This window comes from Gorilla gorilla, chromosome 14 (assembly GCF_029281585.2).
Source record: "Gorilla gorilla gorilla isolate KB3781 chromosome 14, NHGRI_mGorGor1-v2.1_pri, whole genome shotgun sequence".
Lineage (NCBI taxonomy): Eukaryota > Metazoa > Chordata > Mammalia > Primates > Hominidae > Gorilla > Gorilla gorilla.
Window position 1 is genome coordinate 85,845,815 of NC_073238.2, and position 72,089 is coordinate 85,917,903.

At 35.3% G+C, this 72,089-nt stretch overlaps 1 long non-coding RNA gene across 2 annotated transcripts; it reads left to right on the forward strand.

Annotated features, from left to right (window-relative positions):
* The first annotated feature begins 5,162 nt into the window (after nucleotides 1–5,162).
* On the forward strand, nucleotides 5,163–55,103 carry LOC101126956 (uncharacterized). Of its 2 annotated transcripts, XR_010130680.1 has the most exons (5): nucleotides 5,163–5,257; nucleotides 27,443–27,499; nucleotides 47,585–47,633; nucleotides 49,290–49,360; nucleotides 53,860–55,103. It is a non-coding gene; the product is annotated as an uncharacterized lncRNA (long non-coding RNA). The 2 variants fall into 2 exon arrangements; XR_008670721.2 differs by lacking the exons at nucleotides 47,585–47,633; nucleotides 49,290–49,360; nucleotides 53,860–55,103 and adding an exon at nucleotides 27,752–28,324.
* Nucleotides 55,104–72,089: the final 16,986 nt, after the last annotated feature.

The window sequence follows — 72,089 nt, forward strand, 5'->3', positions numbered from 1 at the left end:
ATGCTTTGCAGAATAGATGTTTCATGATGTTAATTAATATTAGAGCAAAATAAGTTCATGGGCAAATTGAAGGCATCTAGAAAAATTTTCACATATTTGACATTTAACAAACTTATGATATATCTTATGTCTTGATGAAATATACGATTTGAATCTTCTCACAGAGCAGATGCAGTCGAAGTAAGTCTGTGATTAGAATCAGAAAACTTTGATCTAGGTACTGAATATGCTACCATAAGCCATGTGTTCATATGTGAATTACTTAAACTCATTCAGCTTTTAGCTTTGAACCTGAAAAATACAATATTCAATGTATCAATCTCTCTGGGTGGTTGTGAGGAACAAAGAGGACAATGTGTGGCGAAATGCCTTGTAAACTATACAACACTACATAAATATGTTGTTTTGTTAACTGTTGTTCCTGGCCAAGCACTCTCTGGACAATTGGACCAGTTATTCTGACAGATTTGACAGCTGAGCTTCACATGAAGGAGAAAGACTAACATGGACCCTCTCAGACACCTTTGCATTTAATCTTTCTAACTACTACCGAATTGGCTGATGTAACAATGGAAACAAAGTCTCTCTTTGCTGACAATTCCAATTTTTTTTTTCCAAATAGAAAAGAGCAACATCCTCCAAAAGTCATCTGGCATCACTGCCCTCTGCCGTGCTAGATTATTTAGTATAGATTTGTGCTAACTTTGAATCAATCACATGTACATCTAATTGTTTCTCTTTACGTATTATCAACCTAAATTTTGTTGCTATTCTCCACGTTCAACATTTCTATTATGAATGAAGATGTGGTAACAAATCATTCTTAACATTTTAAAGATAGGAAAGTTTTAAAACAAAAACAACCTACTATTGTGGAGATGGCAAATATTTTTAAGGTGGTTGTTACTTAGTTTATATGAGTGATACATATATACTGGGGAATCTTCACTGTCTTTGAAAATTAAGAATTTCTAAAAATTATATAGATAGGCTCCATTTCCAAAATAGCTTTTCAGGTTGTACTAGTTTTCTGTATTCTTTTTTACTCTTTCATAATTGCTTCTGGTGGCTCAATGTCAAATATGGAATGTGTGAGTGTGTGTGTGTGTGCGTGTGAAATCTGGAGTGTGTGTGTTGTATCTGTGCGTGAGAACCATGATCATATGCAGAATATGCAGATCACATTACTTTAAAGGTTATTATATACAAATTTACTTTTGTAAAGTTTTTTTTCCTATTAGGTATATGAATTTGGAAAATGCATCATTATACCAAAAGGAATAATGTTTTTAAATCCACAAGGTACAAATGAAGTACAGATGGTTGGTAACTTTTAATAATAAGATATTTTAAAAATGTGGCTGGTCTCAGTAGCTCATGCCTGTAATCTCAGCGCATTGGGAGGCTGAGGCTGGCAGATTACTTGAGGCCAGGAATTCCAGACTAGCATGGCCAACATGGTGAAGCCCATCCCTACTAAAAATACAAAAAATAGCCAGGCTTGGTGGTGCACACTTGTAGTCCCAGCTACTCAGAAGGCGGAGGCAGGAGAATCACTTGAATACGGGAGGGGGAGGTTGCAGTGAGCCAAGATCTCACCACTGCACTCCAGCCTGGGTGACAGAGTTAGACTCTGTCTCTAATAATAATAATAATGTTTTAAAATTGTATTTCATAAAAATATAGTAACATTATTTATATCTGTGAATAACCAAGTTAAGCTACCACATGCCTTTAGACAAGCAACTTCGACTGAGGTAGCAGCAGACAAGCTATTTCAAATAATATTGTATTTTTCAGCTATCAACCATTAAAGGGGGGGCTGAATATTTTACATGTGCTATTTTAACTATCTTGAAGTAGACAGTAAAATTCAATTTAAACATTAAAACTATCTTTCCCTACTAAATAAACCATAGGTGTCCCCTACACTTCTGACACTAATGTAATTATTATTAGCTTGCAATTCTTATCTGAGACAGTTATATAGATAAAGTAAGCCCTAAGTAACATTAAATCGGCCAATTTGACATTCTTCTCAGTAATGACCCTGACATGGCTGTTTTGCTGCAGAATATGGGTATGATTAAGTAATAGCAGGTGGGTCTTTCTTTACTGACATTAGTTATTTACTAGTTGCTTTTTCTTACTTTAGATGAACTCTTTAAGACATAGATAATGAATATATATTAAATATTTTTGAAAATTCTAGAGAGTTTCATAAGGATATAGATGTAAATATGTAGATATATAGACTCCAGCCTATTTACAAAAAATATTTTATAATGATAGTTCATGAAATTGAAGTCTTGTATAAGCACCAATACTCAAATCTGTTTCATTCAGACATTTCTTTAATCTTCATTTGCAAGTTAGAGTTTTATCCATTGATAGCATGTTTTTAAAAAATATTCTCTCATTATCCAAAGAATATTTCCCACACTCACACTGGTATAATCTAATTTTTCATTATTCTTTATATGTAAAATGAAAATACTTATTAATAAAATATTATGAATTATATTAGTAATCTATATATAAAATGGAAGTAATAATTATTGTATAATATTGTTATAATTAACATTTTTTAAAAAAGAAAGAGCCATATGAAATTACTTTGAAACAAATCATTTCTACTATAAATTGGAGGATTAGAAGATTTCCTCTGTAGAACTCAAAGCAATTACCCAGGAACTGGATTAGCAGTAAGAAAGCCTCACTTTAATGGATATTGTTAGTGAATTCCCCAATTAAGTAGGAGGTCCTGAGGTTGGAATTTAATTGCTCTGCTTATGAGCCACACCTCAGATACAGAGGCTTCAATTTTCACATATTATGTGTGTGAGGGTTGAGGTGAAAAAAATTGCCACACAACATACCCAATGAAGTAATTAGATTTGAGCACTGAAAACCACGCCCAATTTTAGACAAAAGTTTCTGAAATATTCTTTATTTGGAACAATATATGAGCTAATTCCCACGAAAGCTCAGACATCTGGACTTAAGTAAATGTTCTGGGTGTCCAGTGGTCTGGGAAATAACAAAATATTCCCTCCAAATTAGTCAATTTATGTTTCAATAATTCTGCATAGCAGTCTCCAAAATCTCAGTAGCTTACAACACCAGCATTTTTTTTCCTTTTCTTTTTTTTTTTTTTTTTGATACACAAATCTGTGGAGTGGCTGCAGCACCTGTGTTTCAGCCTGAAGAATGGGCACAGGTCAGTTCTGCTTATGTTTCATTTTAGGACTGCTGTGGTTTGGATGTTTGTGCCCTCTGAACCTCATGCGGGAATATGATCTCCAATGTGTTAATGTTGGGAGGTGGGGCTGGTGGACAGTGTTTGTGTCAGGTGGGTGGAACCCTCATGAATGTGTCATCCCCGGGGGTGAGGGAGATTTCACACTATTCGTTTCTGGTAGAGCTGGTTATGAAAAAGTGCTTGACACTTCCCCACCTTCCCCTCTGTCCATGTGATCTCTTTGCACATGCAAAGAGATCCTCTTGTGCTTTCTGCCATGAACTGGAACAGCCAGAGGACCTCACCAGATGCAGTTGTCTGGTCTTGAACTTTCCAGCCACCAGAATTATAAGCCAAATAAACTTTTTAAATATATTATCCAGTTTTAGGTAGTCTGTTATTACCACACTAAATGGACTAAAACAAGGTCTAAGCTGAAGAAGCGATCACTATCTAAGGTATTTTTCTTTTTCACAGCACAGAGCAGGGCACCTAGAGTGTAAGCTAAACCAGGCAAGTCCACAGAAGCATGTGTGAAGCTAACTCATCTTTCACTGGCCAAAGTAAATTATATGTCCAAGCCCAATGCCAATGAGGCAGGGAATTATACTACACCCACTATAAACCACAGCAAGAGCAAAGGCAAAAGGAGAATTCTAAACACATGATACCATCCAGTAAACCCTCAAAGGTGAAAGAGAATTTAGTGCACCTGTGTACTACTTTACCACAACAAAATTGTAAAACTACTTGTGGCAAGTGTTTTAAGAGTTCAAAGGCAACATAAGACACATTCGATGATATGTATTTAAGATATTTAGTGGGTAATCTCAAAACTGCCATCTTTCAGTCAGGCCATTATTAGTAGACAATTCTCCATGGGTCTTTATGTCATGCAAGCAAGGCAATGACTACCCTTTGTCCAGGATTATCTTTTAAAGGATTTTTCATAGTAAACAGCCTTGGAAGATAGACGTAATGTCTCCCTGTGGAGTAAAAGGTTTAATATCCATACATCCTTGAACAACAAATTAGTATTATTATTTCTTTTCAGAAAAATGTATATTCATTACTATGTATATTAAGGTTACTTTTTGGAATATATGTATTTATATATGTAAATCAAGCTTGTTAATTATGTTATTCAAATTGCCTATACCCTTATAGATTTTTTTTTGTCTGCTTGATTTATCAATTACTGTGACAGGTATATTAAATCATCCACTCTGATGGTACATTTGTCTATTTCTCTATGTGTTTATATCTTTTTTGTGCTGCATATTTTAATCATATGTTACTAAGTACACAAAAGTTTAGAATTATAATATCTTTCTGTATAAATGCTTTTGCTATTATTTTGTGCCTCTCTTTATCTATAATAATATTCTTCATATTAGTATCTTTTTTCCTGGATTTCTACAGTGTCTGCTCACAAATTTACTTCTCTGCTTCTAAGTTTCCTGTTCTTGGAAACTAGTATGAAGAAATACTGCAGATGGTTCACAAAACCCTACGCAGATATTTATTTTGTACCAACAGTGACAATGTAATCTAGAAAATTGAAGTTGTGATGAAAGCTCCTTCATTCTTACATTTTCAGAAGTGGTAGAGTTTATAGCTCCCATAGGTAGGCAGTTCTGAAGCATTGCTCTGGCAGTCATTTCTGGATATTATACTATATCACCCAACAATGTTAAACTTAATTTCTTCTCTTAAATTTCTTTCTTGTTAAACTATCTAGAGTAGATTTTATCTGTCACGAAACTCACATAACGCAGTAACTTACAGCACCACTCTGGTGATAGGAATCTGGAATTGATTCCTGGTTGATCTCCATGGCAGTGATTAAATTATTTTCAAATAGAGTACCAGTAACCTGTACATGCAGATTGCAAATGATTTGCTTAAATTATCATTCACAGCCCCTCTTTGGCAGACTGAATGGATGCTGCCATACCATCACACTGGAAATGAGGAATATAACACCATGAGGATGAATGGTTGTTTCACACACTGGTGAGTTTAAAGGGACAGTAACATGAAAGGCTTTAAGTCTTTTTTTTTTATTAAAAAAAAAAGCCATGGTAGAAAGAAAAACATTTCTATGACCACTCTAAAAATATTCAGAGCCAGATGCTCTGGGTTGAGAAATTACAACATACATAAAATTCACAAAATCTTCTAGTATCTTATGCACTAATTATAGTATTCATTGGTAAAGAGTTGGAGACTGATACTGAGAATGATGATATTTGAAATGATTTATTTGATTTAAATGACTCCCAAGCTCCCACTCCCATGAAGCCTCACTTGCCCGCAGAGTCATGCCTTGCTTATAGACTCTGAAGGGGTTTTACCTCATGTCCACCTCCAACTGCCTGTCAGTGCTAACAGGGCCTCTACTAAGGTCAGATTAAGCATGCTGAGTCCCAAAGGATCAGAACATTTACACACTATAAAAAAGATTATAATATTAATACATATATGGCAAAAAAATAAAAATTGTGGGTAAAAGTAATTTCTGGGAACACTAGACCAAAATAGAGATAACATGGTTTCAGATTGATCGAATTTACTGATATGAATATATATATAAAAAAATATATATAAATATATATATAAAAATATATATATATAAATATATATAAATATATATAAAAATATATATAAATATATATATAAATATATATATAAATATATATATATAAATATATATATAAATATATATATAAATATATATATATAAATATATATATATAAATATATATAAATATATTTATATAAATATATACCAGCCATGTGGTATATATTGTGGTATATATAGTGCTGTCTGGCAAGAATATAATAAGAAACATGCATGTATTTTAATTTTCTAGTAGCCACATAAAAAGCACGAAGAAGGTAAAACTAATTTTAATATTTCATTTTTAATATATTTAAAATATTTCAAAATAAAATCAGTATAAAACCATTAATGATATATTTTCCTTTATTTTACTGTTCTTGCAACTCCAGCATGATTTTACATTTATACCCTATCTCAATTTCAGATGCTAACTTTTTATCAGAAATACTTGATTTATTTACGTATAATAAAACAAATTAAGAAAGTAGATTCAGATCGCCAGGATTTTCCAAATATAATTAAACATTTTTCAGTAACAGAAAAAAGAACAAAAATAACATTTTGCATCAATATTTGCATCTAGATTGAAAAAACTCCGTTTGACATCATAAGGGAAATATGATAGGTAGTTACTTCAAGAAAACCAGAATAGTCTACTATATATTTGAAAGGAAAGAAAGGAGGAAGAATGGAAAGAGGAAAGGAAGGAAGCAATAGAAGAAGAGGGGACAGGAGAAAGGGAGGGAGGAAGTGAGGAGATGCAAGAATGAAGGAATTAAGGAAAGAAAATAACAAAAGTAACAAAGGGTTTCTGGAAATTAACAATATTATCAATATATAGCTAGAAAGAGATAAGAGAAAAAGATAAGTTTCAAGGGCCAGCTATTGATGTGAACAATAAACTGAAAACATATCCTAATATAAAGAGCCAAAGAAAAAAGAAGAAAGAAAGCAGACATAAGAGAAGAGTTAACAAGGAGATTTACTTCCAGTTGTTTAACAATTGCCTATGCTTCAGAGCTGAGAATGTGATAGAAACGAGATAGGAAACACAAACGCTACAAACAAAATAGAAAACACAAAATCCCTGAAAAATCTCCTGAACATAGTCTTCAAAGATTTGACTGTTAACAAATTACTGAAGCAAGATGAAAGAAATAATGTATATACAAAAACATCCTACCCACAAGGGTTAGAAATCAGACTGACCTAATACAGTGCTTATAATACCAGATTCTGCAAACCTGTGTAGGGATGTCTTGAAAGTTTTGAAAACTGTGCAAGCAAACAATTTTGAACTTCAAATTCTAAGTTAATATATTGTAGTGTAAAGCAAAATAAAGACATTTTCAGTCATAAAGTAATGACAGTGCTCATTACCATTATCTTATATAAAACTAAATATTCTGGCCTGGTGCAGTGGCTCACGCCTGTAATCCCAGCATTTTGGGAGGCCGAGGCGGGCAGATCACGAAGTCAAGAGATCGAGACCATCCTGGCCAATATGGTGAAACTAAAAATACAAAATTATAAAAATAAATACAAAAATTAGCTGGGTGTGGCGGCACGTGCCTGTAGTCCCCGCTACTCGGGAAGCTGAGGCAGGAGAATTGCTTGAACCCCGGAGGCGGAGGTTGCAGTGAGCCAATGGCACCACTGCACTCCAGCCTTGGTGACAGAGTGAGACTCCGAAAAAAAACCAAAATTAAATATTCTGAAAGATTCTCTTGGAAAAGAAAAAAAAAGTGGAAGTAGGAATAAGAGAAAGTTGATACGAGGCAGAAAAAATACTGACAGAATGATTTCAGGATGAAGAAAAATAGGTGCAAATATATTTTTGAAAAGTAGTTGTCCCGGATGTTTAGCAAAATGTACTTTGGCAAAGTTTAGGGACTTATGGATTATTTTCTTTTCTCAAGTTAGTCTAACTGTAATACAGGGCTCTGAAGTGATTGATATTCAACTTCATAATATATTCAAACATAATATATTCAATGTCAACCAAAAATTTTAAAAGTAGATAGTGTTCTTACTATTTCAAAGCATACAGCAAAAGTTAAAAATTGTAAAGTGAAAATATACATAAAAAAACAAAAAAGTGTAGACAGTTGGAAAGATGGGAGGTTATATAATGAGGAGAAATTCTTTATCTCATAGTGAGCATTAAACATAAATGTCAAAGTTGTTTTTTTTAAGAATGTTACATAATATATTTTAATCATATGCTTATAAGAAATTTATTTTATTCTTAGATTCTTCTGTTCTAGAGATCATTTTGAATTAAAAGAAAATCATGTTGTCCTTATTCTAGTTTTTTCATTTAATATACATGGTATATTTATTAATCGGTTTTAAAAGTTCTTTTTTTCTTCTCTATTTTCTTTTTTTCTTGAGGAAATAGAAGTAAACATGAACATTTGAAATGACTAGCAAAATACCTCTATATATTCTCACAAAGCAAATGCACTTTTAAAAGCTCCCATGTGGGAAACTTCTTCTCAAATGAAAGATGGAAAAAAAATTGGGGTAAGAGGTAACCAAATCACCCAAAATAAAAAAGTTTTTTAAGTAGAAAACTAATACTACACAGCAGAACTTCTCTATATGTTCAAAATCCTAACGTTTTTCTTAAGGAGTTGGGATGGAGTCAACAAGTCCCAAATCAGTCTTTCTATATTAAAAAGAGACAAAAGGGAGAATCTAATGAGCTTAAACTCAGAGCCACAGAGATAATGAGAGCAAGAGACCTTGGTCTGTAAGCAGCAACTCCCTTTGTTTCACATTGAATACCCTCATCTAGTTATTAGTTCTTCCTCCAGTAATCTGTCAAACAATGAAGGACTAGAATTTTAAAAGGTGCATTGCCACAGAAAGCAAGCCAGTGCTGAGCTAGTGAAAAGGTGAGATAATGAGATTGACATTGCTGACACTGGAAATCTGGTGATATAAAGATTAGTTTACAATCAAATTACTCTCATATTCACTTATAGCCAAATAAGTAAAGAGGCCACCTGTAAAGTATTTTCCCCACGAGCAATGGTATGGAGACTGTTATAATAAACACATGTTTTAGGCAGCAAGGAATTCAGTGGAAGTTGCTAGACACATAGGTTGTTCAAAACTAAGCAAGATTATCCTAAATGAATGATTCATCCATAGTAACAACACTAATTCATTATTGACTTTCAGTTTATATCTATTTTCATTTTTTCCAATCTGTTGCAGTGCAATAGAAGTGGTGGTTTGTTGTGTTGTTGTTTTAAAATGTTGTTTTAAGTACATAATTTCACTCCATTTGTGCCAGGAAAATGCCCAAACACCTTCATTAGAAATAAAGCAAATCTGTTCAACAGTACTCCGAACAGCAGGCACTGTATGCTTTATTGAACAGAAAAGCTTTAACAAGCCTTATCGTGTACACATGTTCATTGTGCCTGTGTCTGTTTATGTTCTCAAACTTCCTGAAAATGTGGGTACAACAACAAAGCAGTGTTTAGCTACCCTACTTACTTGGCCAGGTGGTTGATTATATGGTTTGGCATATTTTTTGCAGGTGGTATACAAAATCATATGTACGAGCTGTTCAGCCCACTGAAACAGTTTTTTGTAACATTTTTTTGCTAAAAGACACAGCCCCAGCCACACATAACAACATATAATGATGCCAGAGTGATATCTTCTCTGGATTCATTTAGCTTTGCAAAGAATTCTCTAAGAAAGACATTTTCCTGCTTTCGTTTCTGTTTCATGCTGGGTAATGTTGGCAAGAATTATTCATGGCACATGTGAGCAATTCAAAGAAATATTGTAAAAAAAAAAAAGGCAGCTTTGCAGAGGTGCACTATCTGCTTGATGACTTGGCATGCTGCCCGTGGTGCTTGGCATAGCACCCTAGCTGCTGGCACAGGGGATGTTACATATACTTGCCATTGGGCCTCTACTATGCTACCTGCTGTGCACGATCAATATCAACCAACTGCGTAAACAACCGGATGAACCTTGTATCTGAGGGATAGCAAATAGCATTTGAATTATTTTACATAAATCTGAAAATGTAATAGCGGTTGACATTCCTATTAGTATTATATCTGAGCACGATGATCATAATTGAGTAACATTAAATTTAGTTTATTGAACAGCAGTCCATTGCCCGCTTTACTGTGACTATGATCTGTGTAATGAAACCAGCAGTACGAAAAATTCTCTCAGTTGGTACACTTCCTGGAGAGCAGCCAAAGTATTTATTGCTATTTGTGCAATTAATGGCCGTATCGATTTCTTTTTTTTCTAGTAAATAGTAGATAAGTTGTGCTAAGTTTTCTTAGCTCTTCAAGGTTTGTTTCAGCTGTAATTAATGTGACTGTAAGAATAATACTCAATTGTTCTCAGGAACTGGTTTTCATGTCTGCAGCATTTGCAACTGACACATTACTCTAGTTTGAAATGATTAAATTGATAAGTGACTCTATTGCCAAAATAATCCCATATGCTGAAGTATGATTTATTAATGTTCAAAAATCAGAAGGTAAAACTTCACTAGCCAAAATGCTGTGGTGGTTAATCATCTGTTCTTCCAGCTAATTCCATAATCCTCTATGTGACAATCAATTCATCATGCTGAAATGGCAAATTCATATGAATCATATTTCCAAGTTCTACAGACAGTCAATAAAATATATTGCACATTTCCCATAAATTATGTGATATAATGTTAATTTATTTTTCACATTAAAAACTCTAACTACCCTATGTGTTTATATATTGTGCTTGTAAAATGATGAGCCTCATCCTGGCACATCTAGACAATTACACCATGCACAGGAAAGAAGATGTGAAGCCCTCTGATTTACAAAGAATTCACAGAAATACTGGGAAGTCCACCTCCTCTAATATGATCAAATGTTCTAATGTCTTCTCCTACTTTGTTCTTATGTCTTACTGATCAGGATTCAAAGATCTTCTTTAGCGTATTTCTCATTTGCAGGAGATGGGTAAAATAAAGAAGGTCAGTGTTGGCATCATTTTGTGCATTCTTGCTATTGAAGGAATTAGAGTAATCTACATTCCAGTTCATATGCTCCTCTTTCTTTTATTTCAGTTCCACACATCACCCTAATTTCATGGTTAGAGTGAATACTCTACAACTCCTTTCTTTCTTTTTAATCTTATTCTCTAAAATCTATTTAGTATACACAATAAGAACTAAAATATAGGAATGTATCATTTCCAGACATCCCAATGGGTCATATGATTCATAATTCTCTAAGGAAAAGATTACAGTGGGAAGGGCTTTCTGTCTTTAGTAGATACAATCCCTGATGTTGTCCTATTAAAAGTAGGGCTCTGTAATTTCTAAATATGATGTGGACATAGCACAATAAATGTCTAACTTTACTCCATTTTATATGTCATATTAAATGTACTAAATTATGCAGCAGGTCAGAATCCCGAATACTCCCTAAAGGAGAAACTGCCTGTACATATTTAGGGCTCAGATAGTCAGCACAAATAACACATTTAAGGAAACAGTCTGGATCCTGAGTTTGTTTTCCTCCTGACTTCTGTCTGTTATTTCCCATAAATCCTTTATATCAATACTACTTTTTTTATGTGGATTTTAGATCTTCTATGGTCCTTCTAAAAATGGCTAATCACTTGATTTCTCTGACTGTAATTCATCCTCCACCTCAATGTCCTGGTTGTCCTTAGCTCTGACATGCAATTTTTCTTCATGTGAAGAGACTCTTGAGTCAGTTCCTGCAAGTTACTTTATGAAAAGAACAATGGAGAACTTGTCATATACAATCTGATTTTGTTGAAAAATTTGTTGTATATATAAAAAAAAAAAAAAAAACTGGCCGGGCGCGGTGGCTCATGCCTGTAATCCTAGCACTTTGGGAGGCCAAGGTGTGTGGATCACCTGAGGTCAGGAGATCAAGATCAGCCTGGCTAACATGGAGAAACCCCATCTCCACTAAAAATACAAAAATTAGCTGTGCATGGTTGCAGGCGCCTGTAATCCCAGCTACCTGTGAGGCTGAGGCAGGATAATCGCTTGAACCTGGGGGGCCAGAGGTTGCAGTGAGCTGAGATCACGCCACTTCACTCCAGTCTGGGTGAAAGAGTAAAACTCTGTCTCAAACAAAACAAAAAAAAACAAAATATTATTTTGGAATTATGTGTCTACCACTGAGAATGAAATTAACAATTTTTTGTAATGACTCATTGATAACACATTGCCATCCAACAAATTGTTCTTTCCTTGAAATGTAATTACTAATATTTACATATAAGAAATGATATTTCTTCTGGACAAGAAAATTTGTCTTAAAGATGATTTACCAGTAAGGCTAAAAACCACCATATTCAGGGTAAACAATTAATTCAGTCAGTTTCTACACTGTATACAAAAGCTGGCAAAAGAAGAGGGTTCAGGGGCAAGAGCCAAGATCTGGCTGACAGGACAGAGCAGTTAGCACTTGCTGCCTGGGTACCTAGGGATATGGGCACTAACCTCTGTGATGATTATATTTCAGCCAAAGATGCAGCGTAAGCTGATATATGTTATCACAGACTGAGCCATAAAAGTCTATGGAACACAAGCTCCTTTTTACAAGAAGGACTAACTCTACAATGTTATATGACTTAACAATATAGCAGCTGGAATAGAACCATACTTTTTCATTCAGAAATTCTTGCTCTTCCAGCAGCATGAAATTCACCTATTAGGTAACAGGAAGTGTGTGTGTGTGTGTGGTGTGTGTTTGTGTGTGTGTGTGTAAGGACCTTTTCATAAGTGTGATCTCATATGAACATGGGTGTGCAGATCTGAACTTAGCTCTCCCTTACTCAAAACATTTCAGTGGCTTCCAATTATATTTATCCTAAACCATTAATACCTGGGATTTCAATCATAGCACAAAGGAGGAGAGAAGCTGAGCTACTTGGGGCCAAGGTTGGGTGTTTTACCAGAATTAAATTAAAATTCTATTGCAATCTCTAGAGCAACCACTAAGAAAAGTCAAAATTATGTAGTTTAAAAAAATCACAGCTATTCGGGAGGCTGAGGCAGGAGAATCGCTTGAACCTGGGTGGCGGAGGTTGCAGTAAACTGAGATCACACCATTGCACTCCAGCCTGGGCAACAGAGTGAAACTCTGCCTTAAAAAAAATCAACAGAGAAATAAAGCTATATATTTAACTCAATATAAGGTAGTAAAGTAATCACAGAAGAACAACAAAGACACAAGACAAATCGAAAGCAAATATGAAAATGATAGATGTAAATTCCACAATATAAGTTAAGTAAAAAGGTAATGATCATCAAATTGGGTTAAAAAAATCAAGACTAACTATATGGTGTTTTTGAGAGGCATACCATAGATTCAAAAGCACAAATACGTTGAAAATAAAAGAATGGCAATAGATATACCTGTATCTGTCAAAAAATAACCACAGAAGAGCTGGAGTGACTGCATTAAGATATGAGAGAATTTAAGAAAAGAGACATTACTATAAAGAGTGACAAAAGGGTCCACCAGGTTCATAATGATGAAAGGATAAACTCAGGGGAGGAAAAAAAATGTTTATGCACCTAACAACAAAGTCCAAAATAGTTGAAGCAAAAACTGGCAGAATTGAAAGTTGAAATAGGAAATCCAACAATCGTCTTCAATAAATTATATTCCCAACTCTCAATCGTTTATTTTTAGTTGTTAACTTTTAGTTTAGGTTTGGGGGAACATGTGAAGGTTTGTTACATAGGTAAACACAGGTAGCAGTAGTTTGTTGTACGTATGATTTCATTACCCTGTATAAAGCCCACTACCCAATAGTTATCTTTGCTGGTTCTCTCCCTCCTCCCACCCTCTATCCTCAAGTAGGCCTCCCTGTCTGTTATAGTCTCTATCTTCATTAGTTCTTAACATTTAGCTCCCACTTATAAGAAAGAACATGCAGTATTTGGTTTTCTGTTCCTTTGTTAGTTTGCTAAGGATAAATAACCTCCAGCTCCATCCATGTTCCCACAAAAGACAGGATCTCATTCTTTCATATGGCTGCATGGTATTCCATGGTATATATGTACCACATTTTCTCTATCCAATCATTGATGGACATTTAGGTTAATTCTATATCTTTGCTATTGTAAATAGTGTTTCAATGAACATTCACGTGCAGGTGTGTATATGGTAGAACAATTTATATGCCTCTGAGTATATACCCAGTAATGGGATTACCAGGTCCAATGGTAGTTCTGCTTTTAGCTTTTGAGGAATCACCATACTGCGTTCCACAATGGTTGAACTAACTTACACTCCCACCAACAGTTCCCTTTCTCCTCTACCTCACCAGCATCTGTTATTTTCTGACTTTTTAATTACAGTCATTCTAACTATTATGAGATGGTATCTCATTGCAGTTTTGATTTGCATTTTCGCAATGATCGGTGATATTGAGCCTTTTTTATGATTGTTGTATGAAGTATGTCTTCTTTTGAGAAATATTTGTTTGTATCCTTTGCCCACTTTTAATGGGGTTATTTGTTTTTCTCTTACAAATTTGTGTAAGTTCCTTATAGATGGTGGGTATTAGATCTTTGTCAGATGCATAGTTTGCAAAAATCTTCTGCCATTCTGTACATTGTCTGTTTACTCTGTTGATAGTTTCTTTTGCTATGCAGAAGCTCTTAAGTTTAATTATATTCCACTTGTCATTGCTTTTGGTGTCTTTATCATGAAATCTTTGTCCATTACTATATTAAGGATGGTATTGCCAAGGTTGTCTTCCAGCATTTTTGTAACTTTGAGTTTTACATTTAAGTCTTTATTCCATCTTGAGTTAACTTTGTGTATGGTGTTAGGAAGGGGTTCAGCTTCAGTCTTCTGTATATGTCTAGCCAGCTAACCCAGCACTGTTTATTGAATAGGGAGTCTTTTCTCCGTTGCTTGTTTTTGTAAGATGGTCATAGATGTGCAGCCTTATTTCCGGGTTTTCTATTCTGTTCCATTAGTCTATGTGCTTGTTTTCATACCAGTACCATGCTGTTTGGGTTACTGTAGCCTTGCAGTATAGTTTGAAGTTGGGTAATGTGATGCCTCCAGCTTTGTTCTGTTTGCTTAGAATTGCCTTAGCTACTCAGGTTCTTTTATAAACTCAGCTAAAAATCATCAAGAATACACAAGACTTAAACAACATTATCAACTAAATTGATAAATTGTAAAAATTAAAATTTTTAACACAATTAATCCAAAGTCTACAGTATTCAAGTTCTTTCAATTGCGTATCAAATATTCTCCTGGATGGACACTTATTTTGTGTTTAGCCACAAAATAAGTCTGAATAAATTTTAAAATATTGAAATCATATAAAATATGTTTTCTGACCAGAATTAAATTAGAATTCTATAACAGAGACAAGAATCTGAAAAATACTAAACATTTGGAAAATAAAAATTTTTTAAAAATGGCTCAAAGAATAAATTATAAAGGAAATAGATAAGATTTTGAACTGAATAAAAATTAAAACACACCTTAAAACTTATAAGATGTAGCTAAAGCAGTATCTAGATGTAAAGTTATATCCTCAAATCCCTGTATCAGTAAAGAAAAAAAAAACCCTCAAAACAGTAGCCAAGCTCCTGCTTTAAGAAACTAGGAAAAAAGGCAAACTATGTAAAAAGCAAGCAAAAGCAAGCAGCATAGACATAATGATCGGAGCATAAGTTAATAAAACTGAAAACAGAATCAATAAAGAAATCAATGAAACCAAAAGTTTGTTTTTTTGAAATGTTAAACAAAACTGACAAACCTTTAGCGAGTTAGATCAAGAAAATAAGAGACAAGGCACACATTACCAGTGAAAGAATAAAAGAGAAAATGTTATTATTAATGACCAAACAGATAATAAAGGGATAATAGAGGGACACTATGAACAAATTTTTGGCAACATGTTAGTGTGGTGCCAAAGCTAGTGAGTGATAAAAATAATTTAGAAACTGGGAAAATAAACTTGATCTACTCTCCTGAGAACTAGGAATGGTCCACTACCAAGAGAAATAATCTAACCATAAATGCAAAAAACTGCACAATGTTTGAGGATCATAATGGAAATTTTAAAACAAAACAAGAACTAAATCACAGTGATACATTCTGGGGAAAAAAAAAGCTGCTAGGAAGAAGCATACTCTAACAGAAATAACTTGTACTTCAGCTATTATAAATCACTCTAATTTTCTTGATTCTCAAAGACTGAAGTAAGTATCTCTTTTTTGTGCTACCGTATCCCTCTTTCATCATAGTCCCTATTATACTCCGTATTGAAATCACCTGGTGACTTATTTATATTTAATACCTGACATCAAATTTTTGAGGATAGAGACAATGTTTTCTGCATTGTCATATTCCTATTGCCTAGTACATGGTTGGGGCTCATCAGATATTATATTTACTTGAAAGACTGAATGAACAGACATAAGACAGGATTTTTCATCCAGCTCTCAAATTAACTGGGTGACTGAGAAGTAAGCCATAAGGAGTAACTCTAGTGTCTTCATGTTGGCCTTCTGTGACGTTCTGTGAAATCAATCTGGAATGGTATCAAGATGGAATTCAGTTTACCCACCCCCTAGGTTATATCAGTTGCATTCATAAGCTTTGAATCTGAGCTCCTGATCACTCCAGGAGCAGGCCTGGTGCTCACCAAATCATTACTGCTGTTCTAATGGGCTAGAGCAGGAGCCAAGGTTCTGCCACTTCATAATGCTACCAACCCCCGATCAAAACAGAGGTGGAGCTACTGCTTCCCAACGAAGGCTGTAATTCAAAAACTTGATAGACCAAGGGTCAGCGCCTCTTCTCCGCAGGCTGACAGCGAGCGTCTTCAGATCTCTGAGCACTATTTGGAATACAGTGCACAGCAGAGCCACAGCTCCTCCTCCTCCCCCTGGAGCTGATATTTCCTGGTAAACCTGGCTCCAGCCAACTGCTAGTGTGAGATCCCGCCCTTTGCCTTTGATTATATGACACTGCTTGGGCACGTCTCTCTGAAACTAAGCTTCCACATCATCTAAAAAAGAAGAAACAAAGTAAAAGTCTGTGATTCTACTTTGATTTCTCCCTAAAATCTGTGTTTGTGAGTAAATCATAAGCCAATGCACTGAAATTGCTTGTTCACATCACCTTAATGTGATAGAGAGAAGTTAACATAGGCAGACTGGCTAGGCAAAGAGAAGCATTTTATTTATAGTAATGAGGGAAGACTCAGTTTCCCTCACGTCAAAATAATTTTGAAATTTGAGGGGCTCCAAGGAATATTGTGCTAATGCTCCTTACCCAACTTTCTGCACCCGGAATTGTCCTTCATGTGCCCTTTGCTCTCTCTACATTTTGAAGAGAAAGTTGGACTATACAATAATATTTTTTACTGGAGTAACTGTTAATTAATGAGATAAATTTTTCTCTGTGACTAGTGGTCAAAGTCCTATTGACTTACATGCACAATGAACGTCATGCCAGGAACTCAAAAAATTTTTCAAGAGATCCAACATGTATCAAAAATGATTTGCAAAGTCTTTGTCTAAATATTTTAAAAAATAGATGACTAAATGAAATTAAAAATAAGAAAGCTGCTAGACTTTGAATATTTGTATATTTTGTTATAAAAGATATATACATATACACATACACATATATATGGAAAAAGTTAATGCAGCAGTCTTGTTTTATTCTACTCTTGCCAATAGGTAATCGTGATTACATGCAAACTCTGAGAACAAAACAACTTGAATTTTTTTTTTTGTAGCTCCTGAGTGATGATGTTCTTTCTATACATCCCAAGCGTTCTGTACATCTATGCATCCCAAGTGCATCAAGATGGACCAGGTTGTCAGCATGTTCAGAGTAAACATGAAGATTTATGATGTGTATCTAATGCCTGGTTTGGGGTCTGCACCATGCTGGAGTCCAAGACTCAAGTGGGCTCTCCTGGGTAAAGATTGCTCCCACATAATCTACAATTTGCAGATGGAGAAAATGATGCATCTATTATGTGATACCCATAAAGTGAAGGCAAGAAAGTCTGTGTTTGTGACCATTCCCCTTTGCCTATTGCGTGTCTTTTTCCTGTAATCCTTCACTATATGCTTTGCTGCAATAACTGTTAACTATTGTATATAACTTTATGTTTAGTTACATGAGTCCTTCCAGTGAATTAGTGAGCTTGTGGAGTCATTGGTCTACAAAATAGCACATTTCATAATAATTTTATGAATTGGTTTATGATAATCAGTGATGTACTTTCAAAAAAGATATACTTTATAGAATTATAATTTTCCTTCTTTTAATACAATTAAAAACTCATATGAGGTATTTAGTGTAGTCAAATTCATAGAGACAGGAAGTAGAATAATGATTGCCAGGGACTGGGGAAGGATGGAATGAGTAGCTGTGTAATGGGTACATAGTTTCAGTTTTGCAAGATGAAAAATATTCTGTGGATGGATGGTGGTGTTGGTAGCACAACTATGTGACTATACCTAATGCCACTGAACTTATACGCTTAAAAATGGTGAAAATGGTAAATTTCATATATATTTTCCCATAACATTTAACGTAATTTATTAAAACATTAAATAATGTTTTACTAGCATAACGTTTAAAATCAGTTGCAATCACTCAGTAAATGTCTTTATATCTTTGTGTTTCATTTTATTATCAAAGACAGACTAGCTAAGGTCCCAGTTATCAACTAACACATCTGAAATTAAAACTTCCCAGGAAGCAGCAAATCACCCTTTCCCATTCTTACTGTTCCTTTCTATTTTAGGCCTTCATCTTCTTCTTGAGAACAGTCTAACTGCTCAGTATTTCCCATTCCGCTAGAAGGTCTCAGGGACCTCGTTACAGTCCATGTCCCTTTTTTGTTTAGCTATTCCCACTCTCCAGAGCTAATAAAATATAGTCCAGTCCCCATAATCTAGTCTTGAAGACATTTTATTGTTCCCCCGAAGTCACTACATCTCCTACTCTGCAAAATATTGTATTTTGGGTCCTGAACCTTCCACTCCTATCCAAACATACCATTTTCTTTTATACTTCTAGACCACTAAATTTCTGTAGAGAATTACACCCCCCAACCCCTTAATAATGTGAGAAGGTAATATTGACAGGGTATATTTATTGTCCTTTAATTGTCACCTCCTCCGTGATGTCCTCTTCACCTCAGATTCTTCCAGAACTAACACTGATTTGCCCAGTGTCTTCCAAAAGTGCTTGGTCCACCTCTGTTTTATAGTACTATTAGAGTTGAATAGTTATTTCCAATTTTTTCTTGCCCCTTGTGGAGGGAGAATAATACTTTACTACCACATTAATGTCAGTCTTGGCCATGTTATTTGGTCTCACCAGTGAAATATAAGTGAAATTGGCATGTGTCCCTTCCAGATAAAAATAATATTAAGAGTCAGAAATATTTCACAGAGAATATTTCTTTTAGCTTGAGTTCCATAGTGAATATAATATACAGGAGAATCATAGCCCAACGATGAGGACAATATTAGTTTTTGTAAACCACAGCAATTTGGGAGTCATTTGTTATGACCGGGATTATCCTTACTAATAAGAGTTCTAACAATGCTCTGTATTATTAATTTGTCTATAGAGCTAGCTCTTCCCACTAAACTATGAGATTAATTGCATTAAAAATTGCTATTTATCTTTGTTATTTTAATGCCTAGCACTTTGCTCAGTTCAGAGATGTTTAATACATTTTTTGTATGAATGGACAAATAAATGGAAAAAAAAAGGATAAAACTTTAAAGCTATTCCAGTCATTATTATTATGCTCCACTATGTGGAGTTATTTCTCACTGTATCAGAAATGTTGCTTACTCAGTATTCATATACGTGAGTATTTTCATCAACTGGTTTGTTGGGTTAATGATTTGATCATTCCTTGAAGAGACAGTGATTTAACCTAATAGAGATCAAAGCTACTGATGTTGCCTGAATTTAGATTAGATAAGTATTGCACCTTTCTAGTGTATGTTTCACCATTTTGTTTATGGAGTGTGAAATATATAGCCTTGTGCTGTTTCTGCACCCTTCATCCATGCATAGCCAACAAAATACTGTACGCACCATTTCTGCTAACCTTGGCAAATTAATAGAGGTATTTGTGTAATCAGGCAGTTGAGTGTTTGTGTAGTTTATCACTTTTTATGAAAAGGGAAATGTGTTAGGGAGGATTAAGCAGAAAAATAACTATCAGTGGCTTATATTTAGAATATTGCCCTAGTAGAATAAGAAAAAATGAAAGTGATGCCAAGTGTTTCATTAAAAAATATTAAGTTTCATTAATAAGGTGATATGACAAAACCAAAACTATACAGTTCACTTTTTTCTTGTCAGTGAGAAAGTAGAGAAACATTTGTCTTCCTTTTCTTTTTTTGAGAACACTAGTCCACCTTCAATTCCGTGTGACTAGCTCCCAGTATTTTTTTTTAGCTAAGATTGCAGTCCTTTGAGAACAATGTTGACAGCTTTGAGCTGACAAAGAATCATTATAATCAGTGCTGAAGATATGAAATCACAATGAGAGAATTCATGTTTATAGTAGCAGGGACCACACACTGTGATAGTTTGCATTAGGAACTCAGCAGGTGCAATATGCAAAACTGAATCACAGTAGAGGATTTGAGGAACTTAGGATATAAAAAGGTCATTTTTGCTCAAGTACCTGTCTACTGTGTTAAAGTAAAAAAAAAGAAATTTCCATAAAATTTTGCAGAAGATAACATATTGTGTATACATGAACTTAAAGGTTTCCATAGTGTTAGTGCAAATTATATTGTTTACCTTAATGTCAACAGCATTTGAGTGCTAGATACAGAAGTTGACTAAAAGCATTATAGATGTCATTTTATATAAGCAATAAAAAACCTCAAGAAATTACAAATGGCAGATCTTATAAATATTCAAATAAACAAAATCACCCAAACGTTTTTCAATTGTTAAGGAGTGGGCTGAGCTGTAGAGATGAGGTGTGAAAAAGTATTATGAGAGTGAAACCCTATGTTTAAGTGCTGTCGATTCTCTGTAGCCACTAGGGTGCACCGAATGTAATGGCATCATTTTTATTCTACTCTTTATGCATGGAATGGGGAAGGTGGTTTTGCAAGGAAAGTTAGATTAGTTGGCCCTGAGAAAATTTTCAAGTAAATGAATTGTTATTCTTAGAACCTTCTCGTTCGTCTATGTTCTGAACCTATTTGGCATCTTAGTAATATTTCTCTTCCATATATGTCACTCATTCATTTTTCAACAATGCTTTACAAAACACCTATTCTGTCTAGGCACAAGAGGATCATGGAGGTATAGAACATGATCTCTCTTTTTGAGTCATCTGCAGACTAATGGAAGACATGAACACCTAAGCATAATTACAGGAATGTCATTAGAGACATGGGAGCCACAAAGAAGAAAGCGCCACACTCTGCCTGAGCTTGTAAGCATTCACAAAGGTGCAGGGCTATGAGTTGAGGTGTTTTCCTATGGGTATGCACTCACTGAGTAAATGAATGGGTTAGTTGAGGCAGAGAGAACATCACACAAAATGCATAAAGAAAGCAATAAGCAGCTTGCTGAGATCGACTTCCAAACGGTTTGTGAGAAATGGCTAAACAGAAACAGGAAAGTGGGCAGAATCCTGCTGACTATATGCTGAGGAATTTGGGTTTTATCTTGTTTAATTAAGAGTCATAGAAGAATATTAACCAGGAAGGCAATATTAACAAGTTTGCCTTTTAAAGAATTTGGAAGATTTTTCTGGGGAAACTTAAAACTGCAGGTGAAAAAAAAAAGGATCACTTAAAACCTAAACTCCTCATTTTCTCTCCCCACTATTAACACTTGTAGTCTTGAAAATTCATTTAAAGATATTCATTTTAAATGTCAATTGCCTAACAACAACTTACAAGTATTTGTATGCTTTCAATAATATATTCTGTGCAATAATGATCCAAATCACAATAAAACTAAGTGAAATTTCTTGTACTAGGTTTTTGGGAAGCTTGATAACTTTCAGGCTATCACTGAAAAGCACCAGAAGCAGGGAGCATAGATTGTAAGATACTTCGCTTTCCAGTCTTAGTGGAAAGATGCAGAGGCAGAGGGGTATGATGGCCTTGAATTTGTCCTGGACCATTCTAACCCTTCAAACCACTGTCCCTAAAATGCTACATGCTATTCTTTACTCTTAAGCACTAAGGGATCTTTTTTCCCTCCTCCCGCTTGCTCTTGTTGCTTCTCATCAGTCTTTTAATTAAATTCCAACCTGTTGTTTTTCAAGCTACTCCTTTCTTATAGTTTTGAACTGGACATAGTTCCTCAATTGTCGATAGACATTCACTTTGGGTTTTAAAGTATAAGCCAGGCAGAATGGTAAATGCCCATAGTTCCAGCTACTCGCGAGGCTGAGATGAGAGGATTATTTGAGCTCATGAGTTTGATTCCAGACTGGGCAAATAGTGATACACCTGAGATGTTGTCTCTAAAAAAAAAAAAAAAACGGTTTAACTTAAAAAAAGTACACATTAATTTTAGTTATTTGTTTTTATTTTTTTATTATTTATTTATTTATTTATTTATTTATTTATTTATTTATTGAGACGGAATCTCGCTCTGTCGCCCAGGCTGGAGTGCAGGGGCATATCTGGGCTCACTGCAACCTCCATTCTCCCGCCTCAGCCTCTCGAGTAGCTGGGACTATAGGTGCCTAACACCATGCCCGGCTAATTTTTGTATTTTTAGTAGAGACGGGGTTTCACGGTGTTATCAAGGATGGTCTCAATCTCCTGACCTCGTGATCCACCCACCTTGGCCTTCCGAAGTGCTGGGATTACAGGCGTGAGCCACCGCGCACGGCCTATTTGTTTTTATTTCTAGTAATGGAAGTGAACTCAGTTTTATTAAATGAAAAACTAATATCTTACATATTCAAAATTAGTTTGAAATTCTTATAACAAGCATTTTCTCATATTCAAACAGATTTTTAAAAATACAGATGTTCTATGGTTTTATTAAAATATTCTATGTTCAGTAGATCTGAACTAGAAAGATGGTTCTGAATGTGAACCAATACTGCTGTTTGCTTCTATCAATATATGTGAACTTAACACATATTTTTTTCGTTTCTTTATTTCACATCCATGTGACACTTACTCATAAGTTAAACCTCATGACAGACACTGCCTGTGGAGAGTTTACTCTCAGGTGAAAGAAGATACAGATGCACACAAATAACTACAATGAAATATTATAGGTGAATATTAGGACATTGAGCACAAACGTGGTTCTTTTCTTCTATTAAATTTCAGTAGGGAATATGGCCTTAAAAATGCTAGAAAATAAATTATTGCTTTTCCCATAATGCCTAAAAGGAGAAATGCAAAGTGTTAGGAAAATATTTTTAAAAATAAAATAAATAACATATTTATAACACCATAAAATTCACAAAATATTTTTGATATTTCTCTCTTTTTTTGTTCAATTGTTGATACTGCTGTCACACACTATAAGCACCTAACAGCTACTGGCTTAGGTATGTATGCATATTGTCCCATCTCATTCCTACTTCAGACTGATTGCTAAGGTAGCAATTACTATCTTCATGTTACTGATGATGAAATAGAAGATGTGGTAAATTAAATAACTTGTCAAAAGTCACATAACTATTGATGTCAAAACAGAGATCCAAACCTAGACTTATCTGACTTGAAAGCTCATGAGCTTTCCAATGTGAACAAAACAAAGATTATTCTATTTATAAATGAGAAAAAAAGAGTAATTAATCTGCCCACTGTAAATTAGAGGGTATATATTTGAATCTAGGGTTTCTGACTAAGCATTTAAAATACTTTTCATTTAAACTTGTTGACTCTGGTGACTCTTTTGTGTTGTATGTTAGCATTTTAAGTAAACTAAGAGACGAATAAACATTCATACTATACTTTCTTACTAAAGTTTACTGAATGCACTTGTGAAATTTTCTAGAATACAATGTTAGTATCACATTAAATAATTTGAAAATTTTCACTCTAACTCTGTAGGATATATGAGCAAAACTAAGAACAACTCCCCTTAATCGCTGATTAAACTAGATTAATAATCTAATTTTTATTCATAGTATTTTGCAATTGATCCCATGGTATCCTGAAACCATGTACCAGTTAGTAACTGACACATTTTCAACACTAAGTTATTGGGTTCCATAAAGAGCAAGTGAAGTTTTAACTTAGTTTTAAAAATTGTGGAAATTAAGAGTCAGAGCCCAGTAAAGTGAGGTGGGTATCTATGTGGGGGGTGGGGGTGGCTGGTGAGAAACATCAGAGCCCAAGAAGTAGTGAAAGTGATGTCCATATGAAGGCAGGATCTGGGGTAACGTGGTGTGGAGTCATGGAACCCAATGGTGTGAACAGAATATCCTCATAGCCAGGTAGCCCGAGGGGGAATCCAAAAACAGTCATGAGAATATCCACTGGAGAGACATAGAGACATCTAAATAAAAGCAATGACTGTGACCCTCGAATTAAAGAGGAAACCAGGAGCCCATACTTTAATACATAAATTAATTAAAGTCTGCTGACAGTCTGGTGACAAATGTGATAGCTACATAGTTCAAAGTGCTCCCTCCAAAACTTTAAAGAATTACCAAAGGAAAAATAGTCACTTCACAGTTGGAGAATCCTGGCAGATAACTTACTTAAGTGGTCAGAGTGAATATCATCAGCAATGGACAGAATCAAAATCATTCTCTATCTGACAAAATACAATGAGAAGACTTGTAGTATTCTTTCTGTGGTAATCTGCCAAATGCTCATAACCTAAATCTAACAGTATGGACACTGAAACCCATATTGAAGGACATTCTAATCTGTCTACAATCTTCAAAAGTGTTAAGGTCATGAAAGTCAATGGAAGACTGAAAAAACTGCCAAATGAAGTAGACTAAAGAGACATGGCAACTAAACCAGACATATGATTTGGAATTGTATTCGTTTTCTTTTGCTGTCCTGATAAGTGACCACGAACCTAGTGGCTTAAAATAACTCAAATGTATTATTTTCTATAAGTCGGGATTTCAATGCTAATCTCACTCCAGCTAAAGCCAAAGTTTTGGCATGGTTGCATTTCTTTCTGAAGACTCGGGGTGAGAGTGGGGGATCCATTTGCTCCCTCATTCTGGTTGTTGGCACAATTCAATTCCTTGCACACAGCCCCATACGTATTAGAAGCAGCAACTGGATGTGGTCCAAGTCCAATCCTTCTCATGCTGCCATCTCTCTGCACACAGCTGGGATCAGTTCTCTGCTTTTAAGGAATCATGTGATTAGATTTGGTCTACCTGGGTATCAGGTTAATTTTCTCACCTCAAAGTCTCTAAACCTAATTACATTTTGCCATGTAAGAAATCATATTCACAGGTTCTAGCTAATATAAATAGTTTTGTTTTCGGAATGGAGGGAAAGTACTTATAAAATTACTGATATTGAGTGATTTCAGTCAAATGTACATCTCTTGAGGGAAACACCAAGATAACCCAATCTTTGAAAGGAACATGAGAACATCAGATATTAGTTTTGCTTTATGTCTACAGTTTTGTAGCATGGACATAGGCAATGTGAGCTAGCTAAGCTGTTTATTAACATTAGTTCCTTACTCTTTTTTTTTTTTTTTTTTTTTTTTATTGAGACCAAGTTTCGCTCTTGTCACCCAGGCTGGAGTGCAATGGTGCAATCTTAGCTCACTGCAACCTCCGCCTCCCAAGTTCAAGCGATTCTCCCGCCTCAGCCTCTCGAGTAGCTGAGGTTTCAGGCACCTGCCATCATGCCCAGCTAATTTTTGTATTTTTAGTAGAGACGGGATTTCACCATGTTGGCCAGGCTGGTCTCGAACTCCTGACCTCAGGTGATCCTCCCGCCCTGTCCTCCCAAAGTGTTCGGATTACAGGCGTGAGCCACCACGCCCGGCCAGTTGCTTACATTTTTTTTTTAAGGATTTTTTGGATTCATTTTATTGTTATGCAATATTTATTTTTTTCTTAAGGTAAGGTAGACATAACTATAATTGCAAATTCTTCTACATCTAGATTTCAATTAAATATCTATACCTTAGTAAGCACAATTTACATGGAAAACTTGGTAAAAAAATTCTACAAGAAAATATATTAAATCCGTTAAGAAGTTTTGGTGGGTTTCTTTTCTTTAATGTTGTGTATATATTAGACAATGATAATTCTGAGGGTAGTTTTTGCTTTCAATTTACTGTTTGAGCTATTTCTATTGGAAAATCGTTTATAGGCAAAAACAGTTTCACTAATCCAAATTTGCACTGCTTATGACTTCTGAAATAGAAACCTGAATATCACATTGAATCAGTTTTGCTAATACAGTGCCCTGTAAACAATGCATGACTTATTTAAAGAGATCAAACCAATAGTGAATAAAGTACAATATCATCCATTCATAGGCACATCAGTTGGTAGCTTTGTCTGTGTTTGCAGGTGTATGTGTCTCTTGGTGTGTACGGTTGTACATCAAAAGCCTTAGCAAGACAACTGTATGCTGATAAATACTGTAAATGTCTAATTTCTGGACCTGGAGAAGCTTCCTCTTAACTTCCTCTAATCATTAACAAAAAGATATTGAATAAAACATCTAATGTTACAAAAGTATTTTGCTATTTATCAGGAAAATAGATGATTAAAACCATTTGTTTTCCATATTCTAATTTGAACCTAAATTTCTGCTTATGTATAATATATAAATCATTCCTTAAAAATTTTTTGTCTATTTTAGCTTTTAAATATTTTACAACAGATTTTATTCTGAAAAGAAAAATTTTAAAAGGCACATAATTGAAGTTTTCAGAATTTCAATTCAATCCTTTTCTCACTAAATCATGACATTATTAGGTAGACATAAAACCTACAACCAATCTCTTGCATAGGTAGTAATTAAGCTAACTTATATATGTATTTTTTCCAAATATTCGATGTTTCTTTGGTAATATTTTTCTAGCATAGTTCTATTGAAATTTTGACTATAGCGTATTTTCATTTTTTAATTAATTTTGCTCTTGTTTGCTTTCTGTGATGAGAATCGTGAATAATGAAAAATCATATATTTTTAAGAGAAAAGAGTGAAAAATATAGTTGTATTTTGCTCATATTTCATGATCTTATCATTAGTTGGTGGCACTAAGGTAATTATATTAAGAACAAAACCTCCTAGGCTGGCTTTTTGTTTCCAGGTAATTCATTCATATGTATTTATTTGCGTTGCATTTAATGACTCTCTAATTTTATATTATTTGAATGATCCTTATAATTAAGGCATTCTCTACTAACAAACAGCAGTGTTGCTTTAATTTACTCTATTGGGACGCACGAGCCTTAAAGACTACTACCTCAGCTCATTGATGGATCAAGCAAATAATAAATTTGGCAAATATCTGTAAGATACAAAGTTTAATTACCAAGAAAATAATTTTAGACTGCCCTTTTTTCCCATTTTCCCCCAGATATTTCATGATTCTGAAGAAGAATTGGAGGTGAGACTTGAGAAAATGGAGAAAAAGGTAAGAATATAAAGTGGCTAAAGTAATACACATGCACATACACACACACATATATACACCCAGAAACACACACACACACCTCAAAATAAAATCTGAGAGCGGTAAAAGGGTGATGGAAAAGAAAATATGACTCAATATGGGAAGAAAAAGTGAGCCGAATGTACGAAAGAAATGGGAAGTATCAGAAGAGATTATGAGAAACATTTCTGAAGATTATGAACTTAATCCCTTTAATTTTTTTAAATGTTGCAGATATGCTTTGGATTTTCTTGAAGATTAGAAGCTTTCTTAACCATCCACCATCTTGTTGATTGGTTATTATTCTCTCTACCTTCTGTGAAACAAACTGATGGATACTAATGGCACAATTACACTTATAGCTAGTCAGTTGCATAGTTTATGCACATAGTTCTGCTACCAATGTTTAGTAATGAGTTAAACATTTTGGCTATATTTGTCACTGAAGCTATAATTTAATTAATCATTATGTATAGCAATAATAACAAGTAAAACAAAAAGAAGAATTTTTTGTTTTTATGGTAATTATGTTGGGTGCTTTGGATCCTCCCAATAAAGTTGACTTCCCTAAAATAATTACACTTGAATTAGGTATAGAGAAGCAAATTGTAACAAATTGAAAGTTACTGTAAATCTTCTAATCGTGGTTCTCTGCAAGTGTACTTAAGTTATTGCTCCACTTGAAATAAATGAAAACTGGAAATCTGAGGTGATGAATTATCGGTCCCTTTTATGTGAGAAAGATGACAAGGAAATCTAGTCTGCTGAGTTATACTAAAATAAAATACCTTGGCCTGGGATCAAATATAGGTGAAAGAATTAACATTTATGTTTTTTAATTAAGATAAAATGTACAAGTTTTATGTACATATTTTATGATTTCCTGATATAACAAAAAGTGTTGATAAAAGCACCCAATACTGATTCTAATGACATTTGATTAGCATTAAAGAGTTGCTATTATTATTGTTGTTGTTGTCGTCATTGTTATTTGGTGACTGGGTGAATATTAGGCACCCAGTTGCCGAATGGGTGGTTGACATTCCACCACCACTGGCAATGACCGAGCCAAGTAGATACCAACATTCAGGTGGGTGTGTATATTTTTACCTTTTTTGAATGAACCCCTCCACTATTCTTGGCAGCAAAAAACATCAGAGAGATTAATCTATACTAATCATTGTGTAACCCATAGATTAGCAACATCAGCATCACCTGGAAGTTTATTAGAAATTCATCATGTCAGGTTTAAGCCAAAACTTACTGATCAGAATCTGCATTTTAAAAGACCCCAGGTGATTTGTTTTCAATTAAAGTTTGAAAAGCACTAGTCTAGAGTTTTCCTAGTGAACTCATTAATAAATAATAGTTAGCATTCCAGGTATCGAGTGACACTTTTGAAAAGATTTGAAGGCATGATTGGGATAATGAATCTATGAGAACATAATTAATGCACATTGTATAAATTGTATGAAACGATGGTGGAGGTGCTTCTAAGGATAAACATCAATTCCAAAGTAGAAGATGATTTACTGAGCTTTTCTTTGGATTTAATATATATCATACCTGGAAGATCCTAATTGAAAGGAAGTATCGGTAAGTATATTAAATTACTGGTAATTTTCCTGCTTTGGAGAATTGAATATACAACATGGTTGCAACCTAATATGCATATTTATTTGTTAAGATAATACAAGAACAATTACAATATTTATTTGTGAGAACAGAAACATTAATATTTAAAGCCATTGTTTGCCTCTGTCTCCTGCTGGTAACTGTTTTCCTTAAAAGCACTACAAAAGGCATTTTGAACAGATGGTGGCTGGTATTCTGTATCCTGCATCCCCTTACAACTGCCACGGAGTCTCACCATTCATTAATCTTCCATAGACTTCCAGTAGCACAGCAACTAAATTACACACATACACACACTGAGGCCAGCATTTCTGTCAGGCTGAAAATTAAACTGAAGAGCACTGTGCCAAGTCTTTTAACCAAACTTCACTATAAAACAGTTAGAAAAACAAACATTGAAGGCTGACCCATGAATATCCAATCTTAAATTAAAAATGTTGGCTGGTCATTATGTCTTAGACGTTCTCTACAGAGTGTATCAGAAATCTTCAAGTGAAATGAGACTCTCTAAACATCTGGTTTGAATCCACCTTGACTCATAACTGTTTTAAAAGAGAGCTGTTTCCTTGATCTTTGAAATAGGGAAAGAACAAAAATATTACAAACAACAGTGCTTTTACTAAAATTGTTATCACCTGCTGTTTAGAAGCAAGTAGAGTACTAATACACATTCTCTATTGGAACATATCTTCCAGACTACATGTTTTCTAAAAAGTAAAATGAGCTTATGTAATATTCAAATCTTTATTTTTTAAATATATACACTGCACTTTCCTTATAAGGTTAAATAATGTACACTTTCCAGACTCCCTATTCTTTAAACTTTTTATTTTGATATTATTTCAAAATTAGGGAAAAGTTATACAAATTGTACAAAGAGCTTCTGCCCTCTTTAGCCAGCTGCACCTAATTGCTTAGATTTTACCACAATTGCTTTGTTACTATCATTACTAGTACTAGTTCTCTATGTATTTTAATATTATTTAAATAAATTGGAAACATGGTGTCTTCCAGCCAGAAAGTCTTTTGTATATTTCCTATGACCAAGAACATTCTCTTACCTGACCAGAGTACAATTTTCAAAATTGGGAAATATAAGATTAATACCATACTATAATCTTCACTCTGTATTCAAATCTAATTCATCAGTTGTCCAAATAATGTCCTTTAGAGCTATTCTTTTCTCCTGATTTAGCCACTGATCTAGTATCTCACATTGCATTTAGCTGTCTGGTCTCTGGTTTCATTCAATCTGGAACGGTTCCTCAGTTGTACTTCTACTTTCATGACCCTGACACTTTCAAAGACTGCAGGCAGTTATTTAGTAGAATCTCTCTCAATTTGAATTGTGTAATATTTCCTTATAACTGGACTCAGGTTATGAATATGGGGTCAAGAATATCACATAAATGACAAAGTGTCTTTTTCAGTGTATCACATCCAGAGGCACATGACATTGATTTATCCTTTTGTTGGTGATGATAACTTCGATCACTTGGTTAAGATGGTGTCCACCAGTTTTTTTCACTGTAAAGTTATTATTTTTCTCTGTGATTAAACATAGCACCATTTGAAACACATTTAAAATAGAGGAAAAATTGCTAACATATTTATAAAACACTAGCTCTCTATATTTATAATGCCTGGGGTCTAGGAGTTTTATTTTCACAAAAAGTATGCTTAATCCCATTAGAATATAAAAAAAATGCTATATATGTCAACATATTTTAGATTGTGGGCTTTTTTAAAAAAGTCAAATGGCTTATGCTAAAAAAATGCTTGAAATTAAATAAAGCTTTCTCTCATATCTTCTAATATATTTTGACCACTCCTACAAAAAAAAAGAGTACTTTTGAAATAAGGTAAGAAGATCAAGGCAAATCTTTAAACAAACATATTTGTATTATTGTCCTATTCTTAGAAGAATAAAGTTTAAAATTTTATTACAGAAACTGTATTGACTAAGTTAATTATTAACTTCAGTTGCAAATTTGAACTTGTAATTTAGAGCCAAAGGTATTTTTTTAATTTAGTGGAGAATTAACATAAAGGATAATCTTTCTGTTCTTCATAATGATGGAGAATTCTGCAATGGGACTTCAAAAGCTCAAGCTATATTATATACAGAAATTCTTCCATCTTTTTACATACTTTGTTCAAATTAACTACAGATCTGTTAGAAAATCATATTAAATAGTTGTCTCACTGGGTTTATGACTTTAAAAATTCAAAACACTATATTCATATGAATATAAGTATAATTACTCTATGACAGTATTTAATGGTTCTTCACAGAAAAGAGTGGGAAAATTAATACTTTTCAAGGTCTACTTTGTATCAGGCTTTGTGTTAAAGGTATTTTATGATGGTATGAATATTTTTTATTCATACCATCATTACCAAATAAAGATGGTAAATACCATCTTTATTTACCATTAGTAAATAAAGAATCCATTTGAAGCTAAAGCAATGGTAGTATTAGCTTGCACCTAACCTATATTTATACTTTGATTTTACTCTGTAGGGCTATGTTTTAGAGAACTACTGAGGTAAGCTCAAAAGAGCACTACTAAAATGAGGAACTGGAGAGGTTGTTTTTGAGAAAAAAATAATCTTGAATTAGAGTGAAAGCGGTTGTTAGTACAGTACAATACCAGTCCAGATATTGGATGGATTGATGGCTACGTCTTAGGTAAGAATGCTCAGAAAAGGATAGGTGAAAACTGAAGGAGCCATTACACACCAAAAACCTTTGAGACATTGAGAATATAAATACCTGAACAGAACTTAAATTAGCAAATGTGGAAATGAAAGCCTTTGCATACTTTTGAGCATACTTGTCTCACTCTGTCACCCAAGCTGGAGTGGGGTGACTCAATCTCAGCTCACTGAAGCCTCCATCTCCCAGATTAAAGCAATCCTTGTGCCTTAGCATCCCAAGAATCTGGGATTACAGGCGCGTTCCACAACCCCTGGCTTTTTTTATTTTTCAGTAGAGATGGCGTTTTGCCATGTTGGCCAGGCTGGTCTCTAACTCCTGGTCTCAAGTGATCCACCTACCTTGGCCTCCCAAAATGCTGAGGTTACCAGTGTAAGCCACTTTGTCCAGCCTAATTTCTCTGTCTTCAGCCAATGAACACATGTTCAGCAGCTATACAACACGATATTTCAGAGCGCTACTCAGAGACTTAGTTTCCTATTGCTGCTGTAACAAATTACCACAAACTTAGTGACTCAAACCAATGAAAATGTATCGTCTCATAGCTCTTGAGGCCCTAAGTATGAAAAGGGTCTTATGGGGCTAAAGTCAGTGGTTGGTAGGGTTGTGCTCCTTTATGGACACGCTACAGAATAATTTGTTCTGCTGTCTTTTCCAGCTTCTAGAAGCCCCCTGCATTCCTTGGCTAGTGGTGTCCTTCCATCTTCAAAGTTAGCAATAACCATTTTCACACTCCATCACTCTGACATGTTTCTGCTCTCTTTTCCACTTTTCGGGACAATGTTTACATTGGAGCCCCTCAGATAATCTAAAATAATCTTCCTACACTAAGGCTTGGTGACCAACGACCTTCATTCCGTCTGCTATCTTAATTTCCTTTACCTCGAAACCTGACCTATTAACGGGTTCTGGGGATTAGTCCATTGGGACATCGCTCTGACTACCACACATATGTTGCTTAGTTGGCATAGAGAGAGTTCTGACTTGCTAAGAGTTGTAGACAGAAAGTTTCGTTCTGCCATTTAAAATACCAAATTATCCCTACTCTTATTAACTTTTAATTATTTCCCTAACTTATACTATAAAATATTATATTGTCTGTAGCGTTCCTTTCAGATATTCTGACAGAATATTTTCTTTGGGATGGCAAAGGCTACTTATTTACAGCAGCAGAAAATATCAGTTTAATCTTCTTAATCTTAATAATAATACATCAATGAATTCAAATTAAGATGCAGATTAATCGGCGAAGCGCAAAACATATCAATTTTTTAAAAACTGGCAAGTTCTAAAATATTTATAATACAGACATCAGTTTCAATATCTTATCCCTGAATGCCTACACAAAATTAAATAAAATATTTACTCCAAATATTGTGTTAATTCCACAGCTATTCTGATATTCATTCAAGTTCTTAGAAGTTGGGAGATGGAGGACGAGAGGTTTCCTATGATGTTTTGGTCACTGTGGCTCTTGCCTCAACCTTCTGAGGGATTGAAATTTGGAAATTATTTCCCCATTCTGCTATTTTTTATTATTTGTGTATATGCTCATGTGCACACACACAAAAAAGGAAGTATACATATACACATATGTGTATATATGTATGTATATGTACACAAGATTCAATAAATATACATATATGTATGTAGATATATACACATGTATGTGTATATGTATGTAGATACATACACACACATACATGCTTTACTGAAACTTGGAAATTGGAAAGGGAAGAATAATGTATACACAGTCTCTCAGATGTATACGTATATACACATATATGTATGTGTGTATATGTATGTACATGTTTATGTATACATACACATATATACACACATATGTAGGTATGTATGTATATACATGTTTGTGTGTGTATATACACACACACAAACACACACATACACTCTTTACTGAAAACTGGAAATTGGGAAGGGAAGAATAACTAATGCATACACGATAATCCTTCAGAGCTCTTGGCTTATAGCATATGATCAATAACTACTTTTATAATGTATTACAAGTTTAAAAGACCATTAACTTGATTAATAAATTGATTTTTACTTCAGTCAGAAGGTGGTGTATTAAAATTTAGTCCTTTGAAGCAAGATACACCTGGGTTTAAATCCTAGCTTCACCTTTTTAAGGCCTCATCATGTCTCTGACTCTGCCCACTCCACTGGGTCCAGCTCCCCATCAGGAAACTCAAGCTGGGCTCAAATGACATTTTTCAGTGGGTGGACACAGGAGCTCGCATGGGAGAATCAGTAAACCACTGGAGGGCCGGGCGCGGCGGTTCACACCTGTAATCTCAGCACTTTGAGAGGCCAAGGCGTGCGGATCACCAGAGGTCAGGAGTTCGAGACCAGCCTGGCCAACATTGTGAAACCCTGTGTCTACTAAAAATATAAAAATTAGTCAGGCGTGGCGGAGTGCTTATAGTCCAAGCAACTCAGACGCTGAGGCAGGAAAATCACTTGAGCCCAGGAGGCGGAGGTTGCACTGAGCCGAGATTGCAACACTTCACTCCAGCTTGGGCGACAGAGTGAGCTCCGTCTCAAAAAAGAAAGAGAAAGAAAGAAAGAAAGAAAAACCGGCCGGGCGTGGTGACTCACGTCTGTAATCCCAGCGCTTTGGGAGGCCGAGACAGGTGGATCACCTCAGGTCAGGAGTTCGAGACCAATTTGGCCAACGCGGCGAAACCCCGTCTCTACTAAAAACACAAAAAAATTAGCCGGGCATGGCAGTGGGCGCCTGTAGTCCCAGCTACGCGGGAGTCTGAGGCAGGAGAATCGCTTGAACCCGGGAGGCGGAGGTTGCAGTGAGCCGAGATCGCGCCACTGCACTCTAGCCTGGGAGACAGAGCGAGACTCCATTTCAAAATAAATAAATAAATAAATAATAAATACAATAAATACAATAATAATAAAAGCCACTGAGGCTCCATCCCTGCAGGGTCTGACTGATTAATCTTTCCTCATCTGTAAAATGGGAATACCTAATTTGTAGGGGTTTTCTGAGGAATAAGTTAAATAACACATGGAAAGTGACTAACAAATATGTATTTTGTCCTCTAAAGTCTCCTTCTTCTTTGTCGAAAGTTTGTTGGTACTGTTTTTTGTTGTTTATCCCAAATGACACCATTACAATGTTCTTATTGTTGCCAGCCAATCAAATCTGACCTCAATGTTTTGTATCTCACCCTCAAGAAAAATTCTAGAAGTTGTCAAATCATTTTAATACAAGTGTACTATATAAAGAGAATATTTTGTAGGTAGTATGAATCATGTCTAAAATCAAACAAATTATTAGACCTGGAAGTTAAAGAGCCTGTAAATTGGTAACACTATTGTTATTGCTTGGATGTTTCTTGATATACACCTGCTATAAAACTCTTGATTTTGCCTGTCTTGCCAACCTAACAGTTTGTGCCTACCTGCTTAATAAAATTTCAGGGTTCTCACAGACAGGCTGGGTACAGATGGCTCAAAAGGATTCCTATGACAAATAGGCCTTTGAGATCCACAAACAAGACAATATACTTCTTAAAATTACAAGACTCCTTTGGTTATCTTACTCAGTAAATTACCTAAAATTTTTTAAAGGCATTTGAATGTGCCTCATAAGAAAACAGAACTTTCAACAAAATATTTACCACAACAGAGCTGGACTTTACTGTGTAAAAAATAAACTTGTATAAAATAATAGTAATCTTTTATTTTAAATGGTCTCTCTTGTTATTATCACAAGCCTGTTTAGGTCAATGACCTATTTAGCATAAATGATCGTGTGTGTGTGTGTGTGTGTGTGTGTAAAAAGAAACACTTGAATTGGTTATTTCATGTTTTGAACAACTAAAGAAAGAGTATAATTTTTAAAACAAGTCAATTTGAATATGATTTTTGGAATATAATTTCTACTTCATAAAATTAACTAATAAAATGTAGCACTTTAATGTGTAGACAATTCAAAATCAAACAGAGAAAAGCAGTGAAAATCATACTTAGTCCTATAATTTGAACAGTTATTGGCTTATTGTAGATCCAGAGTTACATAAAGGAATATCTCAATGCTGTAGAAGAAATCTTGGAACAAAGCAATTTAGACAGAAGAATTAAGAAAGATTAGCTTGAAGATACGATGGAAAGAATTAGTAAAGAGGGCAGCATGACTGGATCTGTTTTGTGCATTGCACATGCATTCCTGCTTTAGAAAGGGCTTAATAGTTCTCACACAGAAACTTATAGGTATTGCTTAAAAGAATCAGAGACTGGGACCAGAAGATAAATAATGTAAATAAAATGTTATCTTACATAAAGCATAGCAACATTACCATTTAAGGCAAAAGGATTATATGAAAAGAGACGGCAAGAAAATTTGCATAAATAAAATTCATGAAATTTATCCCTACGTTTTACTGCCAATTAGTTTCAGTAGTCAATTGGCAGTTAGAAAAAAAAAAATCATAGGATAGAAGTTTGAAGAAAACGAAAATCACATATTACAAAATTATACTGAAAGTAACGACGTGATGCAATTGACAAAAAAATTAAAAGCAAGAGGCCAATTGTAAACAAGACTAAAATCTGTTTAATTGTGGAAAAATGAAGAAAATTTAAAAGGCAAGTCAGGGATGCTCACCACACCAATAACACTCCAGGAGCCCAGTGATTATCACCATCAAGGTATTTTCAAACAGTGCACGGTAATGGAAAACATTGCAGGCAAGTCACAAACTGAGATCAAGCCTGTAAACAAATAGAAATATAACTTGAGGAAAATGTGTTAGAAAAAGATTTTAATTATTCAGAAATCTTTAGAGGTGTCTAATCAAACTTGGAAAAATTACAGTGTAAAGACATTTGCCAAACAAAATGGAATAACGAGGAACTTCTTGCAGAACTTCTTGTCTAGAGCGTCAACGTTGATAAAAACAATTATACTGTAAGCAAATTTGTGCTGCAATGCATTTATTTATTAAGAATTGTTAAAATAGAACACTAGCTATGTATTCAGAATTCTGTATCTCCATTTTAAAATCTTTTTGCTTTTTGGTATAATTAAAATCTAATGGTATTAAACATTAAATATGACCACACAAAGTATGAAAGAAGGAGCTAAGGAATGTAAGAAATGGGTTGCAGGCATAGAATCACACAGTCTGGTCCTGGTGGAAGAAAGGAATGAACACTAGGAAAGAAAACATAGCAACATAGTTCAAAATGTGTTTTGAAATAGAATAAATTTCTTGGGGGAAACTACTATGAGAAAATATGACTTCCCTTAAAACAGATTGCAAATTTAAGTGAAACCATCAAGATTAGGACAGGAAAGTAACATTGTCCAGTTTAAAATGCAAATATGGGTCTATATTAATGTATAATTTGGAATGCAAGTAAAGATAATTTAGACTTTATAAAAAGGTGTTTTGAGCTCAGAGTGGAAATTACAAATCTCGTCTGTATCAGAGAGGAAAGAAGTCATTACTTTTCCCAAAAACCCTAGAAGAAAACCTAGGCATTACCATTCAGGTCATAGGCATGGGCAAGGACTTCATGTCTAAAACACCAAAAGCAATGGCAACAAAAGCCAAAATTGATTGACAAATGGGATCTAATTAAACTAAAGAGCTTCTGCACAGCAAAAGAAACTACCGTCAGAGTGAACAGGCAACCTACAAAATGGGAGAAAATTTTCGCAACCTACTCATCTGACGAAGGGCTAATATCCAGAATCTACAATGAACTCAAACAAATTTACAAGAAAAAAACAAACAACCCCATCAAAAAGTGGGCAAAGGACATGAACAGACACTTCTCAAAAGAAGATATTTATGCAGCCAAAAAACACATGAAAAAATGCTCACTATCACTGGCCATCAGAGAAATGCAAATCAAAACCACAATGAGATACCATCTCACACCAGTTAGAATGGCAATCATTAAAAAGTCAGGAAACAACAGGTGCTGGAGAGGAGGTGGAGAAATAGGAACACTTTACACTGTTGGTGGGACAGTAAACTAGTTCAACCATTGTGGAAGACAGTGTGGCGATTCCTCAGGGATCTAGAACTAGAAATACCATTTGACCCAGCCATTCCATTACTGGGTATATACCCAAAGGACTATAAATCATTCTGCAATAAAGACACATGCACACGTATGTTTACTGTGGCACTTTTCACAATAGGAAAGACTTGGAACCAACCCAAATGTCCATCAATGATAGACTGGATTAAGAAAATGTGGCACATATACACCATGGAATACTATACAGCCATAAAAATGATGAGTTCATGTCCTTTGTAGGGACATGGATGAAATTGGAAATCATCATTCTCAGTAAACTATCGCAAGGACAAAAAACCAAACACCGCGTGTTCTCACTCATAGGTGGGAATTGAACAATGAGAACACAGGGACACAGGAAGGGGAACATCACACTCTGGGGACTGTGGTGGGGTGGGGGGAGTGGGGAGGGATAGCATTAGGAGATATACCTAATGCTAGATGACGAGTTAATGGGTGCAGCACACCAGCATGGCACATGTATACATATGTAACTAACCTGCACATTGTGCACATGTACCCTAAAACTTTAAGTATAATAATAATAAAATTAAAAAAAGAAGTCATTACTTTTCCATCTAGTTTCTTCTCTCATTCCTGCAGATATTTTAAAATAAACTTGGACTCTACTTGAAACCTGAATGAGCCAAATACCCTGCAAAGGATGGGCACATTCTGCATTCTAATGTTTATGCCCATTTGTTTCTTTCTCCTTATTTGTTTGTTTGCTGTCTCCTTGGTATACCACTGTCTACTGAATAGAAAAAAATAATTGAACTTAGTCCTCATGTTGTAAAAAGTCAGAACTTGAGGGAACTAGAAGGCAATAAAAGAAAGAATTTAGTTTCTGTGCATGATAGGGAATCTGAGAGTAGTATCAAAAGATCATCCATTCATTCAGGCAATTTAATTCAAGCAATATTTCTGGAATTTCTATTAAGTGCTAGGCACTAACGTAGACATGGGCAACACTTAGAACAGGCTAAACAGGAGCTCTGCTTTTATGAAGATTCCATTCCAAAAAGACAAACAAATGATGCAAAGGAAATGAATAGGTAGGCAAAATATTTAGAATGGAAATACTTACTATGAGTAAAAGTGAAATAGATTGAGTCAAAACAAAGTAGGGTAATGTAAAAAACTCCAACATACTAAAAATTGTTCACTCCAGCCTACAAAGGACCTTGGCTCTCATAACTGTCCCTCCTATCCTTCTTGATAACTGCTCAATGAATGGCTGCTGAGCCACAGAATAATCCCTATGTCTTAGAGAATCATCTTTAGACAATTATTTCCCTAACTAGTGGGACTTCAGCTGACCACTCATAGTAAAACTCTGTAAGAATCCTTCCCTAATCCATCAAGCTGAAACATTCATTTGAAGTTGTTCTCATGCTACAGTATTCCAAAGGATTATGATTAACAGTATCACACAAAATTCAATAAATTAATATAGTTCTAAAACTATTTCAATAATTCAGTTGAAGTTAGAAAATGTGAAACAGAAGAAAAATCAGATGAGAAAACTGTAATAAAGTGATGGCTCTAAATCCAACTCTATAAGGATCTACATTTAATAGTATCAAATATATACCCTAATTAAAGGCACAGATTACCAGATTACCAAAAAGGTGAAATAGGCAAGAGCAAAGCAAATGGTTATAAGGGCCACTTTAAATAAAAAGTTGAAAATAGGTGGAAAAAATAAATATATACTTTGCAAATAGTAAATTTAGGAAGGATATAGTGACTACTTAAATATTAGCAAAAATCATATTTCAAGATAAAAATTATTGCTAGAGATAAAAAGGAACATTATATGAAGTTTAAGGCTTAATTCATAAGGGAGAGCTAATAATTATAAATGTGTAAGCAGAGCCTAAAAATACATGAGGCAAAAACTCGTAGAATAAACAATTTCATCATTATAACAGGATATCTTAACAATTCTTTCTGGGAAACCAGTGGAAGAACTAGATAAAAAAATCAGTAAATACATAAATCATCTAAACCATACTCTTAAGCACCATATGGAGCACTGCTCAATAAGTGCAGAATAATTATTTTCAAGTAAATATGCATACATGGTTCATTCACCAAGTAAGCCATATAATGAATCTTAAAGCAAGTAATAATAAACTTAAAATTATTGGTATCATACAGAGTATCTCTGACTGCAATGGAACTAAATTAGAAAACAATACACATAAGGTATTTAAGAAGCTCCCACCCAAAAAAGTATGAAAATTTAACAACACACTTGTAAATCATTCATGAGTTAAGAAAAATAAGTAACAAGGAAAGCAGAAAATAAAGAAAACTAAATTATAATAAAATAAAAATGTAAAGATTTGATAGCTGCATCTAAATTTGTGCCCAGAGGAAAATCTTAGCTTGAAATGATAATATTGAAAAGGAAGAAAGGGCTGAACTTAGTAATCCAAGACATAATACCTTACATAGGTTTCTTAAAGTCCCAGAATCAAAATAAAGCCAAAGTAGACAGAACTAAAATATTTAATAGAAAAACTTAGTAGAATATAAACAGATAAAAATCTAGAAAATGAACAAGGCCAAGAATTGGAATTTAGAAAAAATCAATAAATCCCTATCTAGAATTGTCAAGGGAAAATAGAACAGAAAGTAGTTATATCAGTATTTAAAGATAGGTTACTATTACAGATCCTGAAAACTTGAAAACAGTAATAACAGAATAATGTGAATAAATATAGACCAAAAAAATTCACAACTTTGATGAAATGTATAGTTTTTCTGAGAAATAAAATGTCCTAACTGACAAAGATGAAACATATTGTCTGAATATTTCAATATCAATTGAAGAAATTGAGTTCATTATCTTTCTGTATTAAAAGAAAAATTTTCTAGGACTTTATGGTTTCACAGGCAAATTCTATAAATATTCATAGTAAAAAAATTCAATCTTACAACTCTTTCACAAGAAAGAATGGGTGTTTACTATTTTTATATAAAGTTGACATGAACCTAAAAACAAAACCCAAAAAGACATTGCAAAAAATAGCATACAGACTAACTTCGTACATAAACATAGTTATATTTCTTAACAAAATATTATCAAATTGAATATAAAATATATATAAAAATGATAATGCATCATGATTAAATAGAATTTGTTCCAGGAATGTAACATGGGTGTAATAGTCACAAATCAAATAATATAACCTAACCATATTCACAGAATCAAATGAAAAAACAGATGTTCATTTTCAAAGATGCAATAAAGAAGTTGACAAAGTTCAGTAACCATTTTGATACAGACTTTCAGACAACAAGATTTTTTCTTTCTGATTAACAGCATTTATGGAAAACCTGCAGTTATGCTACTTCGTGGTAAAATATCCTATGCTTTCCTCCTAAAGTTGAAAACAATGCAAGAATGGCTATTTTTATTCAGTATTCCACTAGTAGTCTTAGCTATAGCAAAATAGGTATGTAAAAGAAATAACTGACATAAGTAGCAGAAAAGAAGAAGTAAAATTGTTTCTTATCGACATGATAGCTTACCTATATAATCTTAAAGAACCTACAAGACAGCTATTAGAAGAAACGAATTTGGCAAGTTTTCAAAATACAAGTTTACTATAAAAATAATTTGTATTTTATATGCTAGCAGAAAAAAATGAAAAATGAATTTTAAAATTCTGTCAAGTCTTGCCAAAAACATAAAATATTTCCAAATAAATTTTTACAAAGAAATGTGAGACATCTATTAGAAAACCTACAGAACCTTACTGAAATCATTTTTAAAAGACCTAAATAATAAAGAGAAAGAGAGACTATGTTACTGGATTGTTTAGGTGTTAATTCTTCCTAATTTGATCTACATTCAACAGATTCCTAATAAAAAGCCCAGAAGGCTTTTCTTGCATAATTCACAAATAGTATCTAATTTTGTAATTGTCAAATTACAATTTTGTATTGCCAGCTCACAAGAGTGGAATAAAGTAAATCATTCCTGCTCTCTTAACTCAATTTTGCAAATGACCTAAAATAGATGAAATATTTGGAAAATTAAGAAAGTTACAGGACTTACAAGTATTTTATTTCAAGACAATAAAAAGCTAGAGTAATCAAAACAATGTGATTTCAGTAAGATACATACATGTTTTAACATAGGTCCCTATGCAATTCAAAGGCAAAAAATCTTTACAACAAATGCTATTAGAACTACTGGATATTCATAGGAAATAAAATAAATATGAACCCTAGACCACAGTGAAACAGGATAGTTCCCTTGACCCCTTTGTGGGACTTGCAAATGAGTTGGCTTGTTTACTTAGCACACTGCTCTCAACCCCTTGCAGGAGGGAGAACATGCAGGTGAATGGGTGCAGAGGCTGGGAAAACATATCTGGGCAATTTGAAGGAGCAGTACTCTGTGAGGGCCCACAGCAGTGTCTAGGGATTGCTCACAATCCCCGGAGTCCCGGAGGGCATGTGTTAGAAAGTGCTCTTTTAGCTTTGCCATCTATGAACAGCTTAAATATTAAACAGCTCAGTGGAGGGTCAGTGTGACAGCCTCTTGCACCCACACCTTGGTCCTTGTCCAGCATCCAGGAAGAATCAGGTCACTCGAATGAACTGAAGGGTGGCGAATGTGGAAAATTTTATTGAGTGGTGGAAATGGGTCTCAGTTGGATGGGGAACTGGAAAGGGGATAGAGTGGGAAGGTGGTCTTCCTCCGGAGTTTGGGCATCTCTGGCCAAACTCTTCTCTTAGGTCCCACTGTCAAGCGATCCCTCTAAAAGTCAAGCCGCTTCTCTCCAATGTCCGGCTGCTTCTTCTCTTTCCTTCTCTGACACTCTGTTGCTCCACCGGTGGGGCCTGGGGATTTTATGAGTACAAGATTGGGGATGGGTTGGGCCAGGTTGGTTTTGGAAAAGGCAACATTTGGGCAGGAAAACATGATTGCATGTTCTCACTTTGGGCCATGGGTCCAGGCTTAATGGTGTGACCCTCACCAGGACTGCCCTCTTTTACCCAATATTTCCCTGCCTCCTGTCCATGTCAATAGTACACATAGTTTAAGAAATTTATTATATATAAAAGCTAACAGTTTAAGAATACTGAAAAATCAAGAGAATATCTTTGCAACCTGAGATAAGCAAATACTTTAAAATAAATATTTGTCTTAAATGTTTATTTAAGCAAATATTTTTCCTAAAAATTAAAGTGCAGGAAGCACCACACATAAAAATTAATAACTAGAAACTATTCAAAATTAAATACTTTTTCTCTTCAAAAAATGTGATTAAAGAAATGAATGCCAGGTGCTGTGTCTCATGTCTGTAACCCTAGTATTTTGGAAAGTCAAGGCAGGTGGATTACCTGAGGTCAGGAGTTCAATACCACCCTGGCCAACATAGTGAAATCCCATCTCTACTAAAAATACAAAAATTAGCCAGGCATGATGGTGCATGCCAATAGTCCCAGCTACTAGGGAGGCTGAGGCAGAAGAATTGCTTGAACCTGGGAGGTGGAGGTTGCAGTCAGCTGAGATTGCACCACTGTACTCCAGGCTGGGTGACAGAGTGAGACTTCATCTTAAAAAAAAAAAAAAAAGAAAGAAAAAAGAAATGAAAAGGTCAGCATAAAATGGTGGGAAACATTTACAATACAATACAAATCTATCTGACAAAAGATTTGTATCTAAAATATATAAAATCATCAAAACATTCCATTCAATTTGAAGAAATCAGCCAAGGGCAAAGGCTAATATATTTTCAGAGATATATTAGGACACACTTACTAAAATAGCTAAAACAAACATTTTGATAATTTTAAGTGCCAGTGAGAATACGAGGAAACTGAAACTTACAATCAGTTTGAAACACTGGAAGCTTATTCAAATTATAATATTCAGTTACCTGGCCATTCTACTTCTAGGTATTCACCCAGGAGGAATGATGAAAATATATGCCCATGCATAGATTTGTTCGTGAATGTTCATACCAGCTTAATTTTCAAAACTGAAAAACCAATGTCTACACACAAGTATGTCCATACAGTAGAATACTACTCTGCAAAAACAAACAAAAAAACCAAAAAAACCCCCAGAATGTTGTATGTCAGTGCATACAACAATATTTGTAAATCTCAAAATTCGTGTGTCTAGTGAAAGAAGAAAGACATAAGAGAATATGTATCATACTATAAGAGTGAATTAATATAAAATTCTATGACGTTGGGGTGCGGTGGCTCATGCCTGTAATCCCAGCACTTTGGGAGGGCAAGGCAGATGGATCACTTGAGGTCAGCAGTTCGAGACCAGACTGGCCAACATGATGAAATGCAATCTCTACTAAAAATATGAAAATTAGGGTCATTCCAAGATGGCCAAATAGGACAGCTCCAGTGTGCAGCTCCCAGCGTGATCACTGCAGAAGACAGGTGATTTCTGCATTTCCAACTGAGGTACCTGGTTCATCTCACTGGGACTGGTTGGACAGTGGGTGCAGCCCATGGAGAGTGAGCTGAAGCAGGGTGGGGCATCGCCTCACCCAGGAAGCACAAGGGGTTGGGGGATTTCCCTTTCCTAGCCAAGGGAAGCTGTGACAGACTACCTGGAAAAATGGGACACTCCTGCCCAATTACTGTGCTTTTCCCAAGGTCTTAGCAACTGGCAGACAAGGAGGTTCTCTCCCGTGCCTAGCTCGGCAGGTCCCATGCCCAAGGAGCCTAGCTCACTGCTAACACATCTGTCTGAGATAGAACTGCAAGGCAGCAGCCTGGCTGGGGGAGGGGTGTCCACCATTGCTGAGGCTTGAGTAGGTAAACAAAGCGGGTGGTAAGCTCGAACTGGGCAGAGCCCACCTCAGCTCAACAAGGCCCACTGCCTCTAGACTCCACGTCTGTGGGCAGGGCATAGCTGAACAAAAGGCAGCAGATAACTTCTGCAGACTTAAACATCCCTGTCTGACAACTCTGAAGAGAGCAGTGGTTCTCCCAGCATGGCGTTTGATCTCTGAGAATGGACAGACTGCCTCCTCAAGTGGGTCCCTGACCCCCATGTAGCCTAACTGGGAGACACCACCCAGTAGGGGCCTACAGACACCTCATATAGGAGGCTGCCCCTCTGGGACGAAGCTTCCATAGGAAGGATCAGGAAGCAATATTTGCTGTTCTGAAATATTTGCTGTTCTGCAGCCTCTGCTGGTGATTCTCAGGCAAACAGGGTCTGGAGTGGACCTCCAGCAAACTCCAACAGACCTGCAGCTGAGGGACCTGACTGTTAGAAGGAAAACTAACAAACAGAAAGGAATAGCATCAACATCAACAAAAAGGTCATCTACACCAAAACCCCACCTGTAGGTCACCAACATCAAAGACCAAAGGTAGATAAAACCACAAAGATGGGCACAAACCAGAGCAGAAAAGCTGAGAATTCTAAAAATCAGAGCACCTCTTCTCCTCCAAATGATTGCAGCTCCTTGCCAGCAATGGAACAAAACTGGACGGATAATGACTTTGATGAGCTGACAGAAGTAGCCTTCAGAAGGTCGGTAATAGTAAATCATTAACAGACAAACAGAGAGCCAAATTGTGAGTGAACTCCCATTCACAATTGTTACAAAGAGAATAAAATACCTAGGAATCCAACTTACAAGGGATATGAAGCACCTCTTCAAGGAGAACTACAAACCACTGCTCAACAAAATAAAAGAGGACACAAACAAATGGAAGAATATTCCATGCTCATGGATAGGAAGAATCAATATCATGAAAATGTCCATGCTCCCCAAAGTAATTTATAGATTCAATGCCATACCCATCAAGCTACCAATGACTTTCTTCACAGAATTGGAAAAAAACTACTTTAAAGTTCATATGGATCCAAAAAAGAGCCTGCATTGCCAAGATAATCCTAAGAACAAAGCTGGAGGCATTACACTACCTGACTTCAAACTATACTACAAGTCTACAGTAACCAAAACAGCATGGTACTGGTACCAAAACAGAGATATAGACCAACAGAACAGAACAAAGGCCTCAGAAATAACACCACACATCTATAACCATCTGATCTTTGACAAACCTGACAAAAACAAGAAATGGGGAAAGGATTCCCTATTTAATAAATGGTGCTGGGAAAACTGGCTAGCCATATGTAGAAAGCTGAAACTGGATACCTTCCTTACACCTTATACAAAAATTAATTCAAGATGAATTAAAGACTTAAATGTTAGGCCTAAAACCGTAAAAACCCTAGAAGAAAACCTATGCAATACCATTCACAACATAAGCATGGACAAGGTCTTCATGACTAAAACACCAAAAGCAATGGCAACAAAAACCAAAATTGACAAATGGGATCTAATTAAACTAAAGAGCTTCTGCACAGCAAAACAAACTACCATCAGAGTGAACAGGCAACCTACAGAATGGGAGAACGTTTTTGCAATCTACCCATCTGACAAAGGGCTAATATCCAGAATTTACAAAGAACTCAGACAAATTTACAAGAAAAAAAAACAAACAACCCCATCAAAAAATGTGCAAAGGCTATGAACAGACATTTCTCAAAAGAAGACATCTATGCAGCCAACAGACACATGAAAAAATGCTCATCATCACTGGTCATCAGAGAAATGCAAATCAAAATCGCAATGAGATACCATCTCACACCAGTTAGAATGGCAATCATTAAAACGTCAGGAAACAACAGATGCTGGAGAGGATGTGGAGAAATAGGAATGCTTTTACACTGTTGGTGGGAATGTAAATTGGTTCAACCATTGTGGAAGACAGTGTGGCCATTCCTTAAGGATCTAGAACTAGAATTACCATTTGACCTAGCAATCCCATTACTGGGTATATACCCAAAGGATTATAAATCATGCTACTATAAAGACACATGCACGTATATGTTTATTGAGACACTATTCACAATAACAAAGACTTGGAACCAACCCAAATGTCCATCAATGATAGACTGGATTAAGAAAATGTGGCACATATACACCATGGAATACTATGCAGCCATAAAAAAAGGATGAGTTCATGTCCTTTGCAGGGACATGAATGAAGCTGGAAATCATCATTCTCAGCAAACTATCACAGGGACAGAAAACCAAACACTGCATGTTCTCACTCATAGGTGGGAATTGAACAATGAAATCACCTGGACACAGGGCGGGGAACATCACATACTGGGGCCTGTTGGGGGGTCGGGGGATGGGAGAGGGGATAGCATTAGGAGACATATCTAATGTAAATGATAAGTTGTTGAGTGCAGCAAACCAACATGGCATATGTGTACCTATGTATCAAACCTGCACATTGTGCACATGTACCCTAGAACTTAAAGTATAATAATAAATAAATAAATAAAAGGAATATATTATATTATATTATATATATAAGCTGGGTATGATGATGCCTCCCTGTAATCCCAGCTACTCAGGAGGCTGAGGCAGCAGAATCATTTGAACCTAGGAGGCGAATGTTGCAGTGAGCCGAGATGGTGCCACTACACTCCAGCCTGGGAGAGAGAGAGAAACTCTGGTTCCAAAAAATAAATAAATAAATAATAAATAAATAAATTTCTACAAAAAGCAAAGTAATCTATAGTGATGAAGAGCTGACTAGTAGTTTTTTCTTGCCAGGAGACCAGAGATGCATGAACTGCAGACAAGCACAAGGAGACATTTGAGGGTAAGAGAAATGTTTTGTGTTTTGATTGTGGCTGTGGTTTCATAGTTGTATGAATCTATATTCATAAAATTGCTAACTTTAAATGGAGTAGTTTTTTGTATGCAAATTTTACTAAAATAAAATTAACAAAAAATATGAGTTAGACAAATAGTGAGGTGATATGTCACTTGCACTAGGGAAGTGGATGTATGAAAGTAATGGCAAAAATCACAATTACTTTTGCACCTAGATAATATAATATGTTTAGAAATGTACAGCTATAAGAGAGAGTCAGCTTTGATAACTGTTCTATTGTATGGAGAACCTGTGCCAGCTCACACTAGTAGAAGTGAAGTAAGTCCTTTTCAACCTTCTCATCTTTTTATTTTTCTACTCCTTACCTGATGAGTCAGAAGCTCACCTATTCACTTGGTGCAAATGGAGAAGGCCTGGCAGGTACTACAAAGAAGAAGTTGGTAGTACCAGTTTTTCCCTATGCCTGCTTTTTGAAAGAATTGGGAAAAAGGTTTAACATTAAATGGGATTTGAATGTATTTTCTTACTACATTGAGTTGAAAATACTGATTTTTGATCTACAATTATTTTTACATCTAAAATTGAAGAAAGACTTTTGCAATATCCTGTAATGTCCAGAAAGGTCACAGGGACTGTCTAGTTCATTTTGAGCCAAGGAGGAATTTGTAGGGATTTGGATGGGCTGTAAAGAAAATGCATGTATTTGCTATTGATTCTCTTGAAATAGTTCTGTTTGTTTACTATTACGGTGACTAAACAGTTGTAAAAAACCAACAGAATGATAATAGGCTACTAGCTTTCAAAGATCTTTTGCAGATTATATAAATAAAACCCTCTCCCCAGTTAGCTAAAAAACAAAGCAGGAAATATATAATGAAGCAAAATCATGATAACTTTCACACTGTACCCACTAAGCAATGACTTACTGATGCAATTTCAGTATGTGTACAGCTGTCAAACAAAATTTTTAGCAAAGAGAATGAACTATAAAGTAGAGGATGAAGAAATTACAGATGAGAAAAGATGTGAAAAATCAAAGAGAGTATTTAGAGAGCAAGAGGCTTAGACTGTATTTGATTAATATAGGTGAATTTACCCTCTTTACCCCCTCAACCTCCAATTTGCATATTTCTCTATTTCTATGCTATCCCAGGTCTAACAGCAAAATGCAGCACTGATAGACATGAGAAAGTAAAATATTCTAGTTCCATTCTAGCCTGGGTCTCGAACTAATTGAGGGATCTTGAAGAAATTGTTGAAGTTCAGTTTCTTTGGACCGTCTTTTGGACCAGGAAAACAATTCCACATTGATAGCCATATACACTAAGAACTATAGTCTAAATTTTAAGGAATCTGCGCAATTGAATAGAGATCATATGGCGAAGCCCTCTAGATGGGACCCCAGAAAACTGGTAGGAATAGGAAGTAGATACGTATCATCCAAATCCTACCATCAAGAATTAAAATCTGAGAACTTTTTGAATTAAGCTGCAAAGTAAGCTTGCTAATTAAGGGTCTCCAAGGCTATGTATTGTTTTGTTTTGTCAGACAGTTTTAGCAATTTGAATTGGAATGTCTATAGCTGGGGCACGTGCTGTCTAGTTAACCAGTTTCTACAACTTCCTTTTATCTTATTCCAAGCTGTTTCAGGTATTTACGTATATGTCTACTGTCCGGACGTCTGAAGCTTGAGACACTCGTCAACATAAACTGTATGTACAAAGACTGGCACTCTCTTGCTTGCCACTATACTTTAAGCATAATTCTAAGAATACAAGAAGCAGTCAACTCCCTGTTGGGAAGTTGACATTTTAAAAAATGGACTAGCTGCAGTTTAAAAAACACCCTGAAGCTACAGCTTCCATTGGAATTTGAGAGCTTCTCCAAATTTTACACCTGATAGCTTCTTCCAATTTTGTCTGCCTTATTTAGTTTAAGGAATTATTTCTGGCCTAGCACAGTGGCTCACGCCTGTAATCCCAGCATTTTGGGAGCCAAAGGAGGGGTGATCACTTGAGGTCAGGAGTTTGAGACCAGCTTGGCCAACGTAGCAAAACCTTATCTCTACTAAAAATACAAAAATTAGCTGGGCGTGGTGGTGTGCACCTGTAGTCCCAGCTACCGAGGAGGCTGAGGCAGAAGGATTGCTTAAACCCAAAGGTTTCAGTGGGCTGAGATCATGCTGTGGCACTCCAGCCTGGGCAACAGAGCAAGCTTCTGTCTCAAAAAAAAAAAAAAAAAAAAAAAAAAAAAAAGGATTATTTCTGTAAATACTGTCAGCTTAATAATGGGCTTATGACCTTGGGAACAGTAAAGCTAAGTAGATACCACATCTTTTTTCCCCCCATCGCTGCAGTGGTTATGAGACTGTTTTAGGTTTGTAATAAAGAATGAGACTCTTTTTTTTTTTTTTTTTTTGAGATGGAGTCTCGCTGTATCACCCAGGCTGGAGTGCAGTGGTGGGATCTCGGCTCACTGCAAGCTCTGCCTCCTGGGCTCACGCCATTCTCCTGCCTCAGCCTCCCGAGTAGCTGGGACTACCGGCTCCCGTCACCACGCCCGGCTAATTTTTTGTATTTTTAGTAGAGACGGGGTTTCACCGTGTTAGCCAGGATGGTCTTGATCTCCTGACCTTGTGATCCGCCCGCCTTGGCCTCCCAATGTGCTGGGATTACAGGCGTGAGTCACCGCACCCGGCCCCGAGACTCTATTTTTATATTTGACTGCTCACAGCTTTCAGGCACCAATGCTTCTTAGTCCGCTTCTTTCCCACATTGGACAAGCTGTGAAAGTCCAGTGCTCACACTCCTTTGGCACCAGCAAGAAACTCGGACCATGCAAGCCATAGCCCATGTAAGGAAACCATCACCTCAGTCCCAACCCCAATCATAATAAAACCCCAAACCAGTTACCTTGTTTTTGTTCCCTCAAGCATTTTTTTTTTTTTTTTTTTTTTTTTTTGCCTGCTTGAAGTCCACCTTTCTTTCACCAGAAACCTCCTCTTGGCTTGTGTGGATATATGTGTGGCATCATCATTGGTTTTACATCTAAACCAATGTTTGGGTGGAGAGTCCGTCACCCTTATTCAGGGTGACTATAACAATTGGCACAGTGAGCAACATGTCTTGGGAGACCCACTATCAGTGGAGTCCTATTGTCTTGCTTTGGTCTGTTCACTGACTCTGTTGCTGCTCTCCCGTATGCACCTTATGCTGCTGCCTATTGACTAGCTTGAGGATTGAAGCTCATTATAAAATATGTATTTAAGGAAACGGTGATTATTCCCATTGTTTCTCTGTTTGACATTCCAAGTGGGCCTGTTTTTAAAACTGGAGAGAACAAATAGCGACTCACCCTGGATTATCCCAACTTTAATGCCATAGAACAGTCAATTAAGATCCCATGTCCAATATTATTAAAATCACTGACTTTATCCAATAAGCAACTGAAAAGTATTTTACTAGTATAGATTTGGCTAGTATGTTCTGTTCAAGACCAATTTGAACAGCCTCTCAGTCACAGCCTGACTTCACCTTTGAAGAAACATGATATACCTTTTCCCAGCTACCCTTTTGGATTCCTCAAAAGCTCTGCCATTGCACAAAATGGCAGGGAAGATTTGGCAGGCAAGATTATGCAGACAAGATCTTAGCCACATCTAACTTTTTTCAAGGGTACAATTCTGAGATCACACTGATGATGAGATGAGAGAGTTCCCTGACCCCGTCGTGGGACTTGTGACAGGGGTGTGACTTGTTTGCTCAGCTGCTGTATGCTTAAACGTCTTAAGGATGGGGAGCATGTAGATGGGCAGATGCAGAAGCTGGGGCAAGTACTTTTGGGCTCCAGCCCCATGGTAACATGTAGAGGTGTGTTACAATTAATGCTCTTAGCAGCTGCCGTCCTCAGACAGCTAAGTGTTAAACCAGCTAGTGGAGAGTCAGGATGACAGCCTTTTACACACTGCCGTCTTGGTACCTGAGTCATTGTCTGGTGTCCAGGTAGAATCAGGTCACACAGACTTGAAGGTTGGCAAATTTGGTGATTTTATTAAGTGATGGAGGTGGCTTTTGGTGGGATGGATAGGGAACTGAAAAGGGGATGGAGTGGGAAGATGGTCTTCCTCAGGAGTTTGGCTGTCCCACTTCCAATCTCCTCTCCAACCATCTCCAGTCAAACTCCTCTCAACGTCCAGGTGCTCCTTCTCTTGTCTCCTTCTCTGCCTCACCACTCTTTTGCTCGTGGAGACTGAGGTTTGGGGTTTATACGGGTACAGGATAGGGGAGTGATATGCCAGAGGGGTCTTGGAAAAGGCAAAATTTGGGCATGATAACAGGAATACCTGCTCCCATTTAGGGCCATGGGTTTCCAGGCCTGAAAGTGGGGCCTTTGCCAGGGAAATACCCTGTTCTACCCAGTATTTCCCTGCCTCATGTCAATATCAATAACATTCTCATCCAAGGAAATTCATTTTAAACTTACACAGTAGCTCAAAAAAATGGGATGGGATATTACCTTCCACATAGTACAAGACCCTTTTACCTTAATTAAATTTGTGAAATTTACTTGGTAAGCTAAGAGCTTGCACTATTGATCCTTTCATCATCCACCATATTATTACTAGAGTGGCAAACCTTTTCAGACTCTCTTGGTGGCTATTTGATATCACCACTCCTAAGAGCAAAACCAAATTTTGAGCTGGGGATGAGAGGATGACCGCAACAAGGACACTACTTCTGGAGGCCCTATCAAGATTTGCAAAATAACCTTAAAGCTTTCTTTCAGTTGTAATAGTCAATACTTCTAAATATCATGATTTCCAATAGAAGTGCCCTGTACATCTATGGCATCTTCCCTCCTATTTTCTTTTTCTCTCTCCTTCCTCCTTTGGTGTTTTCATATCGTTGATTATTTCATTCACCCTGAGGAGATTAGAAACCAACATGTGCAACAATCTCCTTACCAGTATTTGCTTCGTTGTAATCTTTATATAAGTTGAAATGTTCTATAAATGCCATGCATATACTTTGACCTTAGATGAAGTTTGCAATTTTATTATCACATTTGATTGCTTGCATTAATTCCAGATCTGAAATTATTTTTAAAACTAAAATTAAAGAGAGGAATCTATGTTATCTGAGTAATCAAAAATGTCATTATATCTATCTCTACCATAAGGATTGAATTTTAAAATCTCATTCTTCTTTTCAAAAGGGGAAAAATGCACAGTAATTTAACAGATGAGTCTACTGTGTTGTGTATGGTAGCTGTGATTTTAAGAATAGGATAAGTTGTCAACATTATCAAACTAGTAATGCAAGAAGAGGAGAGTTATTAGCTTTTTAATCTTTTGACTAAAATAAAATCAACATATTCTTTCTGTCTTTGTAGGCATAAACAAGTTAATTACATAGCCACCAATTCTGAGTGGGTCACTTATTACTTAGTTTATATGAAACATTTTAGAAAAATAACTTCAGACTTACAGCATAACACAAAAACACTATATATATCTAAACCTGGATTCAGCACAAAATTCTAAAGCTAAGCAATCAAGATTTTTAAAGTAATTTTAATGAAAAATTTTCTAAATTATGTTTGTGCCATCTCAAAGACATAAATTATCAAAATTTTCAGTATTCCAAATCAACAGGTGATTCAGTGTCACTATTTGTCATTTCCTGGTGTCTCTAAATCTGGGTCTTGCTGTAATGATTACTATAGTCATAAAACCTATTGCACTGGGTTTTGGGCTTTTCATCAGTGAAACAGGTTAGCTCAAATTGGAATTTCTGGCTATACCCTGAAGAGAAAAGATCTTCTGTTAAGTTATAGAACTGACAAAGCAATTCTTTTAAAACAGAACACTTTTTTGAGGTGTGATTAACATCAAAAGGCTATACATATCTAATGTATACAATTTGATGAGTTTAAAAATAAGTATGAAAGTGGAAAAAAGGCTTATTTAGAGGTGATCAAATAATTTTTTGAAATAGGCACTCTTGTTCTGGAAGCTAGCCTTGAAAGATGGCCCTGCAGTCCTACTACAATGAGCAGTGCCGCACAATACACACACCCTGGAATCTGGGTTGGCCTTGTTACTCGCTTTTGATAGAATGCAGAAGTGATATAGTATGACACATGACTTTCAATTTTAAGTCATAAGATGACTTGCAGCTTCTGACAAAATCTCTTGAAATGTTTATTCCAGGAAAAGTTAGCTACCATGCTGTGAGAGAGCTCAAGATAGCCATGTCAGTGGCCCATGTGAAGACAGAAAAGAAGGAGAGACAAACAGAGGGAAAGACAGAGTGAGAGAAAGAAAGAGAGAGTTAGCCTCTACATATTATAAGCACCTAAAACTGTTCGTCGTTACATGAGTAAAGTGTGAATAATTTAAGCTACAAGCCCAGTTGAATATCCAGATGACTCCAACTCCTATCACCTCTAATTGAACTGTATAAAGAGCTCCCAATTGGCCAACTGTGCTGTTCAAATCATATAACTGTGAAAGCTAATCTTAAATTGTTTTAGCATTGTGTTTTGTTTTGGGCAATGGGGGTGTTTATGCAGCAATTGATAACTAAGATAGGATTTCTTACCAGGGATATGAAGTATGTCCATTACAAAAACCTCAAATACATGGCACTGTCTTTGGGATGAAATGGTGATCTTCAAACCATAAAATACCAACAAGAGATTAGTTAAAGGCTAACGGACAGAGAGAAAATTGTTATTAGAGACTGAATAAAAACAGACATATGTTAAATGGTGACAAAAAAGTTTGGCAAAACTCTGGAAAATAGAAATAAACCTAATTTACTAGTGAAATTGGCTAAAGAGATTGCCACTCGGAGTGTTTAATGTGCCAATGCATTTATTTTAGCTGTATTTAATAAAGCATGTCCAGAGAGACATGAACTAAAGAAGGAGCTGTTCGGTTTCAAGCCAGATATAGAGAAAATATTTCTGAAACAGAACCTACTGGATTCAAAATGAACTGCCCTATAATTGCATATTTCTCACCCCTAGAAAAACTCTCAGATAAGAAATAACTTCAGCCAGCGAGACTCTTTGTTAATACATCAAAATATTTATGGCAGTGCATAGCCAATCTGTTCAGTGAGACTAAAAGATTTCTAAGAATTATAAGGGCATTGCCCAACGTGCTCTGATTCTCAACCCAAGGCAGAGAGAGCCCTGTCTCAAAACAGATTTCTGAGTGTGGCTTCTGTCCAAGCACGTGAATTAACATGTAACACAGAAGAGAAGAAAGAAATGTTAAGGAAATTATACCAGCTTGGTCTGTAAGTGACAAAGATAGCTCAAAATGAAAGGAGGGCATTTAGGTTCCAGAACTTCTACAACAATAAAATAGAATAAGAAAGCTACTCAGCATCAAATATGGTCACTTTTTTTACAGAAAAGAAAGAATGAATCAGAAGGTAGAGGCAAGAGGCACAGAGAACCAAAAATCCAGCAGTAGGAACTTGATAGGATTTGAGAACTGCTACTAGTAACAGCAATGTGTTCTGTGTTGCCCTCTTTTTGAATAAAAGTATGTGTTGAAGTGTTCCCATCCATGTCTTTTTTTTTTTTTTCAATGGAGTTTTTATTGGTCCCTAATTTTTTTTTTATTATACTTTAAGTTTTAGGGTACATGTGCACATTGTGCAGGTTAGTTACATATGTATACATGTGCCATGCTGGTGCGCTGCACCCACTAACTCGTCATCTAGCATTAGGTATATCTCCCAATGCTATCCCTCCCCCCTCCGCCCACCCCACCACAGTCCCCAGAGTGTGATATTCCCCTTCCTGTGTCCATGTGATCTCATTGTTCAATTCCCACCTATGAGTGAGAATATGCGGTGTTTGGTTTTTTGTTCTTGCGATAGTTTACTGAGAATGCCCATCCATGTCTTATAAAGTGCATGTATTTGTAGAACCCAGATAATCTCCTTTCACAATTATCAGGTCGTGAGGAGTCACATCACACCTAAGGAATTACACATGAGAAACCACGCCAGAAGACGCTAACCTACTCTTGGAACTATTTAGATGGTAAATTCCCAGGCTAGTTTCTGATGTCTTATTAGATGAGACTTTTGGCATCTTGGATAGTCTGAGTGCATTTTGAAAGTAGCAAGAATGTAAAATAACTTGTGGTTGGTGGTGGCTGCAAATTCTTTGCCACCCATCTTTTCCAGAGGCAGAATATGGGCTGGCTTTATGCTTTAACCAATAAAACATAGTGGAAGTGATGATGTTTCCTTTTCTGGCTGATGTCTGTAAGAAGATTTGACAACTTCTGCTCCTTCCTCTTGGAAAACAGCAGCCATGTCCAACTACCTTGATACCTCCATACTCAGAAGACCAGCCTAGCCACACAGAAAGTGAGAGACTATGTAGAAAGAACTGAGATATCAAACATATGAATGAAAGCTTCTTGGGCCTTCCAGCCAACCAGGGTAAGAGTAAGAACTGAGGTCCTAGAGGTATATATCCCCAATTGATCTATACTGGCTCCCCAGCTTAGTCTCCAGGCATGGAGGAACTGAAACAAGTCATCCCTATACACCCCCCTGAATTCTTGGACAAAATTAAAAGATTGTTCCTTCAGGTAGGTGATAGATTCTATTCCCCAGTTGTCTAGGAGGTAAGAGAAAGTTTTACCCGAAACAAGATCTGACTGTGGGCAGACCGATCTCATGGAAATGGGAAATAATGGCATACATTTTGATTGGAGCTTGGTGGAAAACACTATAAAATGTTTCAAGACCAGGTACTGGTAAGAAGGTGTCAAAAAGGGTATGTGGCCCTGGTTAAACAGGCCACAGGCATGGGGGATTCTGAGGAGGCATGTGCCTTAATGGAAATTAGAGATATCCCTAAATAGACCTTTTGCCAACATCAGAATTCATTCAAAAGCTTATCCTGCTATCAGATTCATATATTAAGTAAACAGTTTGCAAACTATCTTTTAGTTGAAGATAGTAACCAAAAACTACACATTAATCTATTTCTTGAAAAGAAGGGAAATTGCAGGCATATTCCTTTTAACAATTGTATTTTATTTCAGAATTTCTTGATGTTTATTTAAGGCAACAAATGGTCTCAGTTAAAAACAATCCTTCCTAACCACTTTTTAAAAATATGTTTAGCAAGGTCTGTTCAAGATTCATTACTATATCTGGCTCCTATATTTCACTTAATCATCACAAACAGATTAAATTTTTTTTTCCTATTATGATTGCTTCTAAATATTGGTCATTCTCAAGCAATGTTGGATGGAAAAGCATCACAATCTTTTCTAACATGTTTCATGTTTCTTAAATATGTGTGGAGTTCTTGGCACTGTACAAGTTGTTTTAATTAGGCATGTTTTCTCATGGGATGACATGACAAGTGCAAAATACTTGAAGTACATAAAGAGTATGATGTTTAAATATAAGAAAGGGTTACAAAAGACCAAAGGGATTTCTTAGTAATTGATTTTTTATTAATAAGAGAGGGAATTCTGAAAAAAAAATTATAAATGGTTTATAAAAGCATGAAGAAGGATGCTTTTCCAGTCATGGGAAGCCATTAAATTCTGGAGAATAACCACAGCTATTTGGAACCTGTCCATTTGTGCTGCTATAACAAAATTCTTGAGACTAGTAATTTATAAAGAACAAAAATTTATTTTCTCACAGTTCTTGAGTCTGGCAAATCCAAGATCAAGGTGTTGGCAGGTGTGGTTATACAGTGAATGCTGCTTTCTCCTTCCAAGATGGTGACTTCCTCTGAGGGGAGGAATGCTGTGTTCTCATATGGCAGTAGGGGGAAGGCTTAAGGGAACCCTGTGAAGCTTCTTTTATAAGGACCTTAATTGCATTCATAAGAGAGGGAAACTCATGGCCTAATCACCTCTTGAAGATCCTGCTTCTTAGTACTATTGCATTGGCAACACCTAAATTTTGGAAAGGACACATTCAAACTATAACAAACCCACAGTGGAATTTCAAATAAATGTTGGTGACTGTCAGGATGCTGGTTTGTAATATAATAGTATTTGATGTCAATTTGTTTTTTTTGCTGAAAACATATTTTCTTCCTGCCAAAATTTTCCCATTTCCTGAAATTCCTCAAAATAGATTGCACAAAAATTGTCAAAACTCTCTTTAACAAAAATTAATTAACACATAATTTAAAAATTAAACTAAGTATATTTTATTAAAATGAAATTTTATTAAAATGAAATTAAGTCAAGTTAAATATTATTTGGGGAGGAATACAAATCTTTTTGTATTTAAAATTCTATTACGTTTTTTCCCTGCATGATTATTCCTCCTTACATCTTAATGGGATGTAAGAGTATGTACCAAGGGGCAAATAAGATCTTTTATACTAGTTGCCAGAGAGATTTCATTTGTGATTTGGAAGATTCATTCATACTCCAAAGATATTATATTCAAAGAATTCACTTAAGAAGTCTTCAACATGAAATCTTAGAGAGAAAAATATAATTTGATAACAGCACAAATAATCTTTTAGTTATGTTAGACAGTTATGTAAATACGTATAATTCTTTTGTAATAAGTTACAGAAGAAACTTATTACAAAATGAACTCATATGGAAGATGTGTATAGGTATGACATATTTGCATCTGTATCTGTCCCGAGAAGCAATTTTGATTCACCTATTTCTTGAAAAAAGTAGAAAGTTAGATAATTTCTACTGTTTTAAAGAAATAATAACACAACTGCTGTATTTTTTGTTTTTTTATGATGTGCATTTAAATTAGATTCAGATAAAAAAGAATTATTATGCCATTCAGTTTTATAAAAAGCTACAACAGACAGATTTCTTCTTTAAACCTATCGACTTTACTAGCATTTAATAGGTTATTTTGTATCTTCTTAATTAATAATTGTATGAAATGCTTACAAATTATATTATTTAAAAATAGGATAAAATATCAACAAATTCAAGTATATGTGCCATCTTTATCCTTTGACTATTCTTAAGCTTTCATTTGCTTTCTTTAAATATATCTGATTGTATCACTTATGCCTGATGACTATTTTCAGATAATGAACAATGGTATTTTTAATTGTCTGGAGAAGAGAAAATTTCTTCCACTCTATAGTTTTGATCCCTCTAGTAAATAGTATATAAATAGAAGAGAAAAAACCCTATTGAGTAGGCTAGAGTAAGCTATAAAAATCCAATTATTTCTCAATTATATTCTCACAAAAATATATATGGATGGAAATGGCCTGAGAAGAAAAATTAAAGCCAACATTACTTTTACATGGACTTTCTTCTCTCAGAGAAATGTAGAATCTGAGATCTGTAAGGCCCATAGTGTCAGAAAGCTGGGCTACATTAATTGTGATTACCACTCCTTTTTCTTCTTCTATTTTAAAAACACTGGCTTATTCTGGCTATGCAGAGATAGCTCACCAAACAGGGAACTCCTCAGTATCTGGCCCTCAACTTACAAAGGAGAGTGTATTATTTTGAAGACCCAGGTTAATAATGGGAATTTCTTTGTGTTAAAATTAAATGGCTAGGGAAATTATACTTCATTATTTGTGTATCATATTTAGCAATTTATACATTTATTTTCTGAAGGGAGGATATTATCCAACGATATTTTAAATAGTTATATCATATTTTAATTTTTGCATGGGATCTTACAACTGGTCTTCAATTCTATTCTTTAGCGATATTCCTCACAAAGCATCTTTGTAAAGGATCGATTGGAGTCATTGCTTCCCATGACAAACCATTTAAATGTCACACATTTATCTTCAAGGGTTATTTTTTACACAAAGTAAATGTTTGTTTTCCTATGGCTTCTATCCATCTCTTCTTCCTGGAATAAAAGGGAGTAAGATTTAAGTCTTCTTCCATGTTATAAATATTTAGATATTTGAAGAAAATTGTAACATCCATCCTTCCAGGCTTAGCATACTGATTTACTTTTATCATTTCTCAAGTGATATTTTTTTGGCTCCCTACACCACTGCCATGCACAAATGTGAGGCCAAAAAATACTTGTTGAACAAAGTAGAAAATAAACCCCTATGTGTATGGGAAAAGATAGGGAATTAAAAGAAAATTAGAAAGATAGGAAAGTAAAAACATTTCCTAAAGTCTTTAGCCTTGAAGGGGACAGAGAATTAATGAATACTCAGATCTTCTTAACATATTATTCTAGCTTCCTTTAACCTGTAAATATAAGGCTGGGGATGTTAAATATTATTAATATAAGAAGATAGGGAATGTGTTCATTAGGAGGCTACTGAAACATAGCAGTGACATCTTTCTTTGCCCATGAAGCTATGTTTTTTAATAGTAATTTAGATTTTATATGCATTTTTTTCATGTACTATTTCATTCATAGCAGAAAGATTCTAGAGCATTGAATTTTGGTTCGAAGTCTTACTTTTAAGGTGTATACAGGTGTGTATGTCTCTAGACCAGCATGCATGTAATGTACTAACAAAAAACATATTCACATTTTTTCAACAACCATGTGAAAATCACATGTATTGAAATCCAGATGGTAGTTTAGAGAGTTATCTGTTACTGTATGTGATCTCGTTTTTAGGCACTTTTTAAAAAAGAAGGCATTGAAGCATGACATCCTCCTTTTCTGCCTCTGCTTTCTTTATGGGATATGTACTCAAAGAGGGCTTAACAGAGCAGTGGCTTCACAAGGGAATAGGGAGTTTAATGAATCATACATACTTTATTTGAAAAATATCAATAACCATTCAGTGGTCTATTCTTGCATAAACTGAATAAAAATCTCTATATAAATGGTGCATAGCTTTTTTTATGAATCATGCTCTATTTTTTAGTACAATGCTAAATCTTCTTAAAACGTGTAGTTTTACCTGCCAAGCCTAAGATGAATTTCCATCAGTGATTAAAGACTAGTTCCATTCCCTATAATCCTTGTCAATTATATGAATAGGCAGTAATGGAACACTTTATTTTCTCTGGTTATTAAAACACAAAATAGTAATGCAAATGCACTGTACAATGTCTCCTTACTAGATTGGCAGTGTAATTTATTTAATCAAATTCAGAAGTCAAAGACAGAGAAACAGGAGTCAGTCTCCTAAAGTCTATGTGGGACAAAAACGTATTGAGCTGTGATATACGTGCAAAAAGTCAGAATACAAATTTTAAGTCTTCCAGAGTTCTCTCTTACCATCACACTCACACATAATATTTAGTAAAGAACATTTCAATTTCATTTATAAAGCTATAATTTTTAAACTGTATCTTCAATGTGGACATTCATATTCACTCTGAAGGAAGAGAGTTGATCCTTAAAGGCTATGACTGTGATGACCATTCATTTTTAAATTTTTAAGTCACAAAGGATAGAACTGAGTCAGATTTGGATTTATCAAAAAGGTTAAATAAAAAGCAGATAGCAGTGTCAGAAAGAGAAGATATGTGGCTCCCTCCTCACTGGACAAGGCTATGAAGAAGCAGCTGGTGGAATCAGGTTTAGATTTTTAAAAAGTGTAATGTTGCTGGCATTATCTCCATGATACTCGTGACCACTGCTTTGAGTGAAAATTTAATAAAATTAACACTACTTTCTTGATTTATTTTTTCTTTTCTTCTTAATCTTCCCTTCAAGATTAAACTCATCAGCACTTGACAAAAACTGCAAATAACAGCCAGATGCAGGAGTTGGTTTTATCTTTTTATGCAAGTATGTGGTGCTAATTAGTGCAAATTGATTAAACTTTAATTGCCTGATCCATGGCTAATTAATATTTATAAGATGAATGAACAGGAAAACCAGACATTTATTAAAACACTTTAATGATTTTTCATATGTTTTGACAAAGCAAAGCAAATAGATGTTATGAGTATGGATGTGCTAGACTAGGGGAGTGTATCTGTTGCCTTCTTCTACCTGTGAATGCCCTAAAAGTCTACATTAACTTTTAAACACATAAATTGTAAACTTATTTTTCTTTGGGTCCCTTTTCAAATTATTTCCAAATATTTTTGCTATTAAGCCACCCTGTTATTTATGACATAATTATAGCAGTGATAGATATTAAAATTAGCACATGCATAAAATTACTTATTTTACTATTATTTATATTATGTATTCATGTATTATAATAGCCATGTGTTAGTATGATGTAAAATGTGTATTTTTAAGCAATAAAATGTATACCAATATTTTTATTTATTTAAGATTTTAAATTTTTTGAAAAAATAATAATTAGAATATCAATTAAGATCATTAATCATTTGAATATTTAAATTACATAGATCTGATATGTTTCCATTTAATTATCTTGGTGCCTAAAGTTATAATCCAGGGTTCATTCTTAACTATAAAACTAATTTGACACATTGAAAGCAGCATATCTTAGGTGTACATTGTTCAAAAGTAAGATATATTTATTTCTAAAAACTGTCATTGTGCACATAATCAGTAAAATAATTGTTACATATAATTATTCACAATAATATCAGCTTATTTAGAATGGTAAATGTCTTTGTTCATTATCTTGATATTTCACAATTAATTCACACAGTCAATATATTTTCAGTAAAAAGTTTTTTCAAAGAAAAACGTTTTGTAAACTTGATAAAATTCTGTATCTTTGTTTTTTATATCCTACATTTAACTTTTATGTTTAATTCTCTAGCATAGCAAAGCAGACCCTAGTTCTTACTTTCTTGTATATATATCTCTACATATGTCACTATTTTAAGTGATTATTGTGATCTTGATATTTGGTAAAATTTTTTTTACCCAAAATCATTTTGTAGTCTTAACAAAAATGATTTTAAATGATTTTCTAAATTAAGTAGGTTAAAATATCAAAATGATCACCTACATAATTATTACTTACTTTAAGTTAATGCATAATAAATTCTAAAATGAAAAGTCAGCCCGCTTCCCTTTTCTCAATTCTTCCATCTGAAAATGTTGCAAATTGTATTAAAGTTATATCAGCAATTGTGATGGTCTTTTGATGGATCAACATGGCTAGGCTACAGTTGACAGTTATTTAATCCAACACTGATCTAGATGTTCCTATGAAGGTATTTTGTAGATCTGAATGAAGTTCAAAATCAGTTGATAACTGGTAGTGATAATCATAATCGTAAACAAGATTATCCTAGGTAATCTAGGTGGACTTGATTCAGTCAGCTGCTAAATCTAAAGAGCAGAGCCCAGGCTTCCAGGATAAAGAACAAATTTCACCTGTGAACTGCAACTTCTGCCTGTGCCTAAGAGTTCCAGCCTGTCTTGTTTGATAGTCAGCCATATAAATTTTGGTTCGGCTATGCCGGTTCCCACAACCATGTAAGCTAATTCCTTCCAATAAGTATCTTAAGATATATTTTCTACTGGTTCTACTTCTCTGTTGGAAATCTGACTGAAACAGAAATCAAAATACTTAATAACTTCCATAAGAAATCATGTGAACAGATATGCGCACAATCACAAAATAATGAGATGAGTACTAAGCAGGTATGGACAATTTCATGCAAGGAGATAGAGAATGGAAGATCTAAATGGGAAAAGAGGTAGTGTAAGGTGGAGTAGAATTGGTGGTGGATGAGTAGAGTGGAGCAGAACATTTCTAGCAAAGGTTAAAAAAATTACCAATGCATGAGGCATGTGGAGATCATTGTTCCTACAGTGCCATTATGTATATTTCTAGGGGAAAATGGCCTTGGATGGAGTCTGCAACTTGTTATCCAAGACAGATGACAAACTGTCTTGGATAACAAGAACGGTTAGTGGATTTATTGAAGGGGTATGCTGATTAAATACATTTAAAAGGGGATAGTCACAATCAGATTTCTGTTTAGGAAGTCTGGCAAAACTATTGAGGGAGAACTGACTACATAAAGATGAGTTAGGTGGGTTTTGTTTGTATGTTATTTGTTTTGTTTGTATGCATTTTGTTTTTGTTTTTAATCTATAGAGATAATGAAGTTTCAAACCAAGATAATGGCCATGGGGATAGATAGTAGAAAATGAACTTGAAAGATGTCAGGTATTATTAGGGTGAATTAAATGTGGGCAATGATGGAGGGGGAAACTTAGAACCCTAGTTTTCCGATTTGGGCAAGTATGTGGAAAAGAATGTTGGGCACAATGTTCAGAAATAAAACAACATAATAGAAATAAGTACATTTCTGGGAGTTTCTAATTTTACTTGCCAGGATATTTTCAACTGAAGATTTCTACCAGAAAGTTTAGGAGTTCAAAAATAAGAATTATATTAGAAATACCAAGTTGTGGCTGAAGATATGTGGATGCCTATGACTTCCAAGGAAGCAAGTGTATGTTAGGTAAATAAGTGGACAGAAGAATTTATTTTGTCTTTAAGCTAATTTCATGTTAAATAAAATTTCAAGTGTATTGCATTGCTTTCAGGCTATGTCTGGAAATTAAAAACATTTTTATTACATTTTTACATTTAAAACAAATTACTTATGTTTCTTTTAAATAGAATATTTTAAATACCTGACCAGATAATTCTCTTTTGTAATCTATTCCATAATTCATCCACTAACTTAAGAGTTTACTCATTCATTTACTCAAGCTAGTATTTAGCATCTAACATGTTCTAAGCTGTGTGCTATGTACCATAACATGGAGAGAAAAGCCTTCACATGTAATGTCTAGGTCTTGCCCATATATTTAAAGACCAACTTCTGACTGAAGAGAATAGGAAGACATTTAAATTGTAAATAATATTTTTAATATTAAGGTATTTTCTATAATGTATATGTCTCTTCGTATCTAATGGAAAATTATATAATAAAACATAAACTTCAGTCAAAGCCTTTACAACATTTAACGTCTGTGAGGCCAGGAGATAGCAGAGGGCCTCAAAGAAGGAAGATTCTAATTTTAAGAAAGAGCATTAGAATGGACAGAAACAAATTTTGACCCTGGAATTCAAACTCAGTGTAAGCATATTACCCAAGACAAATAAATGTTCCGTTCTCATTTGATAACAAAGTGCGATGACAGCATAATGAAGAGAAAAAGGAAGAGGAAGAAGAGTAATGGTAGGAGCAATAAATGGAAGATCTCCAAGGATCGGTACCCCAAAAGGCAAGAGCAAACCTATATCTACCAAGAGAGGTATGAATATACTGAAAAGGCTTGAGATTGCTCACAGAAATTGACTCAGAGGGCTCCCAGGTGGAGAAGATTTCGTTACTCATATAGGTGATCAGAAGCTATTTAACCACCTGTCAGGTTTGCTTCTGAGATACAACTGACAAAGTATGATGACTATCTGACCTCCTATCTCTAGTCCATTACAACTAACAGCGTGGCCCAGCAACATAGTGACCAAAAACATAGGTGTCACTTATGAGCTTGTTAGACAGTCAGAAACTCAGGCTCCTCCCAGTGTCTACTAAATCAGAACACTCTTGTTTAAAAATTCAGAAGTTGATTTGTATGTACATCAAATTTTGAGAAGCACTGCTTAAGCAAATATCACTTATACCTAACCCAACATCTCTGCATAAGGCCAACGATGTCACACGATACAATTTGTTTGATTTTTTTCCCCTAGCCAGATGCCTTGCTGTAACTCCACTTACAGTGAGAAAGCTAAGTATTTAAAGTACTATACATTAGAAAACTTAGGTTACACCTCATTAAATAAAATGTATGACTTGCTCCATTCCTCCAATAAGTTTAAAATACCCAATTGTGTTGACACACCTCTCTTAAATTGAGGGAGATCACACAAAACCAATAAAACTATAAATTAATCATTCATTCTTTATAATTATTGTAAATGTCAAATGTGATTTTAGGCTCTATATTTTTTAAGTAATGTCTAGCCTATTAGAGATTAAACATACCCTCCCAACACACACGCACAAGTAAAAAGAAAGGGAAATCATACTTACTAGCAATTAAGAAAAATAATAAAAAGACAAGTATCATAGCATAAAACAAATGAATGTCAAGCAGAAGTTCTGAATTTCATTTTTTGCACTACTACTTTAGTAATCATACAAGGATTTAACATCCCTGTGTCCCAACTTTCCTTCTTTAACCTAGATTATCTCTGAAATTACCTGTACATCTCTTCATTACAACTTAAGAAATTATAAGTACTTAAAGAGAAATATTTTATTTTGACAATGGCTTTATGTATTTGTACTTACAACTTCAAAAATTCTGAAAACCTGTCATTGATTTGACGATTTCATTATTAGATGAAGACTTCTCTTTCCTTAACTTTATTTTGTAGCATTTAATGGCATCTTACGTTATGCATGCTTTAAATTTGTGTGACATTATTTTATTTTCCCCATAAAATACAGACATTTTCATACTTTGTGTGTTATTACACATGTGGATATAAACAATAGACTTCACAGCTACCCTAATCCTAAGAATCTTTCACTGATTTTCACAGGAAGTTTCACTGTAGAAAGGGATAGGTGGTCTGTTGTGGTTATTTAATGCTATATAACAAATTGCCCCAAAGCATAGTTGCTTAAAACAACACCAACATTTATTTTGTTCACGAGTCTGTAATTTGGGCAAGGCTTTGTGGAGAGTTCAACTGTGTTTCAATTGGCAGCAAGTGAGGTGGCTACAAAGCTAAGTTACAGAATCATGTGAAGAAACATAAGTGTATTGACTTGTATTTCTGGTGTTTTTTACTACATGTTGGCTGGGCTGAATGTTGGTCAGGACCTTAGCTAGGTAGTTGGTTGGAACTTCTACATATGGCCTCTCCAGGTGGCTGAGGCTTCCTCACAGCATGGTGCCCTAGGTTTCACTGGTGAGAGGAGAGAGAAAGAAAGAAAGACTCTGCCACATTTTAAGACCTAATCTTAAAAGTCACATACATCACTTAATTGCATTTTATCCATGAGACAATCACAAAATCCAGACCAATTTTAAGGGGAGACTGCTCCATTTGATCAGACAGTAGTAGAAAAGTTCTGAAAGAATGTGTGGACACAGAAATATTGCTGTGTTCATCTTGCATACTTCATAGGGTCAATTTTTCATTTCATTCTCTAAGCAGAAGTAAAGCCTTTTGCAAAAGAGCTTAACTGTTGTTATGCTTTGGCTGTGTCACCACCCAGGTCTCAACTTGAGTTGTAGTTTCCATAATCCCCACAGGTCGTGAGGGGGACCCAGTGGGAGGTAACTAAATCATGGTGGTGGGTTTTTCCCGTGCTGTTCTAGTGACAGTGAATAAGTCTCACAAGAATTGATGGTTTTATAAAAGGGCAGTTCCCCTGCACACACTCTCTTGCCTGCTGCCATGTAAGACGTGTCTTTGCTCCTTTTTCGCCTTCTGCAATGATTTTGAGGTTTCCACAGCCAGGTGAAACTGTGTGTCTAGTAAACCTTTTTTCTTTATAAATTAGCCAGTCTCAGTATGTCTTTATTAGCAGCATGAGAACAGGCTAATGCAACTTTCTTCCTCTGTATGTTAGCCTCAGATAATCTATAAGCACACACACCCTCCCTTATCCTCAAAGATAGTCTTCATTAAGGAAACTAAACTTGTAGCATCGACTCAGAAGTTTTCATAATCAGTAATGACATGTTTTTGGTAGACTGTTACATTAACGGTTTTCATGTATAGTCCTTACCCACATTGAATTGATTCTGAGCCGGAGCATATGACTTGTTTCAATCAATGAGCTATTACAATCGTGATACAAGCAGAGACTTAAAGTACCTGTGCATTTGGGCTTGCTTTCTCTTGCTTTTGGGAACCCTTTTGTCTTGGTGTGGAAAATTAAAAAACAAACAAATAAAAAAAAAACCAGGGATAGTATATTAAAAGGTAACAAAGGATATGGAGAGAGAGGTCCCAGACATCTCCTCCATCATAGCTGAGGTCCAAATGTATGATTGAGCACAGTGAAACCCAGCCTAAATTGCTGATCCACAGAATCATGAGAAAATAAATGATTATTTCAAGCTGCTAAGTTAAACACTACATTAAACAAGAGTAGATCAGACCAGACACTATGTGATAGAAGCAATATATGATACACACAAGGGGATTTCTTTTTCATTCACCCAATATTTTAGGGTGTTTATACTTTGTGGGGTGCCAGAAAGTGGTAGTCGAAAATACTTTGCAATCATGAGACTAAAAAACTTCAGATTTCCTTGCTCAGTCTATAGAGATATTGATTTAAGACATTGCTAAATGAGAAGTCAATTATGGCTTTCCTGATTCTCAGATATTTTGTTAGCTTTGGTGACCCCCCAAGATGTACATCTTAGGAGAAGCCACAGTCCTCTACACCATTTTGAAAACTGCATATAGTTCATATTTTTTCTTCATTCTTTCCTGCCTTGAGGACCACCCCATTGCCCATTGTGCCAACTTAGCTTGACTCTATCTAAATGCAAAAAGCAGTCCCTTATTTTTCTCCTGCACAAGTTCACATACTACAGTCATTTCTTGATTTGTAATAACTGTAGTAAAGATCTGGGGTTGTTGGGAAGGATTATATTTAGGAGCATAATGTCTTTAAGCAGTTAGGTTGGTTCCAATGCCCCATTGAACTTTTCTCTTTCTTCCCATTCTTCCCCTCTTTCTTCCTGGTAAATGTCAAATATCTTCTACTGTAATCCCCAAGATCTATTTTTTCATTGACAATCACATATACTATTACCTTATACAAGAAACTGATGATTGTTATTGTAAAACATTTTCTTACTTGTTTCATAAGCTCATATACTAGTTTGAAACTATTCTTATCACCCAAGGTAGAAGTAGCTTTAGCTAGAGCAAGTCATTTAACAAAACAAAATAAATAGACAGACTAGAGATGAAGTAAGGGCAAGAATCCCAAGGGCCAAAGTCATTGCTACTCAAAGTAAGAAAAATGGGAATAACTGCAAGATACTTGTTTTTCTCCCTCCGAGACAGGAGCCAATTAAGTGCATTGGCAGTGGGTTTTTGTTAGAGAGGAACAATTTAAAATTTGGCCTACTTGGGAGTCTTTTTTTTTTTTTTTTTTTTTTTTTTTTTGACGGAGTTTCGCTCTGTCTCCAGACCGGAGTGCAGTGGCGTGATCTCTGTTCGCTGCAACCTCCACCTCCCAGGTTCAAGCGATTCTCCTGCCTCAGCCCCGCGAGTAGCTGAGACTACAGGCGTTTGCCACCACGCCCAGCAAATGTTTATATTTTTAGTAGAGATGGCGTTTCACCATGCTGATCAGGATGGTCTCGATTTCTTGACCTCGTGATCCGCCTGCCTCGGCCTCCCAAGGTGCTTGGATTACAGGCGGGAGTCTTTTATAAAGTCTATTCTTCTGATTCATTTGTGACAATCCTTAATTATTCTATGTGTTTTCATTGCAACAATTAGTAAAAGCATAGAACACAATGGGTCACACTGGTAGACAAAGAGTCCAGGTTGAGCCAATAAGAAATCTCCTGGGATAAGTTGCTCAGGTTGAACCAATCAGAGATCTCTCTGGAGCTTTTCGCTAAAGCTAGGTAGCAAGACTATTTACTATTTTTGGAATGTAGACCTACATGTGTTAGCTTGAGGCTCAGCAGCCATCTTTCACATTACACTGAGATAGCCTTATTTTGTCAGGGAAGAAAGAGGCCAGCAAGTAAAAAGATGTAGAGTTAAGAAAACTGTGAAAGATGATATTTGGGAGGCAAGGGTGATCAAGATCATTATTTCAGTCGAGATGCCATTCGGATGTCCCCAGCATGTGATTCGATGAAACCTCAGCTTTGTAAAAGCTAGAATGAATAGGTTCTGTAATTTACTAACAAAAGAGTCCTGGCTTGTAGCCATAGACAGTTTATATTTATTAAATTGAATCAAGGAAAAAAAAAGTCTATGGACAAAGAAATAAAAAACACGAGGGATGCCTACTGTATCAAGTACCTAAGAAGTGGGTTCAAAGTATGTATACCAATCACTCTAAGGCTAGACAACATGACCTGACTGCTTGTGCAACCCTAGTAGTTTATAAGCTGAAATCCACCTCAGGTCAAAGTTTACGTAACTTGGTATTGCTTCCAATTCACACAGTATTGGGCAGGCTCACTTCCAATTAGAATTACAGAGTTTGCCATCATATTCTCAAAGAATGAATTTAGGAAAGAAAACTTCAAGATCAGGCTTCAGTTAATACATATTTGCGTGAAAACCAAGAGCAATAATTTCTGACAATTTTTAAAATTATGTCTCTATCTATTGATCCCCATTCCCAACTCATTATTTGCTATTTCATTAAAAAAATTATTTTTTGTATGTATCAATGGTTATCATTTACAGAAATAGTAGCATGCGTTAGTCACCATTTGCTGCACCAATGAACAAGTCCAAGTTCTCAGTGGCTTGTAACTGCAAACATTGGTTTCTGGCTCATGTCACATTACAGCCGTACCCTTTTAGGAGCTTAGCTGGCTGCTGTTGAATTTAGCTGGGCTCTATTAGGCTTGACTAGGCTTGGCTAAATTTACCTGTGCTCAGTTGAGTTCTGCTCTTGGTTTGGCTCCATGTCTGCTCATATTTCATTAGTCAAAGCAAGTCAGATGACTATGCCCAAAACCAGTAGAGTAGGCCAGCATTTTCTGCCTAGAGGTAAGGTACTACAAAGTTCCATGGCAAAGGTGTGGATATATAAACCACTTACAAAGAAAACAAAAAATGATGGAAACAATAATCTAACCTACAACAGAACTGAAAGTTTGGGAGGGTGACACATTAGATCCACATTTACAGATTCAAGGAACATCAAGTATTAGCAGCTAGATTTCTAACCAATTTTTCTACCTATAGATAGAAGGAGCAAGTGAATAGGGAGTTATCCAGGAAATGAAGTCGCCACAACATTTCCACTAAAAGATGTCACATGTTCTCCAAAGCTGTTTCCCAAGATAGTCCAAGTTAGTCCCAGGAAGGAGATCTTTAACTGCATTAATCTGTTCATGTTTATAATCTTACACATGCTCATAATCTGTCTTTTCTCTTACGTTATTCAGTATCTTAAACAAATCATTCTGCACACCTGCTATTCACTAACACTACTGTCAATTTCAGTGTAGCAATAGACAATGAGTAGAATAAAATAAGTTTTTGGAAGAGTAGGCATTTTGAAGTAGACAAGCAGACCCCTGTGGAATCAGAGCAGCCATTTCTTGCTTACTTGATGATTTAAAAAAACGTGTGTTAAAATTGTTTAGAAGAAACATCGAAATATTCCAAGATTTTTATTTTCAAAATAACTCAAAGCACAGTTTCCTTCTAGGGAGTTGAATAGTTTTGAGTCTTATACAAAGAGTTTTATTCACTGAATTTTATTTTTCCCATCTAAACTGAGATTTACCTGTAGGAAAATGTCATAATAGCCTTCAAAAGTTAACTCAGGTGAAACATAAAAATAAAAGCTTCCTTTCTCTCCTGATCTCATATCCCAGCCCTACTTTATTCTTCTCCTTTTCCATCAGTCACTCAGACTTCAATGGAAAAGTCATTGAGGATCAAATAATCCAGCTGTTGTTTTCAGCTTTCTCTATTTTAATGTTTATTTTCCAAATCATTTCCTATTTTTCTACTAAAAATATCCTGCCAAATCATTATTTTTTCTGGAACAAATCTAATGCTTTCTGTTGCTAGATATCTGATCCAAATCCAATATTTTTCTTGGCAGTTGGTGAACATAATAATAAGTAGGGATTTTTTTTTCTTTCCACACTTAGAGCTGGGGGAAAAGAAAGACACTATTCACAATTAAAACCATTTAAATATTGAGGTTAGTTCTCACCTTAGCACACATTCACAAATACTTCTTAAAGGGAGAACATGTTAAAAGAAGTTTCTATGCTTTTAATATATATTTGCAGGTAGGTTTCTAGTTCTTAATGCACATTATTTTGAATACACGTTGGGAGTGTGATTTAGTTAATGCCATCTTTTACAAAGCTTATTTTTTTCACTTTACTTTTGAAATCTTTGTCAAAATGATACTATGCATATAGGAAACAGAAAGTTCAGAACTTGTATTAGTCTGCTCTTGCAGTGCTATAAAGAAATACCTGAGACTGGGTAATTTATAAAGAAAAGAGGTTTAATTGGCTCACAGTTCTGCAGGCTGTACAGGAGACATGATTGGTCGTGGGGGAGGCTTAGGAAACTTACAATCATGGTGGAAGGAGAAGGGGAAGCAGGCACATCTTACAGGACCCAAGCAGGAGGAAGAGAGAGTTGGGGGCGGTGCTATATACTTAACAACCAGATCTTGCCACAACTAACTCACTATCACAAGAACAGCACTAGAGGAGAAATATTCCCCCATGATCCATTCATCTCCCACCAGGCTTCACGTCCAACATTGGGGATTACAATTTGACATGACACTTGGTCAGGGACACAGAACCAAACCATATCAGAAGT